Below are 72,089 nucleotides of genomic sequence, written 5' to 3' on the forward strand. Positions count from 1 at the left end.
AATCCTACCTGTCAGATCGCTCTCAGTTTGTACGCGTTAATGACGACTCCTCTGTGCTCACTAAAGTCAGCTATGGAGTCCCGCAGGGTTCTGTGCTTGGACCAATTCTATTCACCTTATATATGCTTCCTTTAGGTAAGATTATTAGGAAGCACTCAATAAATTTTCATTGCTATGCAGATGATACCCAGCTATATTTATCAATGAAACCGGAAGAAACCAGTCAGTTAACTAGACTACAAGCATGTCTTCATGACATAAAGACCTGGATGACCTGCAATTTTCTGATGCTAAACTCGGACAAAACTGAAGTTATAGTAGTAGGCCCTAAACATCTTAGAAAGTCACTTTCTGATGACATAGCAGCTATGGATGGCATTGCGCTGGCCTCCAGCACCACTGTAAAGAATCTGGGAGTCATCTTTGACCAAGACATGTCCTTTCACTCCCATGTAAAACAAATTTCAAGGACTGCCTTTTTTCACCTACGTAATATCGCAAAAATCAGGCATATTTTGTCTCAAAATGATGCAGAAAAACTAGTCCATGCATTTGTAACTTCCAGGCTGGATTATTGCAATTCTTTACTATCAGGCTGCCCAAATTCATTGCTGAATATTCTCCAGTTGCTCCAGAACGCTGCAGCACGTGTTCTGACAAAAACCAGGAAGCGAGATCATATTTCTCCAATACTCGCCACTTTGCACTGGCTCCCTGTAAAGTTTAGAATAGAGTTTAAAATTCTCCTCCTTACTTACAAAGCCATAAAAGGCCAGGCACCTTCTTATCTTAAAGAGCTCATAGTACCTTATTGCCCTACTCGAACACTGCGTTCCCAGAATGCAGGTCTACTTATGGTTCCTAAAGTCTCAAAAAGCAGAACAGGAGTCAGAGCATTTAGCTATCAAGCTCCTCTCCTGTGGAACCTTCTTCCAGTCTTTGTCCGGGAGGCAGATACTGTCTCTACATTTAAGAGTAGGCTTAAAACTTTCCTTTTTGATAAAGCTTATAGTTAGGGCTGGCTCAGGCTTGTCTTGGACCAGCCCCTAGTTATGCTGCTATAGGATTAGACTGTCGGGGGACCTCCAAAGATACACCGAGCTCCTCTGTCCTTCTGTCCCTCTCCATCTGCACGCTTTCATGTCCTACCACGGCGTGTTACTAACTTAGCTCCTTTCCCGGAGTCTCTGTGTTTTATCATCTTGCAGGTTACACAGTGGCTGAATCTGGATTGTGGATTGCAGCTGCGTCTCCTGCCTTGACCCTGCCTGACATCCACTGCAACTGCTACTACTGTTATTACATCCACTGTCACTATTACTGTGACTGCATGTGTGTCTCTCTGTATCTCTGTCGCTGTCTCTCTCTCTCTCTCTCTGACTGCATTTCTGTCTGTCTGTGTCTGTTTCACTCTCCCTCTCTTGCTCTCCCTCTCTCACCCAACCGGTCGAGGCAGATGGCCGCCCACCCAGAGTCTGGTTCTGCCCGAGGTTTCTGCCTGTTAAAAGGAAGTTTTTCCTCGCCACTGTCACCAAGTGCTTGCTCATGGGGGAATTGTTGGTTTTCTGTAGATAAAAGAACTTGGTCTGTACCAGCTCTATATGGAAAGTGTCCTGAGACAACTTCTGTTGTGATTTGGCGCTATACAAATAAAATTGAATTGAAATGTGCATATAATTTCGTGGAGTATGAATTATGTTTCGTTTGGGTGACAATGCTTGGTAGAGGCTTTTAACTGAGTTTCTCCCCGTCATTCTGGTATGCTACAAGTTAGGACTGGTGCTTCTTTGCATGAGCATTGACAGTCTGAACTGCACGCATGTCACGCTGCCCTGCAAAGTTATTTTTAATTAGTCACGGTAATACCGTATACCCTGGGAAAATGTGGGGAAAGTTTGATGGTATCAAAATTTGGATAGTGCCCAACTCTAGTAGGTACTGTCTAATAACCTAATCTGAATTTCAGGGTGACGATCCAAATCTGTGTGGACCAGAGCTCACCATTGAGAGCTACAATTCTGCTGTTGATTGCCTCCAGACTGAAGAATCAGAATCAGAGAAAGCTTATTACCAAGTACGATTTTACACATACGAGGTATTTGCTTTGGTGAGGTGACACATCTATTAAAAAGAAGCTTTACAAAGTAAAAAATATAACAGTAAATAAAAAAACAATATAACAATAAGTAAAAAATATAACATATAAATATGAATATATATACACAAATCTGTTTTTTCTTTTTTCTTTTTTTTTTTTACAGAAGCACAGTCTCTTGTTGTTGCGGGGAGTCTCTCAAAGAGTTTGTGTCCGGGGTGAGAGGGATCAGCCACAATCTTTCCTGCACGCCTCAGGGTCCTGGAGGCGTACGGGTCCTGGAGAGACGGGAGATTGCAGTCGATCACCTTCTCTGCAGTCCTAATGACATGCTGCAGTCTGCCCTTGTCCTTGGCAGTGGCAGCAGCGTACCAGATGGTGATGGAGGAGGTGAGGATGGACTCAATGATGGCTGTGTAGAAGTGCACCATCATTGTCTTCAGCAGATTGAATTTCTTCAGCCACCGTAGGAAGTACATCCTCTGCTGTGCTTTTTTGATGAGAGAGCTGATGTTCAGCTCCCACTTGAGGTCCTGGGAGATGATAGTTCCCAGGAAGCGGAAAGACTCCACAGTGTCAATTGTGGAGTCACAGAGGGTGATGGGGGCAGGTGAGGCTGAGTACTTTCTGTAGTCCACAAACATCTCCACTGTCTTTAGAGCTTTGTGCTCTAGATTGTTCTGGTTGCACCAGGCCACCAGATGGTCAACCTCCCACCTGTAGACGAACTCGTCGCCATCAGAGATGAGTCCGATGAGGGTGGTGTCGTCCGCAAACTTCAGGAGCTTGACAGACTGATGACTGGAAGTGCAGCTGTTCTTGTACAGGGAGAAGAGCAGAGGAGAAAGAATGCAGCCCTGAGGGGATCCAGTGCTGATGAATTTTGCGTCGGAGATGTGTTTCCCCAGCTTCACGCACTGTTTCTTGTCAGACAGGAAGTCTGTAATCCACCTGCAGGTGGAGTCAGGCACGCTCAGCTGGGAGAGCTTCCCCTGAAGCAGAGTTGGGATGATGATGTTAAAAGCAGAGCTGAAATCCATAAACAGGATCCTAGCGTAGGTTCCTGCAGAGTCCAGGAGCTGGAGGATGAAGTGGAGGGCCAAGTTGACTGCATTGTCTACAGACCTGTTGGCTCTGTAGGCAAACTGCAGGGGGTCCAGGAGGGGGTCAGTGATGTCTTTGAGGTGTGAGAGCACAAGTCGCTCAAAGGACTTCATGACCACAGAGTTCAGGGCGACGGGTCTGAAGTCGTTAAGTCCTGTGGTCCTTGGCTTCTTGGGAACTGGGATGATGGTTGAAGACTTGAAGCAGACTGGCATGTGACACGTCACCAGTGAGGTGTTAAAAATGTCTGTGAACACTGGAGACAGCTGATCAGCGCAGTGCTTCAAGGTGGATGGGGAGACAGAATCTGGTCCAGCTGCTTTCCAGGGTTCTGTCTCCTGAAGAATTTGTTGACGTCCCTCTCATGAATGGAAAGAGTCGTCACTAAGGTGGGTGGGGAGGGGGAGGGGGTTACTTTGAGGTGGTAATTGGTGCAGGTGACTGGAGCTGGAGCTGTTTGGAGGTGTCATGGGGGATGGTTGCTGGACTGTCCCTTTGTCTTTCAAAGCGGCAGTAGAACTCGTTCAGGTCGTTGGCTAGGCGTCGATCGTTGATGGAGTGGGGGGCTTTAGGCTTGTAGTTGGTGATCTGCCTGAGTCCTTTCCAGACAGACGCAGAGTTGTTAGCTAAGAACTGGTGTTAGAGCTTCTCAGAGTACAGTCGTTCAGCCTCTTTCACCACCTTGCTAAACTTGTACTTCGACTCTTTGAATCTGTCTTTGTCCCCACTCCTGAAGGCCTCTTCCTTTGCCAACCTTAGCTGTCTGAGTTTGGCTGTGAACCAGGGTTTGTCATTGTTGTAACTCACCCTGGTGCGTGATGGAACACAGCAGTCCTCACAGAAGCTGATGTAGTCATCATAGCCGCCATGTACTCATCCAGACTGTTGGTAGCAGTCCTGAACACATCCGTCAGTAGAGTCCAAACACGCCTGGAGATCCTCCACAGCTTCACTGGTCCACTTCATTGATGTCCTCACTACAGGTTTGCAGAGCTTTAGTTTCGGCTGTCAGCAGAAAATGTCATCAAAAAGACTCAATGGTCAAGGCATACCATATCCTGGGTGGTTTCTGTCCGGTGTCTACAGATCCAAAAATTAATCCACCGTCAGCCTATGGCATAAAGATTCTGTAAGTAGGAGTCTGCAATCTTTCGAGCCACAATGCCCCTGAAGACTTTTCACTGTCCCAGGTGTTGTATCTTGACGACCAGGACACAAGAGAGTGAGAGATGTCCAAGAATCAGAAGCAAGAGCCACCAGGAAGAGGAAGAGGTGCAAACTGTGTGCACCAAGAGATGCCAGAACCAGCCTTGTGTGCCACAAATGTAGAGCATCTATTTGCAAGGCACATGCCAAAATCACAACACACTGTCCAATATACATGAAAACATGCAACATGATAGATTGTGATTTTTTTTTTTTACTATCTTTTTTTTTTGCTTTTAATTGTTTCAAAAGCCCCCCTGCGACCCCGAAAGGGATAAGCGGCATAGAAAATGGATGGATGGATGGATTTTTTCAAAAGGACCAAGAGAAACAGAGATAAGATTTGGTTTTTGCTTGGGCTTGATTTTGTTCATATGCTTTGTTCTGTAAATCATACAAGTCAATTTTGATTAGGAACATAGTATTTTGTGTCACTATCTAATCATTTTCAATGGCTTCAAAACAAAAGTCCTTGTTAGACATTGAAACTAGGTAATCTATGGAAAAAATAGTGCAATATGTCTAATCTAATCTATATACAATATAATGCTCATTGACCACAAATTGGCATGGGTGGGTGGCATGGTGGGTCAATCTCAGGCCATAAATAACAAATGTAGGTTCAAAACTGGTTGATAAAAAGAAAAAGAAACACAACATTAGCTGATAATATATAAATATTCATGTATCAGCTAGAAGGGAACGGTCAATTTTGAGCAGGAAGACAAAGGTAGTTAACAGAAAACGAAGACAAAAGGAGGGTTAAACAGTTCAAATACCACACCTCTGATGCTTCTGCAAAGCCATGTGAGGTCAGCCCTCAAGCAGCTAAACTCTCAGGAAAGGCCATACAGAACTGGAATTTTCTAAGGCCACTGCCTCTCATAATTGGTGACAGAGTGAAAGATTCATCAGATGAAGTGTGGCAGTTGATTCTGCAGCTGAAAGACATTGTAGACATGATATGCGCACAGAAAATGTCTGTGCCTCAGGTTGCATATCTTGATGTTTTTATTCAAGATTATTTAGAGTCAAGGAAAGCTCTGTTCCCAGAAAGAAGCCTGAAACCAAAGCATCATTATTTACATCATTACCCAGCACTGATTCTGAAATTTGGCCCCTTGATCAGATTATGGACAGTGCATTTTGAAAGTAAGCACAGTTATTTCAAGAGATGTGCAAGGAATTTGAAGAATTTTAAAAACCTCTGCCTTACTCTCTCTGAAAGACATCAGATGTTGCAGGCTTATTTTTCAGCAGGATCAATGGGTCAAGCTGTCTTGCAAGTTAAAGATGGTTCTTCATTTTACTCAGCACTACAGTAAAGCTATTCAAGATGCAGTCAGGCAAATTGGCTTCACTGAGACCAACACAAAGGTCACAGTAGTGTAGGAATTAGATGACTTACTAATCCTGGGAATCAGTCTATGAATTGTAAAATTCTTTATGGCCCTTTGTCACTGAGGGGAGAAAGAAGATCAAAGGACAATTGAGTGAGGGACACAGGATAGAGGGGGAAGGTTAAGGTGCGATTCACTGTACCTGAGGAGTTTATGGTATAGTATGAACCCTGGGTGAACTTCCCCAAATGGTCATTGTTTTTGAAGGAAAGATTTATCATTACCAGGTGTCTGTGACAACCATTTGTTGTCAAGTATAAAAGCCAAGACATTGTGGAGATCTGCAGAGAACACTCTGCATGAGTCTTCCCTCCATGCTGCATGTATTAAAGAGACCTGAGTCATCACACCGAGTCTGTAATTCTTCAGAGAATTAGCAACTCTCAACAAGCAACACAGAGAATTTCCTTTACAATTTGGCGACGAGGATGGGATGGACGCTCTACTGATCGACACCTGAGCCTGGACTGAGGGTCAACTGCCGGCAGGAGTCTCATAAGACTCAGGGAAAGTTCCGCTCCGACAAACGGAGGACAGGATCCCGCCTAAGGTCGGGCACAGGTGGCGGACAGTGGACGCTCCATCTATTTTAATAGGTGAGTACGGTGTTATGAATCAATCTCTAGACGAGTTGTGTAATGCCTGTGTGGTCTCAACCGTCAGTCCCCATGTAATTCCTTCGTGGTCTTGGGTACAGTTCCCATGTAATACCTGTGTGGTCTTGGGACAGCTTCCATGTAATACCTGTGTGGTCTTGGAAATTTTAAGGTATTGAGTTTAAGTTCCCAGGTAATTCCTGTGTGGTGCTGGGACAGTTGGGCAGTGTAAACCGGTTTCAAGTAATTCCTTTGTGGTCTTGAAACTGTATGAGTAGGAAAAAAAAAAAAAAAAAAGAGAGATATCGGTGCAGCAAGAGGCTGCGGAAAATCGTGATTCATGTGAAAGAGCTCATTATATATACATCTATATGCGTATGTGTGTATATGTATGCCTACAACGTTGTGTGTATGTCTATGTGTATGTTATGTGTTATTAAGAAATAGCAAGGAATTTGAGATAATCCTTATAGAAATACGGAAATTCTATTAGATATAATTAGAGACTAAAATAAAAGCGATGATGCTAATATAATAAAGATATATAGTACAATACTGTACTTATATCATACATCATAATATAGAATGCCCCATCATAATAAAATGGGCATATGAGTAAAGAAACTGTAAAACAATGCAGAAATTAAACTTTGTTGTGACCCATTCAGTGTCTAGTATGTATGCATACTAAAGGGGTGCGTTGCTCGGACTGTGTCATACAAACCACCTGGTTGAATGAGTTGCTCCAAGGTAATGTGTGTTTGATAAGATCCAACCATACTTGTATGGGAAGATCAGTGTGACTGTGAAGTTTGTGTGACTGATAAGCCCATTGAAAGTCCAAAGCACACCTGTTCCAGTAGTGAGTCAGTTAGAGTTATGGGGAACAAAACGGGGAAATTAAAACCATTACCTGACCCTCTTACAGGCCCTGCTAAATTAATGGCAGAAAAATGGGGAAGAAATGTGGTTGAGGATGTTCCACTTTGGCACCATGTCACTGAGGGGGTGTTTCCATTGATAGGCACATTAAGTACTGATTGTTTAAGAAGGTGTAGAGGACTGGTACGTAGTAGAAAACATGCAGGGAAAAGAAAGTAGGGTAGAGAAAGATGAACTAACAAGCTTATCAGAAATGAAGGAAGCGAAGTCAGTAGCAGGAATGATGTTAAACAAGAAATGAAAGAAGAGAGTATGTGTGAAAGAAAGGAGAAGAAATGTAGGGCAAGGAATAGGGAAATGACTCTGCCTCCCCCATACGCTGTCTCCGTGCCTGCAGCCTCTCCTTCTCAAGGAACAACTCCTCAGCTGGGGGTCCACCCCTGCAACTAAAAGCCACCAGAAAGACTCTGAGGGGGAGAAGGAAGAACAAGCATTGTACCCTGACCTGTCTGCTCTCTCTTTGATTCATCAAAAAAAAAAAATGAGCAGACTAACCTTGCTTCTCCCAAGAAATCTCTGTCTACAGCAGTATACCCCATGCCTATGATGGTGTTTCCCAACCCCCAACCACGACCAACGGGTGACGAGGCACATGCACATTGGGATCCAGAGGTGCTTGTGTGCAGGCAATGGCATCCAGATGAACTGAAGGAGATTGCTAAGGAGCTACCTGATCCGCAAAAGACTATAGGGGGGCTCACAACATCTTGGGCAAAGAAAATGGTCTCACCAGAAAGGCAGAGGGAGAAGAAGACTGGGCCCACAGCCAGCATTTCAAAGACAGCTGGATGGCAAGTTGAGATGCTACAGATGTGAAGGTGACGGGCACATCTCATAGAATTATGCAACCCCCGAGACTTTCCAACAGACCAGCTCCTGGACACATTCACCACCTAAAGGACTATGTTCATTCTCCAGGACTCCCAGTAACACAGCCATAGGAGACAGCGGAGGCAGGTCAGAGCACTGAGCAGCATACACACACACATTTGCACACACCCCAACACTCATGACAACACTGATGAAATAGTTGTCATATACCACCAATGACAAACATTACTCCTGTCATTCATAAATGAAAGTGCCATTGTGGAAAGCCCTAATTCACCATGTAACACCCCCATGTCACCTGTAAAGAAACCAAATGGGGGTTGGAGACCAGTCCAACACCTCAGGGTAGTAAATGAAGCTGTTCAACATCCAGCCCCAATTGTACCTAATCTTGTAATACTAATGTCACAAGTTCTGGCAAACTCCTGCTGACTCACAGTTATTGATTTAGCAAATGCATATTTCAGCATTCCTGTTCACCTTGACTCACAGTTCTTGTTTGCTTTCATTTTCAATGGTAAATGTTACACTTGGATGCGGATGCCACAAGGTTTCGCTTCCAGCCCCACTTTGTTTATGGCGGCTGTAGCTGAAAACCTGTCGCATTGGCAGCCAGTGTGTGGCAGTGCACTTATTCAGTATGTTGATGATCTTCTAGTGTGTTCTACATGGAAAAATTGTCAAGCTGACACAGTGGCATTGCTTTGTTTTCTGGCAGAAAACGGTCACAAAGTTTCAAAAGACGAGCTGCAGCTTGTTGCGCAATCAGTGCATTATCTTGGCCATATTATTACTCCGGAGGGTCGCAAATTAGGTCCGGACCGCATCCAGGCCTTCTTGGATGTTCCAAAACCACAAACAAAAAAGCAGATGATGTCTTTTTTGGGTTTAGCAGGCTATTGCCGTCCATGGATTTGTGATTTTGTGGAGATCTCCCAACCCCAGTATGACATCACACATGGGGGAAAACATTTGACTATGACTGACTCTTTGACTTGGACTTCTGATGCAGAGACAGCTTTTACTGAGCTAAAGCAAGCTTTATCTAGCTCACCTTGTTTAGGACTCCCAAATCCTACCATTCCTTACAATCTCTTTGTGCCTGAACGTGATGGTTTTATGTCGGCTGTCCTGACATAGTCCCATAGTGACAGACAGTGTCCGATAGGTTATTATTCAAAACGACTTCCCACAACAGAAAGGGCTATAATAGCATGCCTAAGTGCTGTAGCAGCCACTACTGAAGCAGTTAAAGCCACAGCTGACATTGTTACTATGTGTCCTCTTGTTGTGCATGTTCCGTTCACTGCTCAGGCAGCCGAATTGTTTGCACTAACCCGTGTTTTCATTCTAGAAAAAGGACAAACCATCACAGTCTACACAGATTCTCAATATGCATTTAATGTCTGTCACAACTTCCATGCTTTGTGGAAAAAAACGTGTTTTCTTTACTTCTACAGGCAAACCAATTGCCCATAGAAGTCTCATTATTAACCTTTTGTCTGCATTACTTCTACCAGCCTCAATAGCAGAATGCAAATGTCAAGCTCATACAAGATCTATTGACCCTGTGTCACAGGGTAATGCAGCCGCAGATACTGCTGCAAAGGCGGCTGCTCTCTCACCTGTCTCCCCCATTTTGCAAATGCCTTTGTCTGTCCAACATGATGTCTTTTCTCTTAATGATGTCTCTTTGCTGCAAACAGGAGCTGATAATGGAGAAAAAGCATTGTGGAGACAAAAAGGGTGTAATGTACTCCCAACCGGAGTCTGGGTGAACTTTAAAGGCCTCTCAGTTCTCCCAAAATCCATATTCCCTTTCCTAGCAAAATTGATACATGGTCCTGACCATGTATCAAGAGGGGGGATGATGGATATTGTAAATAGATTATGGTATGCACTAGGATTTTCAGCATTTGCTGAGAATTTTTGCAAAAAATGTTTGATTTGTGCAACAAGCAACGTTGGCAAAGGTGAAACAATGCCCTTGTCAGCTCATCCTAAACCAGAGGGTCCTTTTGAACATTTAATGATGGACTTTTGCCTTGTCATTGTTGACATGTTTTCAAAATGGATTGAGTGTTTCCCATGTAAACATGCCACAGCTGTCTCAGTTGCAAAAGCATTGTTGAGAGAAATAATCCCAAGATGGGGACTTCCATCCAAGTTAACTAGTGATAATGGATCTTATTTTGTTAACAATGTAATTCAGAGCCTTTCAGACAGCCTCCAAATAAATCTGAAAACACATTGTGCCTACCACCCAGCTAGTGGAGGGGCAGTGGAAAGGGCTAACCAGACTTTGAAAACAAAATTGACAAAGTTAATGGCAGAAACTGATCTGTCATGGATTTAAGTTTTACCACTCGCAATGTTCATGAGAGGCCGCCCACATAAGACAACTGGACTCTCTCCTTATGAGATACTTACTGGGCGTCCTATGCAAATGACCAACACCCCTTTTCCACAAAATAAGTTAACGCTGACAGGAATGGATGATGACATGTTAAGATACTGTTGTGAACTTAACCATGTCTTGAAGCTTATGTTTCCTAGGGTGAAAGCTGCCCTTCCTCAGCCTACAGCAGTACAGCTCCATAACATCCAACCTGAAGACTGGGTGTTGGTGAAGGATCTCAGGAGAAAACACTGGCATCAACCCCGGTGGACAGGACCATACCAGGTGCTGCTGACCACTCCAACTGCTGTCCGGATAGCTGAGAGAGACACGTGGATTCATGCATCCCAGTGCAAACCTTTCCCCAGCGATGCCTTGGATGGGAAAGAAACAACCCAGCCGGCAGAAAGCTGAAGAGGTTTCCTGGTGGAAAATCCTGATTGCAGTTTTCATCATGTGGTTGATCTAGCATAGTCCAACTGCAGTTTCCAGCTGAGCAGCAAGATGGTAGCTGTTCCTACAACCATCTGAACTTCAGAGAGGATGGCAATGGACTATTATCATCAAGGGCGCAAGAAGACACAGAGGGGAGAAGTGGCATTGGCATGCCACCAACGCAGGGTCGGGAGACCCCAGAAAAAGATGACATCAGAACAGCCAAAATAAAGCAGTAGATCAGGAGAAAGACACAATTGTTTGAACAGAATGACCGAAGACCCTAGGGGTTTGATGCTGAAATCTTAAACTGATCACTTTGGCCCCTGGGGTACCATGGCAATTCATGCTTTCATTCCTGTTTTTATTGGTTTTTGTATGCTTTTGTACATGTGTGCTTACTTGTATGCAGGCCCTGACATATGAATGGATAAATGGGGTAGTTGGGGAAGAGAAAACATTACTGCACGTTAAAATACCCTTTGAACTAAGTAATAATGATGAACCAGATTTTCACCCTACATCAGAATGGGCACCAGGAAACCCTTATAGTGAATGAGATGATGAATTTGTGTAATATTGGTTTGTTTCAATTGGGATCTGTATTGATGATTTTTCAAATTTCATATTTTGATGTAATTCCTAAATATGTTGTTGACACTTTGTGTCAAAAGGGAGGAATGTAGGAATTAGATGACTTACTAATCCTGGGAATCAGTCTATGAATTGTAAAACTCTTTATGGCCCTTTGTCACTGAGGGGAGAAAGAGGATCAAAGGACAATTGAGTGAGGGACACAGGATAGAGGGGGAAGGTTAAGGTGCGATTCACTGTACCTGAGGAGTTTATGGTATAGTATGAACCCTGGGAAACAGGATGAGTGAACTTCCCCAAATGGTCATTGTTTTTGAAGGAAAGATTTATCATTACCAGGTGTCTGTGACAACCATTTGTTGTCAAGTATAAAAGCCAAGACATTGTGGAGATCTGCAGAGAACACTCTGCATGAGTCTTCCCTCCATGCTGCATGTATTAAAGAGACCTGATTCATCACACCGAGTCTGTAATTCTTCAGAGAATTAGCAACTCTCAACAAGCAACACGGAGAATTTCCCTTACAGTAGAAATGCTGTATAAGGGAACATCATACAAGAAAGGACAATTCTTGGTCACAGGGAACATTGACTCAGTGGAGTTTGGTAAGCTAGTGCTTGATAAAAAAAAAATGACACTGTTCATTTTCTGGTGTTGGTGTACATAACAGAATTCCATCCTCAGTACCATCTATACGCAGTTAGGAAAAGTAATGAAAATATGCTGTGTCTGAACATAAGTGGCTTGATTGATTTCTATCCATTGCCATCTTACATGAAGGAGGGATAGCAAATGGTTCCATTGAAACACAGTGTATTGTCACACTAGGGCTGGGCGATATGGCTGAAAACTCTATTGCGGTATAAGTGTTTTATATTGGTCGATATCGACAATTATTGATATTTTTAATGACCTATTTAAAATAAGGACCAGGAGAAAAATACATTCAATTTAGACATTTTTATTTTAAATGTAACCTTCCTCTGATTATAATCCCCTCAGCTATCAAGGCAGAAAGGAAAGGAAATGTCAACACAACCATGGAAAACACTCAAATAATAAATGTAAAAAAGGTGTAAAAATGTAAACAGAGAGAAACCTGAGAACTTTTTTTCTGCAGGTTTAGTACAGAAAGTTCACAAGCTGATTCACCTTCTGCTGAATAAAATGTTTTCAAATATGTGCAGTGTTTTGGAAACATAGCAGAAACTGAGGTAGACTTGACATCTGTAACATACAAACAAACAGAAATGGATGATAGAGAGCAAAGCAACATACGCCATGCCATTACTAAGGTGTTGCCAGACTTCCCAGCCTCAATTCTAGATATTTTAGAGGAGACACTACAAACGTTGGGGGTGGAGACCACTGAGGATTTTCATCCACGAAGCTGATCTGCTTTCAGTGCTGAGACCAATTCAAACGAGAAGATTGGTGGCTGTCTGGAAACAAACCAGTGAGTACATTTCCAGCAAAATTTTATTTTTAAGTATAACCAAGGATAAAACATAATTTTCTACAATTTGTTTATTTAATTATTTTTGCTTTACAGCACAGATCACTGAAAGCCACAGCCAGTCAGCATTAACCTCTCAATCTTACTCGATGTGCTCCTCACTCTCTCCCTCCCCCTCCCCCTCCCCCAGCCAGCCCATTGCTGCAGGTTCCAGATTCCGAAGTTACGAAGAGAAATGATCCGGATTGTTGCAACTGAGATGATGAATGCCAGTGCTTCTCCCAGTAAACAAGCCTCTGTGGAAGTTGACAAGAAAATGGTTGCCAAGTATCCACAGTCACTGCAAGATGTCATAGAGGGTGATGTGGTGGGATCAAGACATCACTCATTGGTCAAGCAGTTACAAGCCTGACTTGAAAATGCGAAGCGGTCTTCAGCACCAAAGATAATGAAGCGCAGACGAGGGTCAGATGGGTATGACACAGACGAAATCCCAATCTGAATGCCGAAAAAGGGCCACGGTTCAGGACGCATATGGCTGCATAAAGCGGGCCATGGAATTCATGCCAGTAACTGAGACACCAGGAAGCCAACAGGAGAAGAAAGACAAAATGAAGGTGCTCTGTAAACAGATCAACTTCAGCCCAGATGAGGTAAAAGCTCTTATTAACTGCACCTACTACTCCCAACGTAAAGAGATAAACAACGGAACAGATGTGCAATCCCTCTGGAGGAGTGGCCTTTTTTGTTCCAGGAGGTTGGCATGACAGTCCACTTCCAAGAGCTCACTGGGGTATCTCTGAAAGAGACTTTCCTCACCAGTGTAGAGAAAAAGGGAAAGTGGCTTCAATTCAACTCAATTAAATTCAATATACCTTTATTAGTCCCACAAGGGGAAATTCCAAATTACAGCAGCATCAGTAAGAAAAAATAGACGCGGTGGACAATCAGTAAGTATATACAAGTATAAATTTTAAAAAAGTGTGATAGAAATAAGTGTCTCTAAATTAGAAATTGTGTTTGCAGACTGTTATGTACAGATACAGATAAATTATCAAGATGTACAGATACAGATAAATTATCAAGATGAAAATTATAAATTGTGTTTGCAGACTGTTATATACAGGATGTATTGTACAGATTATTGCCCCAGTAAAATTTTGCTCAGGTTCTTGAACAGATAATTTACAAATAAATTTCAGATAAATGCCCAGATTACTTCACCAGTTGTTGCCCAGATTATTGCACATGTTATTCACAGATGATTTACAGATGAATTATCAGATTACTTTGAGCAGTTCTTATTGTACAGTCTGACAGCTGCAGGAAGGAATGACCTGTGATACCGCTCCTTCACACACTTTGGATGTATCATCCTTTCACTGAGCTCCTCAGTGCAGTGAGTGTGTGTTGGAGGGGGTGGGAGTCATTGTCTGTCATGGAGGACAGCTTGGCTGTCATCCTCCTCTCCCCCACCTCCTCCAGCTGTTCCAGAGGGCATCCCAGGACAGAGCTGGCCTTCTTGATGAGTTTGTCCAGCCTCTTCCTGTCAGCTGCTGTGATGCTGCTCCCCCAGCAGACTACACCATAGAACAAGGCAGAGGCCACAACAGAGTCATAGAAGGTCTTCAGGAGTGCCCCCTGCACCCCAAAAGACCTCAGCCTCCTGAGCAGATAGAGTCTGCTCTGTCCTTTTTTGTAAAGTGCAATGGTGTTATGAGTCCAGTCCAGTTTGTTGTTCAGGTGAACACCCAGGTACTTATAAGATGTCACCATCTCAATGTCCCTTCCCTGGATCTTCACTGGTGATGGGGGAGAATGTGGACGCCGACGGAAGTCCACAACCAGCTCCTTGGTTTCATCCGCATTGATCAGCAGGTGGTTCTGCTGACACCAGTCCACAAAGTCCTGAATGAGTCCTCTGTATGATCTATCGTCCCCATCTGTGATGAGGCCGACAATGGCAGAGTCATCAGAGAACTTCTGCAGGTGGCAGGTGGGTGACAGGTGGGAAAAGTCAGCTGTGTAGAGGGTGAAGAGGAACGGTGCCAGCACCGTTCTCTGGGGGGCCCCCACACTGCAGAGGACAGTCCCTGACACACAGTCCCGTGTCCTCACATACTGTGGGCGGTTGGAGAGGTAATCCACTATCCAGCATGTGAAGTGTTGGTCCACTCCTGAAAGCTCCAGCTTGTTTCTCAGGATGGCTAGGGTTATACCATCAGGCCTATGGTGTTGAAAGCACTGCTGAGGTCCAGGAAAAGGATCATCCACTCCTGGCATCGGAGTGGATGATGCCCTAATCTTCCTCCTCCATCGAGCCCTGTCTCACCTGGAGTCACCTGGGAGCTCTGTTCGGATCCTTTTCCTGGACCTCAGCAGTGCTTTCAACACCATTTGGACTTCATGAGAATGATTTGTGCAGACAAGAGTAAACGAGTTTTGCAGGCTGTCACAAAGCTGAAAATTCTGAGAGGACAGTTGGAAGGATGCTCAGAAGATGTCAAGGATAAAGTACTGCTTCTTCTCTCCTATTTTGATGAAAAAGAGGAGAACCTCTTACATTATGTAGAAGAAACATGTCTGGCAGAAGAAGTACAACTTGAAAACTTGCCTGTTACGCCATGCATCATTGTATGTGGTAAGTTGATAATCAGTTTTACTGAAATAGCCTAAGCTAATGTAAAGAAGTATTACATGAAATGCACTGCCATGTTATAAACTGTCTAGTTGGAAAAAACTTTGTCAGACAACTTTTGGATGGTAATGGCTGGTGTGCTGGTTTTTTTTTCTACTTGTATCTTCTTTGCAGGAACCTCCTGCTATGCCTCAAGGCAGTTCATGCTAAGTGTGGACTGCACGGTTGAATGACCAAATCCCCAACTTCATTTCTGCCATCTGCTTCATGTTTGGAAGTTATTATTGCCTCAATATCCACTATCCTGTGGATCTGGGTTCCACACTTGAGTTCCTTCAGAGGTAAAGACATATATTTTTTGATTTCTTCCTTTCGAACAAATCAATATAGTGTTTGATTATGAATTCTTGTGTTGCCGAAGGTGTTTCTTCGTCATCAATCCAGAGAAGGGCACAAAAGTTGAAACTAGGGCTGGGCCGATAGAACGATAGCGATATGTCTCGCGATAGACAGGTCATCAATATCAATATAAAATGCGTTCGATAAAGCATTCGATAATTTTTTTTTTCTTCGTCGGAAGAAACCTGAAGTTGCGAAGCAAGGTTGGTTGCATGAACAAAGGCACTCGCTCTCAGGTAACTGAGCAACATAGGGAGTAATCGTTAATCATGTAACATTATTAACATTACATTATTAAACATTGGTTTAAATCCTACTTGTCAGATCGCTCTCAGTTTGTACGCGTTAATGACGACTCCTCTGTGCTCACTAAAGTCAGCTATGGAGTTCCGCAGGGTTCTGTGCTTGGACCAATTCTATTCACCTTATATATGCTTCCTTTAGGTAAGATTATCAGGAAGCACTCAATAAATTTTCATTGCTATGCAGATGATACCCAGCTATATTTATCAATGAAACCGGAAGAAACCAGTCAGTTAACTAGACTACAAGCATGTCTTCATGACATAAAGACCTGGATGACCTGCAAGTTTCTGATGCTAAACTCGGACAAAACTGAAGTTATAGTAGTAGGCCCTAAACATCTTAGAAAGTCACTTTCTGATGACATAGCAGTTATGGATGGCATTGCGCTGGCCTCCAGCACCACCGTAAAGAATCTGGGAGTTATCTTTGACCAAGACATGTCCTTTCACTCCCATGTAAAACAAATTTCAAGGACTGCCTTTTTTCACCTACGTAATATCGCAAAAATCAGGCATATTTTGTCTCAAAATGATGCAGAAAAACTAGTCCATGCATTCGTAACTTCCAGGCTGGATTATTGCAATTCTTTACTATCAGGCTGCCCAAATTCGTTGCTGAATATTCTCCAGTTGCTCCAGAACGCTGCAGCACGTGTTCTGACAAAAACCAGGAAGCGAGATCATATTTCTCCAATACTCGCCACTTTGCACTGGCTCCCTGTAAAGTTTAGAATAGAGTTTAAAATTCTCCTCCTTACTTACAAAGCCATAAATGGCCAGGCACCTTCTTATCTTAAAGAGCTCATAGTACCTTATTGCCCTACTCGAACACTGCGTTCCCAGAATGCAGGTCTACTTATGGTTCCTAAAGTCTCAAAAAGCAGAACAGGAGTCAGAGCATTTAGCTATCAAGCTCCTCTCCTGTGGAACCATCTTCCAGTCTTTGTCCGGGAGGCAGACACTGTCTCTACATTTAAGAGTAGGCTTAAAACTTTCCTTTTTGATAAAGCTTATAGTTAGGGCTGGCTCAGGCTTGTCCTGGACCAGCCCCTAGTTATGCTGCTATAGGATTAGACTGTCGGGGGACATCCAAAGATACACCGAGCTCCTCTGTCCTTCTGTCCCTCTCCATCCGCACGCTCTCATGTCCTCGGCGTGTTACTAACTTACCTCCTTCCCCGGAGTCTCTGTGCTTTGTCGTCTTGCAGGTTTCCATGGACAGTGGCTGAATCTGGATTGTGGATTTCAGCTGCATCTCCTGCCTTGGCCCTGCCTGACATCCACTGCAGCTGCTACTGCTGTTATTACATCCACTGTCACTGTTACTGTGACTGCATGTCTGTCTCTCTGTCTCTGTCTCTCTCTCTCTCTCTCTCTCTCTCTCTCTCTCTCTCTCTCTTTCTCTCTGACTGCATTTCTGTCTGTCTGTCTGTCTGTCTCACTCTCCCTCTCTTGCTCTTCCTCTCTCACCCAACTGGTCGAGGCAGATGGCCGCCCACCCAGAGTCTGGTTCTGCTCGAGGTTTCTGCCTGTTAAAAGGAAGTTTTTCCTCGCCACTGTCGCCAAGTGCTTGCTCATGGGGGAACTGTTGGTTTCTTTGTAGATAAAAGAGCTTGGTCTGTACCAGCTCTATATGGAAAGTGTCCTGAGACAACTTCTGTTGTGATTTGGCGCTATACAAATAAAATTGAATTGAATTGAATTGTTTAGAGTAAGAAGAGTGACTAAAGTTGTTCATATGTCTAGGCTGGTTTTATAGTTCAGTCAGTGTTACTGTACTGTCTATCATGTTTGTTTGTTTGTTTGTTTGTATGTTACAGATGTCAAGTCTACCTCAGTTTCTGCTATGTTTCCAAAACACTGCACATATTTGAAAACATTTTATTCAGCTGAAGGTAAATCAGCTTGTGAACCTTCTGCACTAAACCTGCAGAAAAAAAGTTCTCAGGTTTCTCTCTGTTTACATTTTTACACTTTTTTTACATTTATTATTTGAGTGTTTTCCATGGTTGTGTTGACATTTCCTTTCCTTTCTGCCTTGATAGCTGAGGGGATTATAATCAGAGGAAGGTTAAATTTAAAATAAAAATGTTTAAATTGAATGTATTTTTCTCCTGGTCCTTATTTTAAATAGGTCATAAAAAATATCAATAATTATCGATATCGACCAATATAAAACACTTATACCGCAATAGAGTTTTCAGCCATATCGCCCAGCCCTAGTTGAAACAAAGAAAAACAAGAAGCAACTGTCAGTGAACCCAAGAGTACTCACCCTCATCACAGATTGCGCTGATCATGAGTGGAGAGAAACATGTTAATGATGGACTTATCCAACTGAACTGAAGACTGAACTGTTGACCACTGACATTCAGAAGGACATTCAGAACAGTGTTCTTTAGCTCAGCTTTAGCATTTCAATAAGCAGTTTGGTTCTGTTACATTTATGGGAACTGGCTTATTGTACATTTTGGTGGGCTTAATAATTCCTGATTGTTATTTGAACAATACAGTCAGGGCAACAGCAATTTATTTAGTAATTTTTGTTACAGGCTGTTCTTTCAGTTAGGTCAAACTGTTTGGGTATTACTTCAACAATGAGCTCAAGGCAACAACAGCATTTTTTGGTCATTTTTGTTAGAGGCTGTTTTAGGTTGAACAATTTTTTACATGCAGGGAGTTTTCCAATTTTGGCTTGTTTGTTATTGCCAGAAGCAACTTTTCAGAGAATTTGGTCGCTATCAATAAATAATCTATGACACTAGCATTGAGTTTGCACAGCTTCTTGGACATCCATGGTGGATGGTGGCATTGCTGAGATCTAAGAATCTCCATTAAGGCAAGTAAACTGAACATTATACTATTACTACTATACTATTTAACAAATCTTTTAATGTGTTTAGAGTAAATTATCTTAACACTGCTCTTGTATAGATGAAGTGAAGTGATTGAAGTGTAAAACTTCAGTCTTGCGCTCCTGCCATCCTTCAGGCATTGTATTCAAACTCCTATGGGTGGTTGTGGACTTGGAGGGAACAACTTGCGGGCCTTTCTGACACCCAGGAAAATGGTGAGATTCTAATCCATTTTAAATGCCAAAAGCAAGCTGTTTTTAACTTTCAATTTTTATTTGTATTTCACTTCTTCTAAAGATTTTTTTTTTTTTTTTTTTTTTTTTTTTTTTTTTTTGCATTTCTGCTTTATTGTATATTACTGCATATCATTCCATATCTCCTCTGCGTTTCCTGTCCATCTTTACTGCCAAAGGACCCAAGCCGGAATCAAACCTTGACCACTGCGTTAACAACAGGTACATGTTCTACCAGGTGAGCCATCTTGGAGTCTGAATTCAGCCATGTGATTGCATTTTACAAACTGCATTGAAAAGAGTGTAGGAGTTGATGCTTGAGATTTCATCTTTCATTTCCTGTCTCCTTTTATATCCTTGCTCTTTCTTTAAGGTCTTACTACATCTACCAGTGTTTGAACTTGATGTGGACCTCATCCGCCTCTTTGCCAACTAGTCTACCCTTCTGCTGAGATACCAGTCTTGTCAAGGATAGTGGTGAGTGGTTGTACAGTTCAGTGTACGTTTAACCACAGAAGGCTTTAAGGCTTCTTTTTTTATGCAGTTCATGATCCAATTTGATTTCAGTTTCTTGCCATCTCAGCCATCTAAGTCCCTTTCGATCGTTTTCAGTATTTGATCACTGTTTAATAAAACTTTTATTCTTAAAGTAAATCTGTTATTCTTAGTGATGTTACTAACTACTAGAATATAGATATTTTATTCCTTTTGGAGACCTTGCTCAACCCAACTGATTGCTGCACCCTAGTGTTGCTTTGTCCACCTAGCTACTTTTTGAGTACCCTGAGGTCCACAGACTGTGGTGGGGGCATAGAGCTCAGCAGTGACCAACTACTTTTGAATAGCTCTGGTTCCAGGCAGTGAATTTCCCTTTCATTTCTTCTTTTGACATTTCAGAAAAGCCTTATGCAAAAACTTTTCAAGCCTGGAATCAAGCCAACCAGCTATAAGAAGAATTATGACCATAAAACATTTGATCCAGAGCAAAAAATGGTAAGAAACCTTTGCCTTTTTTTTTTTTTTTTTTTTTTTTTAACTTCCTGGAACCAGAGCTGCTCAAAAATGGGCGGTCACTGTTGAGCTCTATTGCAGTTGTTTATAAGATTGTTTAAAAGTTGTTTATCCTTTTTTTGCTGCTAGATTTTTCAATAGATTTCAACATTTATGTCTGTCATTACTCTAACTCCCTAGCCATACAATTTTTAAAAAAACACTACAAAACTCTACCCACTGGCTGGGCACTCATGGCAGGCTGAGAGCAGGTCAGATAGTCTTGGCATTGAGGAGCTGACTTGGGCAGCTCGGCTTGGTTCTGAGTGTTCTTTCAGTCTGGTAATCTGGTTCAGAGGATGTGGAAAGCAGCACAACACCACACTGTACAGTACAGTGGAAACTGCTTCTTGATTTTTCTTCATTATTCACTATTATGGAGCTCTTGATGACTACTGTAGTAGTTGGCCTCTCAGACTGTTCAAGGACTTATTTCTGTCCCTTATTCACATTTTAGATTAAAAGGTGACCATGTTTTTGGCTGTAGCCCCCACAGTTATTCCCTCAATCTATTAGATCTGCTAAATCTGTTAAAATCATATTTATAGGTTGGCCTTTTCATAAATTTTTTATCTTTTTTCTGTTTGAACTTCTTAAATGTTCTGTATGTATGTATGTATGTATGTATGTATGTATGTATGTATGTATGTATGTATGTTTTATTGTATGTGTATTGTTGTTGTGAGAGGCACTTCGCAACTGTAAGTGCTGTGGAAATTATTGTTAGTGTTATTATTAATGTATTCTTTGGTTGTTGTTTTTTTCTGTCTGCAGAGAGAATCATGCCAGTCCACAGTGAACACCTGATTGCCAACTTGACTTCAGTCAAGTCTGGACGGATACCAGCCTTGTCAAGGCTAATTAGAGGTAAGTAGTATATAGTTCAGTGAAGTAAATGATGGATATATGCAAGCACAACTCAAACTTCACTCAGTTGATCTTTCTTAGTTGCACGGATCAAGCCAACAGGTTCATACATGCATAGAAGAAACCAGCACTCTGGCATATAGTTTTGCAGATCACTTTTATAGTTGATAGTGTATCAGGGCCAACAGGTATAAACTGATGTATTTCAGCACTAAGCGATTATCAGCATTTGTTTCATCCCTGTCAAATTGCAACGCAAATGCACACACCTCCACTCAAACAAGCAATCAATGCTTGTTTGCTACAACACTGAATAAAGTTCAATGGCCCAAGATTAGGTAATTGCCAACTACCTTATCTTGGGCCATTGAACTTTTCATACATACATTAAAATTCTTTGTGCTTTCCCTTTTACATTTACTATTGACTATTTATTGATATGGATTTCATATATCAATTGCATATCTTTTTCATCAGTCACGCATTTGGCTAGTTACTGGTCAGTGTTGTAGCAAACAGGATTGTCTGCTATGTGTTTAGGCTGCAAGTTGACAGGTGAAACAATCTCTGATGATGCCTTAGTACTGAAATGAGTCCTTTTCTACCTTTCACCCTGATACACTATTAATTATAAAAGTGACCAGCAAAACTATATTTCAGAGTGATGGTTTCTTCTAGTGGGCTGCACGGTGGTGCAGCAGGTAGTGCGCATGCCTCACAGCAAGAAGGTTGCCGGTTCGATCCCCGGGTCAGGCGGGGCCTTTCTGTGTGAAGTTTGCATGTTCTTCCCGTGCATGCGTGGGTTCTCTCCGGGTACTCCGGCTTCCTCCCAGTTCAGGGTGTACCCCGCCTCTCGCCCATTGTAGCTGGGATAGGCTCCAGCCCCCCGCAACCCCGAAAGGGATAGGCGGTATAGATAATGGATGGATGGTTTCTTCTATATAAAGTTCATTGGAGTTTCAGTTTAACAACCGAAGGCTGTGAGTTTATCTCTGTGTAGGCATCATGCCACAGCACTGCATCAGTCTAACTTTTGCTTTGTTTCTGTTTTTCTGGATCTAGAGAGGATTAAGTCAGTCCATTGTGAACACCTGATGGACAACATGTGATTCTTCTTGTACATCACATCCATATGAGACTTTATCCCATGTTGAACGTCATCTTCAGCCAAGTCTGGACTCAGTGACTCATTACTAGATCAACCCAGGGCAAGTGGCAAATTTTTTCATGTTTATTCAACCCACTCTGGATTACCCTTATTGGCAGTATATGGACACGTATGTTTCTATGTGTCTGTTTTTTTTGTTTTTTTTTGAAGATCTCAACCCTGTTTTGTGAGTATTCTGGACAAGTTATTGGATTAGTTCAATAAATGCAAAAGCAGCTCCTAGAAGTGTGTCAGTGACATTCTATGTCATGGTTTATAATGGGCTTTATTTCCTTTGTAATATGCCATAAGCAGTTGTTGACTATAACATTTATGCTAACAACTGTAATACCTTATGTGTACCTTATTATATGTATTTTTTTTTTATTAAATGGCAACCACAGCTGCTGGTAATTTGATGTAGAGGTGAACTATGCAATAAAGTGACATTTCATACAGTTATACTGTGTTTATCAATGAGAGACCAGTTAGATTCCTGCTGTGGGCGCTGGGGGCATGTCCTCCACCATGCCTTCAGTGCCTGCTGCTCGAGGAAAAAGGGGGCCTTTCTGTGTGGAGTTTGCATGTTCTCCCCGTGTTCACCTGGGGGATCCTCCATAAAATGAGACCCCCTCTAAAAAAAGCATGCAAGAAGATCACCACCTGACAGTGACGACAAAGAAAACTAGGTCCCCGGTCGCTGGTCGGATGGCAGCCCACCTCTCCTGGTCTTACCAAGGACTTACCAGGATGGGTTAAAGACGGAAGAAAAATTTCACTAGTGCATGGCGTGTGTGTGCATGTGTACAGTATATCTGTTTTTAAAATAGTTTACCTTGAACAGGTTTATGTTACAGCTGGTTTTAAAATTACCATTAACTGGTTTACAATGTATCTGCTTTTTTCATTGTAATTTACCGTAAACAAAAAACAGTTCCCAACTATGGAATTTATGGTTGCCAAGTAAGCGTACTGTTATGCTTTATACACTGTCACCATATTTTGTATGGTGAAGTTCTGGCAACCACAGCCGCCAGTATTTTACCGTAAATTATACAGAATTTATATGTTACCATAAACAGGTTTATATTATAGCAACTGTTTTTAACGGCAATTTTTCTCTGTAAGCAGGTTTACTATTTTTTTTGTAGTAATTTACTGTAAACAAAACTGTTCATAACTATGAAATTTACGGTTGCCAAATAAGCATACCGTAATGTTTTGTACACTGTCATCATATTTTGTACGGTGAAGTTCTGGCAACCACAGCTGCCAGTATTTTACTGTAAATTATACAGAATTTATATTTTAGCGTAAACAGGTTTATATTATACCAGTTGTTTTTAAAGGCAATTTACTGTAGGCAGGTTTAGTAATTCCTCTTTTTTTTGGGTAATAATTTACCATAAACAAAACTGTTCATAACTATGAAATTTACGGTTGCCAAATAAGCATACCGTAATGTTTTGTACACTGTCACCATATTTTGTATACGGTGAAGTTCTGGCAACCACAGCTGCCAGTATTTTACTGTAAATTATACAGAATTTATATTTTAGTGTAAATAGGTTTATATTATACCAGTTGTTTTTGAAGGCAATTTACCATAAACATGTTTAATATACATAAATATTTTTTGTAGCAATTTACTGTAAACAAAACGGTTCATAACTATGAAATCTGCAGCTTCCAAAAAAATATACCGTAATTCTCACCATATTTTGTACGGTGAAGTTCTGGCAACCACAGCTGCCAGTATTTTACTGTAAATTCTACAGAATTTTTTTACAGTGTATATTGTGCAACAGTGTCAATCCTCCAGTCTGATTTAAACATGGGATGTTATGGGTAGTATAAACAGGTCAGCAAACCACACTTGACCAAACAGGAGGGCCAAATACTTGCAGTATGAATGATTTTTTTTACTGTATGCATAAACAGAGCTTATTTTGAGGAAAACAACAAGGACAACAACAACAACAACAACAAACATTCTGGCTGAAAAACTAGTATTTCCTTTATAGCTGCTTATAACTGTGTTGTTTTAATAGGCTTGTGTTGTGAGAACCACTTTGGCTGAGATTGTGAAAAGTACTTCTTATGGAGCTTGGACTAGATCATGAGCTGTTACACAATGCAACAAAATAAACAAAGCTACACAACTACTTATAATTCTTAGCAACAACTTCACTGAGAGAAGCGTATTTGTGATTGATTCTTTTCAGTTACACATGTAGGCATAATTTTGTATGTGACTGTCCAAAAATATTAATCAAATTTAGACAACACATCCATCTCACACAAACCAGGTAGATGCAGCTATATTGAGATTTTGATTTTCATTGTTAAGCTTTGGCTACTGGCTTGCTTCTCAACATCTGATGACATCCCAACTGTAGACTTGCAGGAGGAATTGCAAGCCCAACAAAGATCTGCATTGATCATGGTGGTGAGGCTGTCTCAGCTGAGGTCAGGGTTCATGTAGGTATTCGGCTGCGAAGGTACTCCATCACTGCATCTGTTCCTTTGGCCATAATGGCTGTTCTGGGTGTGCGGAAAGGATTCCCCTCCAAACTGAGACACCTGTGGGACAACACAGGCTTCAGTTTACAAAGTGTGTGGGATTTTCACCCACATTTTCCAATTATTGATTTTTATTTAAATCCAATTTTCACATCACATTTTTAAATGTAGTTTTAAAAACAAAAAAATGCTGAAAAACAAACATATTAAGCCCTAATCACAATTAAATACTGTACATTAACAAGACAGCTTGTGCTTAGAGTTGGCACTCAATGACTTCAGCACTTTTCACATCACATTTTTAAATGTAGTTTTAAAAACAAAAAAATGCTGAAAAACAAACATATTAAGCCCTAATCACAATTAAATACTGTACATTAACAAGACAGCTTGTGCTTAGAGTTGGCATTCAATGACTTCAGCAGCAGCATGTGTTCAAACACAAACACATGCTGGGAGAAGGTACAGGACAGTGTGCGGAGATGTGCTTCTTTGTTCAGGTGTGCTCCATACCTGAGGCTGGTACACAGGCCAAGTTCAGGGGGGATGTTCAGCAGGTCATTGTTTGACAGATCCAGTGTTGACAAATGAACCAACTTTATCAGACGACATGGGTCCACCCCCTTCACCTGGTTGTTACCAAGCAACACCATCTCCAAGGAAACTATCTGATAGAGGACTTCAGGGAAGGACTTGAACCTGTCATGTAAAAAAAAAAAACTCTTGAGTAGACAATCCAGTGACACAGTCCAGCTGTTTGATTCACAAGAGGTGCTTTCTATTCCGCAAATACTGCTTCCTCCATCCTCACTCATCTGGAAATCAATCAATCAGGTCTGCCATCATCAGTGATGTTCCAATCCCTTGAAAGCATTTCAGAGCAGTTAGGGAGAGGGAGAGGGGGAGTTTACAATGAGGCTCCACAAGTATATCGAATGCAGACAATATTTTTTGATTGGTCAGCTGATCATGAAAACACATCTCTATTATTTTTATTTTCTATTCCAAGAGAATATTTGCTGATTCTGGGAAAAAAACTGTAGCTTCTCCAGAAATGTGTCCCATTAGTAATGTAATAGCAGCAAAGCAATTGTTTTAATTTCCCCCTCATGTCTGTTCATTTTTTACAATAATAAAACCAGTCATCAATTATCTATTGGTGTTATTTCTACCAGCCATGTTCTGTGACACCTTGATGTTGCAATGGATGTATTATTGAGTAGTCATCATATGCCTTTCTTTAAACTGCGACCGGATTCTTTCTGCATGTGTGTCATGAGTAATTGCTGAGTGCTTATCCTTTCATCTGGTGAATACAACTCCTACATCAGTATCTTGTCCTCATCTATCTCAAACATTCCCTTTGGGAGGAGCTAAGATGAGAGGTCACACTTGAATCCATACATATGGCATACATTCACATTCTTTACAGTTATTATTAGGATTTAATTTGGAGTTGAACTGGTCCTGAAACAGTGAGTTACCTGTTGTAGTTGAGGGTAATGGAGCGTAGTTTTGTTAAGTTCTTCATTTCAGGTGGTAAATCACTCAGTTGGTTATTCCTAAAAGAAAAAAAAAGACAGGACACAAATGCACTTTTAGTGGTGGTTCTATATGAAAATCGTAATCCTATGCAGTTCCCAAGTCCTTTTGATGGAATTTGTAACAGTGCTGGCTTCATCTATCTGTTAAAGTTATGGCTTTTTGTCATTCAAACATAATTCTCCCTTGTGTAACTGTATTGTTACACAGCTGCGTCACCTGCCTTGGCCCTGCCTGACATCCACTGCAACTGCTACTACTGTTATTACATCCACTGTCACTGTTACTGTGATTGCATGTCTGTCTCTCTGTCTCTGTCTCTCTCTCTCTGACTGCATTTCTGTCTGTCTGTCTCTGTGTGTCTCACTCTCCCTCTCTTGCTCTCCCTCTCACCCAACTGGTCGAGGCAGATGGCCGCCCACCCAGAGTCTGGTTCTGCTCGAGGTTTCTGCCTGTTAAAAGGAAGTTTTTCCTCGCCACTGTCGCCAAGTGCTTGCTCATGGGGGAATTGTTGGTTCTCTGTAGATAAAAGAGCTTGGTCTGTACCAGCTCTATATGGAAAGTGTCCTGAGACAACTTCTGTTGTGATTTGGCGCTATACAAATAAAATTGAATTGATTTGAACTGAATTAATGGCTCTCTTTGAACATGGCAGGGCCATTGCAGATGGAGCTGCAATTCTTTCATGATATATGGCAACCAATGTGTGAAAGGAAGCTGTAGCATTGCTGGAAGAATGGTGAGTTGGAAAATGATGATATGAAGTGATGAAATTTACAACTTATCATGCAGTTGAATGTGGATAGCCAATGCTTAATTAATTATTATGTCACTCCCATTCTCACTAATCTAATCAACAGTGTACAATGTGTAGAATACAATATAGAATTCTGCCCCGTTTTACACAATGTGGCAGTATCCAAGTAGAAAATGACAAAACATTAGGCTGGGGATTTAATTCTTATTTGCTTACATTCTTTATGTTAAGTATTTTGCTAGCTATTCAAAATCCAAACTCTTGGATATTCAGACTGCCAGCAGCAGCAAGCTAAAATTTTATCTGTTTGTCTGACGATTATTGTGAACATGTGCAGCTTCTCTCCATTTTACATGATTGTAAACTGAATACTTTTGGGTTTTGGACTGTTAGACAAAACAAGACATACATATACATACATATGAATACTGTGTAAGCATAACTTGCCAAAAATGCCAACATGCATTACTGAGTTATGTGGAGCAGTCTTAAAATGGAAATACATTGTAAATCTATGTGTGTTGATCTGTGTCTGTGTGTGTACCCAAAGTCGATGTGTATCAGCTGCAGTAACTTGCAGATGTCAGGAGAACAGCAGGTCAGTCTGTTGAAACCCAGATTGATATCTGATATTGAGGCTTGGAACTCCAGCAGTCTGCACACACAACACACATGTAGTTAGTGCTCAAACAACCTTTTGTATTCCAAGGATTGATCTCTGCCACACAGTGATAATGTCAGCACCACCAGGATTGAGGGTAGGTGTGGATGTGATTGCGTGGTTGCGTGATGCGTGTGTGTACCTGAAAGGTATGGAGGTCAGCTGGTTCTTGCTGAAGTTAACAGTGATAACACCCTGATCTGCTGCAGCATCAAAAAGTTCATCTGGAATACTAGATGCCTGCTTCTCACTAAACACAAAAACAAAGTTAGTTACTGTAACTTTTAGAGTAACTAGACTGTAGACTAGAGTGTTTAATGCTGAAACCAATGATAATTAATATCCAACTATACAAATATATGCAGATTTCAAGTATCAATTCAGTTGATGACATTTGATCAGTCATGATAACAAAGGTTATTATTGAGATCTGGGAAAACACTGACATCATTAAAAAGAAGTTTGATGGGTCAAGACAGAAGAAGTCAGACAATCAAAAACAAACTAACATGTTGGAAACAAAAGGTTTATGTAATTATTATTATGTAATCTACACCACTTTACTTGGAGGTCAAACTGGAAGTGAGCACACTGAAATGTGACCAAGGTATGTAGTGAGTGGGTCTTTTTACAGAATAAAAATAAACTTGTCAGTACTCTCTGGTGGGCAAACTATGTAATGGAGACACTATTTCTAAATGATCTCTAACATACTGACATTTTTTGTCGATGGGCTTATATGCTGATAACAATTTTTCTGTGCTAAGATAGAAGAAGAAGAAGTCAACTTTGTTAATCACAGCACAGAGTTACAGGGAGGGAACTGTACATGCAAGTGAAATTATTTTCTCCTTTATTTTTTCTCATTTATCCCATCCTCGGTCTGTCGATCCTCTGCAGCAGACCAGGAGCGGTGGGCTGCCAGCCGACAGCAGCGCCCGGGGACCAGCTCTCCTTCATCACCATTGGTCAGGTGGTGATCTTCTTGCATGTTTTTAGTGGGGGTTATTTAAGGAGGAAACCCCGGGTGAACATGGGGAGAACATGCAAACTCCACACAGAAAGGCCCCCTTTTTTCCTCAAGCAGCAGGCGTGGAAGGCATGGTGGAGGACACGCCAACACACCACAGCAGGATTCGAACCGGGACCTTCTAGCTGTGAGGCGACAGTGTTACCACTTGTGCCACCATGCTACCCAAATAATGTCCGCTATTAAACGAGAGTCTGAATAATAATTTTATCATTCCATTTTATGATTCCGATGACATCATAACCCTCTCAGAATTCTTATATAAATCTACAGTACTAATCTGGATGCAACAGGAAAGTGTATGAAATCTGCCGAGCATCAAACACATGGCCCTGAACAGGAGACAAAGTGTAGGGAATGGATCGATCTCAGAAATATGTTTGTAAGCCAGGGGGCTGTTTCACAAAATTTACAATATGCAAGCTGTGATTTACAACATCAGATCGTTTCCTCTTATTTATCTTTACACATATCAGCAATCAAAACAAACAGCATACTTGCTGCCCATGCACAAGCATGCAAGTGTGTGCAGTACTCAAACTCATCTGCAATTTAGTATGTAAGCAGTGCTCACAAATTGATTTGTGAAACAGGCCCTTTATGTGAAGTCTTTGCCCTCTTGTGGTTAAATTCTAAATACAGCTTTAATACTTAAATTCACTTTCCAACTGCTAGTTCAACAATGAACTAGCAGAATGTTCCCATCACTGGGAACATTCTGTTAGTTCAACATTGTAAGTGACAGGTCCAAGGTGACTACTGTATGAGCGAGAATGAACAAAAAAAAGTACAAACTTTGCTAATTGGTTGCAAATAGATGTACCTAAAAGATTAACATGATTCTTTTGTAGTTTTCAACATTATGAGTGCCATCTTGGCTGCACGGTGGCGCAGCAGGTAGTGCGCGTGCCTCACAGCACGAAGGTTGCCGGTTCGATCCCCGGGTCAGGCGGGGCCTTTCTGTGTGAAGTTTGCATGTTCTTCCCGTGCATGCGTGGGTTCTCTCCGGGTACTCCGGCTTCCTCCCACAGACCAAAAACATGCTCATTAGGTTAATTGATGACTCTAAATTGTCCGTAGGTGTGAGTGTGAGTGTGAATGGTTGTTTGTCCTTGAATGTGGCCCTGCAATCGGCTGGCGACCGGTTCAGGGTGTACCCCGCCTCTCGCCCATTGTAGCTGGGATAGGCTCCAGCCCCCCGCAACCCCGAAAGGGATATGCGGTATAGATAATGGATGGATGGATGGATGGATGGAGTGCCATCTTTTTTTCTTGACTTTGTCAAATGTGTATCACTGACCTGTACACCAATAACTTCAGAGTTTTAATGTCATGTAGATTGACCCTGGCCTGGCTGGGTAACGTCATGGCTGTATGTCCTTCATTTGCTCCCTCAGGCTTGTCTGCAGGCAGGCAGGCAGGCAGGCAGGCAGGCAGGCAGGCAGGCAGGCAGGCAGGCAGACAGACAGACAGACAGACAGACAGACAGACAGACAGACCTTTAATTTGCAAATCTGGCAGTCTAGGAGTTAGCAGATTTGGACACAAGATTCAGAAAGGCTAGTAGACTGAATGAAATCAGTACAGTCTGTAGATTTTAGAGCTATAATAGCTGTAATGTAATGGATTAAAACCTAGGCACTTAAGGGTTTCACTGTTTTGCTGTTCATTTAGTATAATGGGTGACAAAACGCCATTACCAAATCCAGTATATTCCTCTTTAATCAGCAATACTTGTTTTTTTTATGTTTACAATCCGTATAAATAAATATATTTGATTGAATAATCAAATGGCATGAATCAATCATTTCTCTGCAGGTGCATTTGTTGACACCCTGTGATGACTAGGGTTCACATCAAGTGTGGGTCTAAGCCAGACAGCTTGCAGTGGCCAGTCTCCTGACAAAAAAGAGCATTCAACTGTGGCTACAAATCTAGAAAAAAAAACCCACACACACAAAAAAAAACATGGCAGATCTATTTATCTGGAAGATCACTGTGAGGTAGAAAAAAGTCAGCTGGTGGCTTCAAACTGAAATAAGAAAATGATCAATATTTGAACATCTCACTACTTTTGAGAAACAAACCCTCCAACACAAATCAAGATACAGTATGTGTATAGTCTCAACTCTGGGTCCACTTGCTAGCTTTTCCAGAATTTTGAATTGCATGTCACAGCTCTCGTGACTAAGTGTAGAACCTGAATCACAACAGGTTGTACATGGGTGGAGATGGTAACTCCTGTCTCTGTTCAGAGATGGTTTCTAGTGTCACATGTGAAGGCGTATCTTAATCGTTCTGTGGCTATACCCACTGATTCCTGACCCGTGATCTCCCAATAGATACTGTGAGCAGAATTGGTCTGTGCAGATGCTGTTTATGCAGTTTTCATCCTCCTGTCCAAGCTCCTTGCCATTTTGCTGACGTAATGCTCCAAGGGATGTGTCGAGGGATCTAGATACTGCATTCCAAGATGGTGCTCTATTGGAATAGCATTGTACAGGTTTTTGACTGAACCATTTCAGCCCCTTTAGGTTTAGTGGTCAAAACTGTTTCAAAAAAGAAAAAAAAAAAAGTTAACTGTACCTTTAATTCTTCCTCTCAAATATTTCAGAAGCTCATTGGTTCCTTTCTGATAGGGACAACAAAGGAGGCACGTAAGCACTTAGAATATTAACATCACTGTTCATATGTAAACATTATCAGCTGATTTAATGGTTCTACATGGAAACATCAACCATCATGAGACATAACAACTGCTGTTGTAGTTGTTAGTGTACTGTTATCATTTCTGGTTTGCATCCACTAATTTAGTTAATTTAGCTAAATTTGTCAAGATTTGTTTTCAATACAACATTAACATCTAGATAAAATTTAGATACTTCTTAAGAAGGTAAAATACACGTCAGTGTATTATATTTTGACAATACTTTGATTTCAGATTACTGTGGTCAAACTGTTTAACTGTGCATCCTCTGTGTTTTTGTCACCTACAGTGAGCAGGTCCCTTCTGACTCCTCGCAGAGGGTTTCCCTCCAACAGTAATACCTTCAGATTGGGCAGCAGGCTGAGAGATGCTGGAAGACTGACAGAGATAGATCTACTTCACATGAAAATATCTGAAACTGTCAAAGCACTTGCCGTATTTACTGGTAAATATTTTCTCAAGTGTGTGTGGGAGTGCACATGACTATAAATCTAACTTGTGAAATCACTCTGAGCTGTGAATGACGAAAGTGTGGACTGGTGCAAAGAGTAACTGTTAGTGTTACTGTTTGTTAGTGAGTGAATATTTCGATCATGCATTAATTTTGGCTCATGGGCATAAAAAGATATTTGTTTAAGTGTCATGATCCCCTTGACATACATGGTAACGTCATTGTTGGTGAGGTCGAGGCGTGTGAGTGTGTTCAATAAGGTGATCTGTTCGGGGAGCGTTTTGATCTTATTGTCTCGGAGCTCTAGAAGAGAGATAGATGTCAGGCAGGCCAGCTGCTCCATCTCCAGCCGCTCAATCTGATTGTTCCCAACATACAAATCCTATACACACACAAAACAAAACAATATTACTTGAGGCCATAATATAAGAAAAACATTTAATATAGATGAAAGTTTTGACTTTCCCTGACTGAAAATAGGAATGCAAACTCCTGTGTCAAACAATTTCATATTTTTTGACTCATCAGTTCAATTAACAGATACAAATGATTTGAATCACATGTGCAAGGTAACCTTATAAGACAGAAACCACAATGCTTTTATTCCTGAACCTATATTCTATACTTATGAAAGTGTCAGTTTACAATTTACTACCAACTCTGACAGTACACCTGAGATGACGGCACTAACAAGCTGTTGTACCTGTTTAATTAATACAACTGCAATTCCAAAAATGTTGGGACCTTATCTTCAAGTTCGCCACTTTAACAACACAAATTTCAAACCAACACAGAATTAATCATAATTAATTTTACATTCAGTAAAGGTTTTATCACATATTTTTATAACAGCCTTCAGAAATGTCAACAGCACAATATTGATAGGTTTGTCAAGAGCTGGGAGGAAGATCTTCAGAATGTGTATGATGAAGATGCTTGGGAAGGGTGTATTCGAACCACTCACTCTCTTTTCCTCAGTAATAGGTTTAAAGAAACTCAAAATAGAAAACTTCATAGACAGCACAGGACACCTTCCATTATGAACAAAATTGACTCTAGTATATCACCGTTGTGCCCTAAATGTAAATTTACAAATGGAACATATATACACTGCTTTTGGAGCTGTCCAAGAATATCAAATTTCTGGACTTGTGTATCTGAGGAGATGAGTGCAATATTTAATATGTAAAGATCCGGGCCAGTTTCTTTTGGGGCTGCCGCCTACAAACCGGGTTATGAATGTTAAGAGATCCAGGCTGCTGAACAAACTCTTATTTCTGGCTAGCAAATGTATATTATTTAATTGGATTAATGAGAAACCCGCCCAATGTAACTCAGTGGTATAAGGAAAATTTTTAGAGTTCTCCCTATGGAGAGACTAAGTGCTGAGTTAAAGGGAAATGATGACATTTTTCTGGAAATATGGCAGCCTCTGATGGATTACTTGCCTAAAGATCTATGTGAAACTATCCAGAGGGGTAAGGGCACACTGGATTAGATGAACCCAGGTTAAGTCAAAAAGCACCAAGATATATTATTTAACGTGCAAAGGTGCAAATTATATAATTATTTGATTTGATACTATTGTTGTCTTTTCTCAGACCAACATTCTTCAATGTATATTTTCATGTATTATTGTATTGTACATTTTGGAAATAAAATAAAATCTTACTATCGAAAATGTTGAGACGTTGTGTGAAATGTTTTATTTCATCAACTTCACTGATTTTTGTAAATATATGCTTAGTCTGAATTCAAAAGACTCAGTCATTCACAAGAAAGGATGGGGCAAGGTTCACCACTTTGTGAAACATGACTGTGTAAGGATATTACTATATGGGCTGGGAAACATTGCATTAAACCATTGTCAGTAAACACAGTTCATTTGCAAATGACTGCATTTGGTTCTTACACAGTATTCCAACTTTTTCCAACACACTAAAATTTCAGTTAATCTGGTCATGAATGTAATGCTACCAGCATCATTCACACATGAGCTTTAAACCTGGGAAAACTTTCATGCTGTTTACCTTGAGCATAGGTGCAGGGAGCTTTGGGAGGAGTTGGAGCTTGTTGTGTCTGAGGTACAGCTGCTCCATAGCCAGCATCTCTGATAAGCTCGCAGGAATTTCAGTAAGGTGGTTATTGCTGCAGTCCAACAGCTTAACATCTGTCAAATCAAGTTAGAGCTCAAGGAAACAGATACTCTTACAGGACTGGATAGCAAGTCATGTTCATAGAACACTGCACTTTCCAGGCTCAGTATACTTCAAACAAAGTGCTTGTTAGACCAATGAACAGTGTCTGTGTCTGTACTGTGCTGGTTAGGTTTGAGTGCACCCATTTAAAACAGGCAGAAAAACTTAGACTTGGACGCGGGTGGATCACACATTGCACAACGACAATCTTAGTTCAAACTGACTCGAGCCCTGCATGAAACAAAACTGACTGTATAATAGAGTTGGATGCAGCCTCAGGGTCTGAAAAGTCAAGTCAATGAGGAAGTGCCTTAAACTTGCATTCTTTCTAATGGTTAGCAGGCCAGTGGTTGCAAATTGTATAGAAGTCTATGAGAAAATGACCTTACTTGTCACTTAATTCATTAGCTTAATTCATTAGTAAACATTTTCCAAATGAGTTTATACTCTCCATCTCTAGTTTGATTTTTTTTTTCAGTAAAGCATGATGTTAATTTTGTAAATTATGGTTCCACTACCTCAACGACCTGGAAATAAGGATAGAGGTGGAGCAATATGTATCCCCTCGCTTGTCCAAATAAGGTCACTTTTGACTCCAAAAACCAAGATGGTGATGGGCAAACTGCAAAACTTGAGGCTTCAAAATGGTAGTTCATATACCAATGAGTGGCTATTGTAAGGTGCAGGGAATAACAGGCGGTTCTTAACTTTAAAATCAATTTCTTTATTGTCTACAAAAAGGTTAAAAAACTTTGGGGAAAACAGAAGGGGGCAGAAAGCTTCTCCTGGAGCTTGAAGCGCACATCCGCGGCGTCCTCAGCTGGGCCTTAATCACTTGGGGAACACCCCCTTCCCCATCAGGGTGACATCACACACACTCAGGTGAGGGTGATTCCCTCATCAGGCTGCCATGGCAATTGGACACAACAGCTATGTCCACATTTTTGTACAGTCTATGGAAAAAACACAGCTCTCTCATTCATCTGAATGGAATGAGTCCATCAATGAATCACAAACATGACTGGCCAGTTGATATTATCAAGATGGTACTTTGTGTTTTTGTTTATTTGTTGCATTTGAAGCTGTCCCTCTCCAACAGAATACAGTTGGGAGGAACTTTTCAATCCTTAAGCTGAGACAGTGGCGATTTCGTACAGTGCTCCTATCTTCACATTTGGCCAATGACTGCTCTCTGACAAATAAGATGAACTGTTCCTAAAAAGTACATACACTTTTGCATATCTGCCCCCCTGTGCTTTATTGAAATCTAGTTCAGTGAGGACACACTGCACACTGCATTACAGCAACAGTGCTGAAGAAATCATGCAGCCGTCACCTAGAGACTATATTCCTAAACTGTAATCCCTTTTATTCACCATGGGAGTTCTCCTCATTTATTCTGGTCAGTGTTGGCACCCCATCTCAGGCCTGTGTTAGTGAGGCTTTACAACATCTGGTTCACTGGGTTACTAATGTGTAGCAGAAACAGAGCAAACCTCACCCATGAACTGCCAAAATACAGACAGCACATTAAGTGTCCCCCAAGCTACAGTAACATGCTACAGCACTGAACAAATGTTATTCTGTCCCCCATGCAGTCTTGGGGCTCTCCAATCACTGTTTGGTCCATCTTCTTCCATCTTACACGTGGAAATTGAAATCTGCTAAGCCTGTAGTTAAGACTGTGAAAAGATGGACCACTGATGCAAAGCTGGGCCTACATGCCTGCTTTGACTGCATGGACTGTTTTTGAGGCTGCTGCAACAAATCTGGAACTGGAACTCACTGACACTGTGACATCTCACACTAGTTTTTGTAAGGACTTATATGTGTCAACTAAAACCTTCTGCACATACAACAACAATAAACCATGGTTCTCTGCCAAACTCAAGCAGCTTAGCCAGGTTAAGGAGTAGAGCTACAAAGAATTTCAGGTTTCTGGGATCCACTATCTCCCAGGACCTAAAGTGGACTTCAAACATAGCTTCAATCATCAAGAAGGTGCCAACCTTGATGATTCAGATGCAGTCATCTATAGCGCCTACCAGAGGTGCTACAGATCACTGAATGAAAAAACAACCAGACAAAAAAACAGTTTCTTCCCACATGCTGTCACCCTGTTGAACATTTATCTACTCATACAGTATCATTAAGCCTCTGATACCAAATCATCCACTGACTGTACATTTATCATCCAATAATGCACTGTTTTTAACATGTACATTAATCATTGCACATTGTAAATTTCATTATTGTTTAATGCCTTTTCATTCTTTATATATATTGTTTATCATATATTTTGTACTACTTAACTTATTGTTCAGTTTTTGTTTGCGCTTGTTGAGCTGTTAGTCTTGTTTTTCTTGCAAGTAAGTAAATTGCAAGTAAATTGAGTGCAATGTTTAAACGGAAGTCAAACTCCTTGTATGCACACACATACTGGGCCAGTAAAGCTGATTGGGATTCTGATTCTGACATGCAGCACAGTGATTAGTGTGACACTACTGATATAATCATGGGTGTGGAAATGGACATTATGCTGACAATGGATAAATATGGAAGACGTTCTGGTTATGGTACATCAAGTATGAAAATGGCCAAGTAAAGAAGCAAAAACTGCAGAAACACTGACATACAGTGTAGCAGTATAGCAGTATAGTCTTACTTTTGAGCTGGGCCAGGCAGTCAGGTAGACAGCTGAGCTTGTTGTGACACAGGTTCAGTTTCTGCAGACAGGTGAGCTGGCCCAGGCTGGAGGGTAGGCCCTTCAGATGGTTGTTGGACAGGTCCTTAAACCAGTCACAGGGCAGGACACGTCAATGTTGGCTGACAATCACACGACACAATAGAAAGAACCTGGTGGGACTATAACACACTGCATAAAATATGCGTAATTACCAGCTCACTCAGGTTCTCCAGCTGTCCTAGTTCCTCTGGCAGGCTCTCCAGCAGATTCTGTTGGAGTTTGAGGCTACAGAGGTTCTTTAGTGTACACACCTCCACTGGCAGTGATCTCAGCTGGTTATGACTGACCCACAGCAGAAGAAACACACAGATTTTAAATTAATTTAAAATCATTGATATATTCATTTATTAATTTCTCCCTCACTGGTTAGACCTAATCATGGCTTTCTGTCAATGTCAGGGATTTGTGGAACTGACTTGGAAATCTAGGGTTACTTATCTAAACCAGTTAAAAAGTGGGGGCAGTAGCATCCTATTGTCACATAACAAGTTAACAGGAGCGCCACAAAAAATGTTTATTTTTATTGTTCCATTTCACTTAAATTTTTTGTAGATCAGCAATTGATAAAAACAACATAATTTTAGAGATATCTGGGCTGAAGAAATATCAATCAATCAATCAATCAATCAATCAATCAATCAATCAATCAAACTTTATTTGTATAGCACCTTTCATACATAAAAATGCAACACAAGGTGCTTGACAAAAGATAAAAATATAATCCTCCCCATCACACCTACAGACCTACATCATGCACACGCCCACACACACCCACACACACCCACACACACACACACACACACACACACACACACACACGCCCACCCCAACGAAACTGTCAGTGTAATAACATGACAGGGCACTGAGGAATCATGAGAGGAAAAAGAAAACCACCTATGGGGAGCTCATCCACGCTGCGAAGGTTCACAGCCCATGGCCACAAGGTGCGCCGCCACAACAGAGACCCCCGACCCAGATAAACCGGGGTGGAGCCCATACATAGTGCAAAACCCTCCCGGTCCCCCGACCTCGGCAGACCGGGGTGGACTCCACACACAGGGCAGAGCCCCCCGGCCCTCCCCCCAGGACAATGCCCCAGCGGGCAGACCAGACACCCCTCCCAGCGTGGCCCCCCATGAGGAAACACTGGAGCTAAATCCTAAAAAATAATAGAATAAAAAGACCTAAAACCTAAAAGACAATAGAATAAAAGACCTAAAACCTAAAACTGAATAAAATAAAAGGACCTAAAAACTAAATGACAATGGGCTAGGGTAAAACATGTCTGAATTAAAAGAGTATAAGAAATCAATTGAAAGCCAAACTAAAAAGGTGAGTCGAGCCTTCTTTTAAAAAATATATAAATATAAAAATATGACAGAATACTTTTGACTTCATCATCAAAACAGTGCTTTGCATCGAATATGAAGTCTCGATTCCTTACAGCCTGCTTTATATTATTTGAGAAACCATCCAGATTAGCTCCAAAGCAAGGGCAACAAGTGCTGATGGAATTTGGGGGACAGAACAAAATCCAGGGCATCCAGGATTTAATATTGGAGATGAAATTTGTGTGATTAGCTTAAATGGTAGGATCTGTGGGTTTTAACACTATGTACAATTGGGTGTTGTCTGCATGAAAATAGTAAAACACGTCATGATTTTCAATAATGGTTATTTCTAGTTATCCGTTGCATTCTTAATGCAAGACAACGTTGCAGAGTAGGGACTAGGAATAAAAAAAATGTAGTGGAACTTTAAAAACAACAGCTTTATGGTGAGTTTAAAGTATTTCCACTAAATTAATATACTTGTGTGAGAAACCAGAGGGAGCATCAGGTATAAGGTGTGACCATTAGAAAATGTGTCCCCTTTAACAGATTGAATGAGGTTAAAAGAGTCTGTAAGATCTAAAAAATGAGAGGTGAGGGAAGGGGAGTGACAAAAAATAGGAATGTTCAAATCACCAAGAGTGATGGTTAGATTGAATTGAAAGCACTGGAGAAGTCAAAAAACATGACCCTCACCCTGCTTCCAGTAAGCTCCGGATGAGAAAGAGATCGCTGAAGCAGGTAGAGGTCTGCATGCTGCACACCAATGCCTGGTCGATATGCAAACTGTAGGGGGTCCAGCTCGCTGCTCACCAGGTGACAGAGGTGTTTCAGTATGATCCTCTCGAAGGTGGGAAGTTAAGGCTACCAGCATGGAGTGGCTGGGTTCCCTGGGATATGCAGTCTTTGGGACTGGAAAAACACAAGAAGTTTTCCAAAGGGCTGGAACTCTCTCCAGACTGAGACTCATACTGACCCTCCTCAGCTCATCTTTGTCCCCCGATCTGAAGACCCTCTTCTTCTCATTCAGTCGGGCTTTCAGATCTGGGGGCTCCTCTGACCATCTTTTCATATACCTGATGGTTGATGGTTGTTTAATCACTAAACCAGACGAACCAGGTTGTGATTGGAACAGCCCAGCTGGGAGAGAGGTGATGAACTGTGTGCATCCTTAGTGTTTGCAGTCCAATGTTCTATTGTTTCTGGTGTGGCATTTAACATACTGGGTGAAGGTGGGGAAAGTGAAGGAAAGGGAAACATGATTGAAGTCACGACAGATTAGGAGGAGGGCCTAGGGGTCTGCATTTGTGAGAGGAGAAGAAGAAGAAGAAGAAGAAGAAGAAGAAGAAGAAGAAGAAGAAGAAGAAGAAGAAGAAGAAGAATCCTTTATTGATCACAGCACAACATGCAGAGTTATAGAGGGAGAAATGCACACGCCATGCTTCAGGGAAATTCATTCTCCACATTTAACCCATCCTGGCCAGTCCTACCTCCGCGACAGACCAGGAGTGGTGGGCTGCCAGCCGACAGTGGCGTCTGGGGACCCAGTTCCTTCTTGTCACCATTGGTCAGGTGGTGATCTTCTTGCATGTTTTTAGTGGGGGTATTTTGTGGAGGATACCCCAGGTGAACATGGGGAGAAGGCATAGAGAGGCAGAGGCATAGGCATAGAGAGACAACAGTGTGTAGGAGCTTGCATGCTGCTGCTGTATCAGCCAACAGGGGGATGTACACAGTTATTGCAACGACAAGGGAAAACTCCCTCGGAAAATAATATGGCCAAATGCTAATGGCTAACAGCTCTCTGGTGCAGCGCTGCTCTTTTACACTGATGTGTCCTGTGTTCTACCATCTGTTGTTCACATCTCTATGCCCCCACCTTTTCTCTTACCACTCTCCTTTGATTTCCTGTCCTCTCTCAGCAGTTGAAAATTGTCCAGCATAATGTGCAAGTCCGGCTCAGTGCTACAGCATACACCCTAACCCTTGGTTTAAGTAATCCACAAAGTTGTAAAAAGTAAATCACTAGTCCCACCAGTTTTCAGAATTTCCCCTCGAGGGACGAATAAAGGAATATTGAACATTCATACATGCGCACCATCAGCAGAGACTAGTTAGGCAAAAAACACAACAAAAACACAAAATCACAGTAAGACACAGAAAAAGGACCACAGCTGGGGGGTATTCCAGAAAGCGGTTTATGTGAAAACTCAGAGTAAGTTAACCCTGAGATGAGGGAAACTCTGAGTTATCTGTTCCAGAAAGAGAGGTAACCATGATAACAGACTCTGTGAACATAACCTGCTCACTGGCAGGTTTACTATAAAAAACCCTGAGTTTCTACCTGTCTCCTCCCACATGAAGAAAGCTGTTAGACATGGATTGCCCATTCATTCCCAATCCAATTGATATCGAAGCCCAACTGATTCGAAATTCTTTACGTCGCGAGAGAATCTTCCAACCCAGATTAGATGTCCTTTCATTTCCAGAGGAATATCTGTTGGAACGCTACTGCTTTTCATCAAATGGTATAATACATACATACATCCATCACCAACCTCACACACCGCGGACGTGTGCTCGCATCACAGCATATTTTATGCATAGCGCTACGTTTTGTTTTTGTTTTTTTGCAAACGGTAGTTTTTCGTACAACATTCAGGAGGCAACAGTGTGGCAACAGTGTGTAGAACTGTGAGGAAAGTAACCCTTGTACTGAAATGCCTGTTACCAATGATGGTAGTGACTGGTGACTGTTGTAGAAATCATATATTCTATTATTTTAAATTCTGATATAGGCCTACATTTTGCTGCGACCTCAGAGTGGGTTCAGTAGCTTAATTAGCTGTCATTTTGCAGGGCTTCCAAAAATTATGTACATGAAAATGTATACATTACAATACACTGTAACTCATGTCATGTCACTCATGTGATGCAGCCTACATCGTTACAAATATAGAAGGCAAGTGGCCTGGCTCTGTACATGATTCCCGGATCTACTGGGAGTATAGTCTGAGCAACAGATTTGCACGTGCAAGGAAGCTAAAACTTTGTGCAAATGTTCTTTGTCTCCCATTTTAATGCACTCAAATGTGTCCTATATAATTACAGGAGTGTTTGATGGCTACCTACTGCGGGATTGAGGCTATCCATGCCAGCCCACTCTGTTGACCCCTGAATCTGACTCTGAGCCGGGGCCCCAACGTTTTATGTGGCCCACTGCAGGACTGGAGCCCGGGTTGAGATGGCCATAGGAATACTCAAATCCTGGTTCCAGTGCCTACGTAAGCTCAGGGTCACCCCAGAGAGGGCATATGACATCACTGTGGCATGCGCTGTTCTCCATAATACACCCTGCCATACAAATTAATGACCCTGAGGATGACCATCCCATCCACCCTGCAGACGTGCAGGATGGAAGGGCTGTAAGGGACCTAATCAGCAGAAATTACTTTTGATTAAAACAGTAAAATAAAGTCAAATTCACATGTGATTTGGTCTTCTTTATTCCCTAAAAGTACAAAAGCAGCAGTAAGGATTTGTAATATAGTTCCATCCATTAACATATTTCACCTGCGAAGTGCATCCACCCCAACTGGTGTTCCAGTAATAGAATTTCTGGTGTTGTAATGGTGACTCGTGGTATTGGGGCTCCATTGATGATGGCTTTTTATAGTGGTTGTGCACGCACACAACTCAAGGTTAACATACTCAGAGTTGAATGAACTAACTCAGATTGGCTGTTCTGGAACCGGATACTCAGAGTTTCCCACCTCAGAGTAAGTCAACTCAGAGTTCAGGGATAGGCTCAGAGTTTGTTGAACCTCCTATCTGGAATACCCCCCTGCTGTAAGAAGTCTTGTACGTAAGACGTAAATTGTTATTATTCCCACCTTTAGAGCTACCATGTGGACAGGGACTCAGCACTTTATAACTGTCTGCATGGGAAAAATTTCCAATGAGAGTGTTAATCACAGATGAGAATGGTTGGGGGGACTAACGGGGAAAATAGCTTAGACAAGCCAAATCAAGCAGCAGCAGGAATAATAAAAAAAAAAAAGTGTTATTTAGTAAGAAAGCAAGCAGGGATGTCTCAAAATACAAATGGAGCTGGGATAAAATGGTAAAAGACTGGTAAAAGCACTAAGACTACTATGTTTGGATGAACTTGTTTTCTGTTCAACTGTGCTCAATTTAATTAACTTTATTATATTTATTATCATTCTTAAAATTTAGTCACAAAGTGACACAGCCTCATAAGTTGTTACATATCCATTTAGTGTTATGCTATGTACTCTGACTCAATCAATCCCTTTGCCAAAGAACCCACAGTGGCACCATCAGAATACTTTTATTAGGCAGCATAATTGAAGCTTGAATGCATTAAATGTTAGATCCACACAGTGTACCCGTACGTGTATGTGTGTGCACGTGTGTGTGCATGTGTGTACCTGAGATGCAGTTGCTGAAGGTCCTGCAGTTCTCCCAAAGCACTGGGTAAACTGCTCAGCTGGTTGTCATGGAGCTGCCAGAGCAAAATGGCCATTTCAGTTCAATAGCTAGAATAAAAATGATGTTATCACTTCGATAAACACTACTGATGTCTCAGAGTAACTCTTCTTTTATCAATATTTACACATAATAAAAGGCAGCCAAATTAGATGCTATGTATGAAACAAACTGGTTTAGGACCCAAGTGCAGCGCTAACAGAACACAGCAGTCTCAGTAAGTTTGTGCAGCGGCTCCTCCAAGAGTAGCATGTTCTCAGAGGGTTCCGTCCCATCTGAGGATAACTCCTCTTCCACAGGGGTCAATTAATCTAGTTCTCCTCACTCTTGAGGTTGCTGGAGCCATAGTGGGCTGGGCCAGGTGCTGTTGATGGAAACAGGTGATGAGTCCACAGTCCAGGATGTGTCAAGTGGGAACCCATGATCTTTCTTCGAGGCTGTATCCCTCCCAATCAACCAAGTACTGCAGGCCCCAACCCTGGCAGTGTGAGTGCAGCAAGTGGCATACCAAGTAGGCAGGTCCTCCATCAATGATCCAAGGAGGTGGAGGTGGGCGTTCAGCAGGCATGACAGGACTCACAGGCTTAATTTGGGAGACATGGGAAGTAGGATGAACTGTCAGAGAACGGGGAAGATTTAACCTTACTGCTGTGGGGCTGATGATTCTCTAGATGGGGAATAGTCCAATGAACCTGGGAGCCATCTTCCTGGACTCCACCCTGAGCACAAGATCCGACATGGACAGCCATAGCTTCTGACCCTCAGTGTATTCTCATGCTTGTGTTGGCATTTGCTGGTGTAGTGACCCACAGAGCGGAGGAGTGATGCTCTGGCAGGAACCCAAGTAAGTAGACAGCTGCGGATGAAACGTTGTACGGAGAGACATGAGACCCCCCTCTCCAATCCTGGGAAAAGTGGGGGCTGAAACCTGTAGGCACATTGGAAGGGAGACAGGCTTGAAGCGGAGCTGGTTAGGGTGTTGTGTGGATACTCAACCCATAAGATCTGTTGTGACCAGGAGAAGGGGGTTCTGAGATACAGTACCATGCAGCAGGGTGTGGTCTCCATTTCCTGATTCATCTGCTCCATCTGTTCACTGGATTGAGGGTGGAATCCCGATGATAGGCTGGCAGTGGCTCCCAGTAAGCTGCAAAACCAGAAAGCAGATGAGAACTGGGGACCCCGATCTGACACCTCATCAACCGGGAGACCATGGAGACGAAAGACGTGGTGTAACATCTGCTCTGTGCTTTCTTTGGCTGAGGGAAGCTTGGGGGGAGGGACGAAGTGAGCCATCTGACTGAACCTGTCCATAATAGTCAGTATGGCCATGTTTCCCTGGGACGGAGGGAGACCAGTGACAAAGTCCAGGAAGATGTGGGACCAGGGATGATGCGGGATAGGCAGGGGCAGAGGGGGCCGCCCGGGGTGATGAGAGGGTTTTTGCTGGTTGCATACGGCACAGGCATTGAAAAATTCAATCTCCCAAGTGACGGGGGCTAGAAGACAGGAGGCAGGCCAGATGGATGTGGCTTGGGTCACTCTCTCCTCCTTTTCCTGAAACTGACATGAGAAAGCATCAGGCTTAATGTTCAGAGAGCCAGATCGGTAGGAGAGGGTTGAATTAAAATGGGTGAAGAATAGGGACCACCAAGCCTGTCTGGAGTTGAGCCTCTGAGCAATCCATATATACTCCAGATTCTTGTGGTCTGGAAAGGCATCTTGGCTCCCTCAAGCAAGAAAACTGCTGGCACATTGGTTAATCCAAAGGGCATCACCAAGTACTCGTAATGGCCGGTAGGGGTGTTGAATGTGGTTTTCCACTCATTTCCCTCCCAAATGCAGACCAGATGGTAGGCATTACGTAGATCAAGCTTGGTGAAGAACTTGGCCCCCTGGAGCAGTTTGAAGGCTGAGGAATATCGGGTCTTGATGATGATGTCATTCAAACCCTGATTGTCTATGCATGGTCTCAGTGTCCCATCCTTCTTTTCCACAAAGAAAAATCCCACCCCTGCTGGTGATGATGCTGCCAGAGAATCATTGATATAGCTCTCCATGGATTGTCTTTCCGGTGTGGATAATGAATACAGATGTTCTTTGGGTGGAGACGTGACGGGCTGCAGGTCAATGGCATAATCTTATGGACAGTGGGGCAGCAGAGGTGTGGCTATGGCCTTGCTGAACACTTCCTGATAATTGTGATAATCAGATGGCACCATGGACAGATCGGGGGCGGAGCTGGGAGTAATCTGTCTCAGACAACAGCTGTTCCTCAATGCTCCGCCATCTGAGACAGATCTAGTGGCAGGAGGTGCACCACCCCAGGATGGCTCCAGTGGTCCAATCAATATGTGGGTTATGATGTCAGAGCCAGGGGTAACCCAGGATGAGAGGAATTAGTGGAGATCTCAGGATGTAAGACTGAATGGTGGTTTCCAGACATCAGGATCTGAACGGGGTGGTCTGTTAGGTGACAGTTCAAAGATGGCTGTCAAGGGCATTGGCCAACAAAGGTTGAGACAGAGGGACTTGTGCTGGAATGTCCAGCTGGCGAGCCAGCTCCTCATCTATTATGCTGGCATCTACCCCAGAGTCAATAAATGCTGCCGGTGTGTGAGGGCCCTCTGGGGGGAGGAGCTTCAAGTGGAAAAGTGGGCGTTGAGAGGGAGAGGAGGATGGAATGGTAGTATAGCTTACCAGTATCTCCCCGACTACTGGTGAGCTCTGCTTTTTGCTGGGCAGCGGGAGACAAAATGACCAGGCTGGCCACAGTACATTCAAAGATATGCCTAACATTGTTTCACTCTCTCCTCAGTGGATGGCTTGGTGCACCCAAGTTGCATGGGTTCCGTTCCTTCCTGCTGGGGTGGAGTCGGGATGGATGATGTTGAGGCCATGGGCGTTCTTTGAGGGTGAGTAGCGGGCTGGCAAGCCAGTGTCCCGACGTCTCTCCTTTATGCAGCAACACACTGAGCGCTCGGTGTGTAGCGGACTGCAGATCCAATGTTTGGTGAGCCAAACAACAAACAGTTCTACTGACTTTTGAGATTAACAGGGGCAAGGCAAGGGACGTAGTCAGAGGCAGAGGTAATTACCAGGGGTGCTGATTGGTGATGAATCCCAGGTGTGGGTCGATTGAACAGGTGGATGTGGTGAAGGGTGAAGAGTGCAGGCTGAGCAGGTTAACAGATGTGGGAGCAGATAAGAAGCTGATGAGTGTGACAATGTCTTTATTCAGTGGGTTAGTGAATTTGGAGTTTCTATAGTTAGCAAGTTAACAAGTTAGGCTAAGACCACATCAGATTAGATTAGATTCAACTTTATTGTCATTGTCAGAGTGCAACACAGAGACAACAAAATGCATTACAGGAGGTCTGGGTCAGTTTTTCAAAGTTTAATATTCTTTTGGGTACGCCAATTAAAATCTGTTTCCTTTTTAGTCCCTTTCAGATTTTTTTGTTTTGTTTTTCAATTTAATTCTCATTTTGTTTAATTTAGTCTGTTAGTTTTAACTGAATTTGATTTCTTAGAGTAGTAATAGTAACTTCAGATGAAATATCGGACACTTCACTGTGCTTATGAACCTGCTTTTAGTCTATACCGAAGAAAAAACAAATAACTCTGACTAAACCTGTGGTAGGGATAACTAAATCAGTAAAATATATCCAAGTGGTCTCAACAGACAAAGTATAACATTTTGTTTGCAACCATTACAGGATGTATAACAGAAACCAAGTATGGTTTTAGCTCATTTAGAAATGTAAAGATAAATCATATACAGCATTTTAAATTTCTGCAAAAAGTCAAAATGGTTTGGCACAAAGCTCCTCTCAGAATATTAGATTCTATGTGCCTTTTTCCGTGACATACATGCATAACACATGCAGAATCTGTGTTATTTGGTGGATTAGTTACTGAGCCAGGGTTCTTACTGAGTTGGTGTTACTTACATCCAGTATAGTGAGTCCAGGCAGTAGTCTGATGTCATCAGACAGATGTGTAAGCTGATTGGATGAGAGCAGCAGTTTGGTGAGGTCAGTCTGTTCCCACCAGCGGTCTGACCCTCCGAAGGACACATTCTGCTGGGCCTCCTCTGGTGTGTCTTTGTTAAGACGATACACATCTTGGGGGACTGAGACACATGTTAATATCGTTATTACTAGTGTTGTTGTCAATCCCTTAAAATATTTAATCGTGATTAATCTCATGAATGTCATAGTTAATTCGAGATACATTTTTATCTATTCTAAATGTTCCTTGAATTATCATTTTAATGCTCTTATCAACATGGAAAAGTGGAGAGGCTTGCTTTGTGCACATGTTTTTTAATTGAAAACGTGTAGTGTTTTATTTCACACTAACATTCTCACTTTGAGCCATCATTCACATTTGAATGAATCAAATCTCAAACAATTTAACACTGTCAATAAACAGATGACAAAAAAATAAATACTTGGTTACAAAAAAAGCCCCTTCAACAACCCTTTCTAAGGGATTAAAACAGGGTGATACAAGATAAAGTTACAGAGTGCACAATATCGCTATTAATGATAAACTAGGACTCAGGCTATAGTGCGGTTAAACCATGGCTTAAACTTTCCTTTCTTAAGTTTCCTTTGAACATAATAGCATCCATATGCCCCTGTTGAAAGCCATCCATTGTCGCCTGGTTTTAGCAGGAGGCGGTGGAGAATTTCCATTCGCCGTGTGTTTGGCCATCAAGTGGTATTTCAGACTGGATGTGCTACACTGATAACTCAGTTCACACCAACAACACACACAGATAACTTTGGTTTTGTCAGTCAACCCATCTGGCAACTTTTTGAAACAAAACTTTCCATTCAGAATCTTGTTCGCATCCATTTTTGCGTTTCACGCTTGACATCCACACAAAGCGGTAGCCTACTCCTTTACAGCTAGTGAGAAGGCAAGACCAAACACGTGCATGGGGCGTGCCTGTTGTTTTGTTTCCGGTTTACAATCGGATCCCGTAGTTTTTCTAATGTTACTAGCAGTGGCAAGTTCACGAGGTCACGTCACAAAGAATGTTAATCTCATGGTAAAAAAAAAATTGCGTTAACGCATTAATAATGCAATATTTTTGAAAGCACTTTGTGTGTGTGTGTGTGTGTGTGTGTGTGTGTGGGTGGGTGGGTGTGTACAGATATATATATTTGTGTATATATATTTGTGATCGACACTGTGCCATGTGCAAAAAAAAGTTAAAATACAGCCTTGCAGGACTGCATTTTGCTATCACACACACACACATACACACACAAAAGGTGAAAAAAGCCCTGTCGCGGCTAGTAATTATAATTTTAGCTGCACTGTGAAATTGTGGTCAAGGGAGCCATTGATTGCAAAAACCCTCTCAGGCCAGCAGTGCAATTACGGTACTTGAGACTTGTATTTCAGCAATTATTCTCACACTTTACATAACAAATACAAACAAAATTATATTACATGTGATGAAATGTCACCTCAGGGACACACAGACAGTCTCCAGTTTTCATTACACTAGTATTTAAATGAAAATGTTTCATTAAAAGGTTTGCTGAAAAGTTCTATGGTGTCCTGTTCAGAATGACCCTAACTATACCAATATAAAATTTGATGCCATTTTAGCGTAGTTTTTGAGAAAATAAAAAGAAAAATGTCTTCAAATTACACAGTAACACACTTGACAATTTCCATATATTTGAACTTATATAACTTACATAAAACTTTTCCTTGAGAAGTTTGCTGACATATTCAATGTTCAGAATGACCTTGACTATGAGACCATGTCAACTTCTGGGTGTACAGCTTTTGAGAAAATTAAAGCAGTCACCCCAAAAGTCAAAATACATTGTAACACACTGACAATTTCCTCATATTAGAACTGCCATAAAAATCCTTAGACATGCAATAAGCAAATTCTGTACTTTACTTGTATGAAAATGTACCGGCCACACAGTCATGAATGGAGAAATTAGCTATAGAGAGCAGAACTGTTGTTTTTTTTAATTTTGTTGTTGCTGTTGTTGTTTGTTTTTTGTACCAGGCTGCAAACATGTTTATTTCTGGTGTAAAACGATAATATGGCAATGCACGTAAAATACCATTTTTCTACTATGATAATAATCTCCACCTTTCTTTTCTCTCAGCCACTCAACTTGAAGTGTCTGCGCCCAATCGCTGATCAAGACAAGCAGACCAAATCAGTTGAGCACAGATCGCCGTTGTGGCAAAGTTTGTCCTAACTTACCTTGTAATTTCTCGTAGGTAAATATTTTGGATGATAGGCAGGAAAATATCCCATAAATTAACTTCATCATTATTTTAAATTCCTCTTCCATGCATCGTTTATTTATTTCTTTTTGTGGTTAATGCGTCTATGTCATTGTTGATTCTGACTGGTGTAGCCACTAAGGAATGAAGCAAGGAAGTGGTGCGGTGGTTAGAGCTCCTTGTAGCAAACCCCAGCCAGACAATGGTGAAGCATACTGATGTTTCATAAAGCATTTATTCATGTTCAGCCGTCAGCCTTGTTTTGAACACAAATTTACTTTTTTGTCCTTCACTCCTTTCTTCACGAAACACCGTAAGAACACTCGGGGAGGCGGCTTTTAGTCATTAAGATCCCCAACTGTGGAATAGCCTGCCGGAGAACCTCAGGGCCACAGAGACTGTTGATGTTTTTAAAAAGAGGCTCAAGACTCACTTTTTGAATCAGGCTTTCAATTGATATGTTTGATTTATCTCATTCCTTTAATCAGCCTTCTTATCTTATCATATTTTAGTTGTATGTTTTAACGACATGTTTATTTACTATTTATTTCATTTACTCATTTTATTTATAGTTTATCTATAGTTTAAATAACGTCAAAACATCGACGGAAATGAGAGGAAAAATTGGAAGTCCACACCGGTTTCTGCCATCTTGTTTACTAACACAGGGCTGCAAAGTCAGTGGGTTTATATCCAAACAAATACATCACAATATAGCAAGGTGGTGCATGACAGAGTTGCAAAATAAATAAATAAACAGCAAAAGGTCCAAGTAAACAATGCCACTCGCTGGATTCGAACCTGCAAGCTAAAATGACTCCTATAAAAGGTCTGTTGATCAGTTCATCAGTTTCTGTAAGCCTTTGTTTTGTTAGTGTTAAAATAACCGTTCCCTCCATGTTTTGTTTTGTTTTTTGAAGGTGTATTTTAATATTACAAGCTCTTATTTTGGTGCCTTTCCGGCGGCACAGGAAGTGTACAGCTAAGAAGTGTCACTTGACATGAGGGAGACGTATCCATAAAGTACGAAAAATCATACGGGAAGAGGAAAAACGGATTACAGTGTGCAACGGTGTTGCTGTCCAATGCAAAGGAGATGTATAAAAGTTATAAGCACCTAGCTGGAATGGGAACAAGCTCTTATGGTGTTTCGTGGGAGAAAGGAGTGAAGGAAAGAAAAGTAAATTTGTGTTCAAAAAAGGCTGATGGCTGAACATAAATAAATGCTTTGTGAAACATCAGTACACTTCACCATTGTCTGGCTGGGGTTTGCTACAAGGAGCTCTAACCACTGTACCACTTCCTTGCTTCATTCCTCAGTGGCTACACCAGTCAGAATCAACAATGACATAGAAGCATTAACCACAAAAAGAAATAAATAAACGATGCATAGAAGAGGAATTTAAAATAATGATGAAGTTAATATATGGGATATATTCCTGCCTATCATCCAAAATATTTACCTATGAGAAACTACAAGGTAAGTTAGGACAAACTTTGCCACAACGGAGATCTGTGCTCAACTGATTTGGTCTGCTTGTTTTGATCGGCGATTTGGCGCAGACACTTCAAGTTGAGTGGCTGAGAGAAAAGAAGGGTGGAGATTATTGTCATACTGGGAAAACGCCGTTTTTTACGCGCGTTGTGATGCACAAAACGGCGTCTTTTAAGGGCGTTCTCGGAGGACTTCATTACGGCGTAAAAAACGGCGTAAAGTCTGAAAAAACGGCGTTTTTTACGCCGTAATGCAGTTGAAACGCAACTGAATGTGGCGTATTTCTGACAGGAACGGCTTGCCATACACTGTGTCTGCTTGGCAATTCCAAGCAGCGGTAACCTAATCGTAACTGCAAGAATAGACGCGCATCAAAAATCGGCGGCTACCTTGAGAGGTTTATGCAATTGACGACTCCCTTGACTGCAAGCACTGTTACTAATGTACACTATCCTATAAGTGAAATTACCTTCTGTCAGACCTCGGCCGGACAGGTTAAGATGGCCGGTTTTCCTGGCTGCCTTCAGCAGACCGTAAGGAACGGTCGCTTCGGTCTTTTCCGTCCTGAAGCCTGCTAGAGTATCCACCATACTTACTCTTTTGGGTCGAGACATTGTTAGTGTGTTTAGTAAGAGTCCTGGCACTGAGTTGTGACTGTTGACCACCACACCCGAACTGTATGTGTTCCGGCCGTCAGCAGCACAGAAGTAAATCTTCCGTTCAGAATACTTCAGAATAAAATAATTACCTCCTCTATCCAAACAGACTACAGACTTACGACAAAACTACACAAATCATGTCAAAATACTCATAAGAACATGTCGTGTTCTTCATTTTCACACCATATATTTTGTAGTACACGTAAACCCTTGAAATGAGTCATCCACCTACATTAATGGTGAGATTAAAAAACACCTGGATTTTATTCTGAAGGTCATTTGAGTCCTATCAGGAGTGGTTGACCGGTTATGAGATTTGTGGTAATATAATACATCAAAACTTCATATATATATATATATATATATATATATATATAATTTTTTTTTTTTTTTTAAGTATACATTTGAGAGAAAATACAATCTCAAAAATAAAACGTGTAACTTGCAAACAAACCTTTGGTCTTTCATGTTTTTGATAATAGGTCCATTTGTTTACAGTTCCCTAGGCTCCCTTCTTACTGATCAGACTTTTGATTTTCGTTTGTGGACTGGCAGCAATATTTACAATATTAGCTTTTGCCGAAGTAACGTTAGCCAACTTGCTATGGATCACTGTGTGTGTGTGTGTGTGTGTGTGTGTGTGTGTGTGTGTGTGTGTGTGTGTGTGTGTGTGTGTGTGTGTGTGTGTGTGTGTGTGTGTGTTGCAAAGGCAGTGGTTCACGTGGGAGTAGGCGTGTGCACGGGCGGAAGTATGTGTGTATAAAGGTGTGCACTCACCTGTCGGTTGGTTGGGTAGTAGGCGTAATTGTTGACCGCCACTCATTCATTCATTCATCACTTTTTATCTGTTTAATCCGCTGGTTTTCATTCTCTTCCATTCATCCATCTTTGCTGCGCTGTGATAGCTCTGTGCTGTTTGTTCTTAATAAATGCACCAAAAGCATCTTTGGATCCCAGCGTATCTCTCATCATAGTCTTCTAGCGCGTCACAAATCTGCAAACCTCAGGACCCAACCTCATACTCTCAGTGGCTAAAAGGGTTTGTTTTGGAAGCCGCAACATTGGGAAAAGGTATTTTTTGGTATAAATGCAATAGAGATGGTGTGGGAAGTTTCAATTTAAGGTTTAAAAACACATTTTCTATTGTTTGATATTTGCATTGTTTCATGTTGCACTACTCGTTTGCACTATTCAGTCACTAAATAACTGAGAATTATTTTTCTAAATTGAGCGAATTCATTATTGTATTTTCTATTAGATAGAGCTTACATTTGGTTAAAATCTTTACAAGGTAACAAAGGTTCATTTCATGATATTTCGGGTTTAAAAATGGCTTAAAAAGGCAAATTCATAGTTGGGTGAGTTTAAAATACTGTTGGGTGTTTCCTGTTTAAAAAGAGATCCAAGATAATATTAAAACTGAGTTAATCAGGGTTAAAATAAACTAGATATTAGAAGAACCCAAAAGCCCTCCCTCATTGATAAGATTACTGAGGGCAGTGCTACAAATAGATAGAAATAATCAAATACAGTGTTTTGTATTATTGCACAGGAGAAAATACGTAACATAATAGAGAAAGAATACATAAGCAAAGTAAAAAAAAGTAACAGGATATTTGCACAGATATAATGGGTATTGTTAAACATAAACATACAGAGGTAGAATCAAATCTGTTGAAAAACAAATTCAGTTCATTTGCCCATTCCTGCTCCTGATCTCCCTTTCCGCTCCCTCTGCACACTCCTCACCTGATTTTTGTCCCCTGATCTAAAGGACCTCTTGTTTTCATTCAATAGGGACTTCAGTTTCAGGGACACCCGGGGTTTATTATTTGGGAAACACCATACCTTCTTGATAAGCGCAGTGTTTTCCACACCAAAGTTGATGCAGTCCGTGATGCAGGTTGTCAAACTGTCAGTGTCCTCTCTGTGTGGACTGCACAACACATCCCTGTCAGTGGTGTCAAAGCAGTCCCTCTGTGCCATTGCTGGACTCCTCTGACCATCTTCTCACATTCCTTATGGTTGGCGGTTGTTTATTCACTAAAGCTATGTATGCAGGAAGCAGATTAATCAGGTTGTGATCAGAACATCCCTGCTGTAAGTATCCTTACTGTTTACATACAGTAAGTCCGGTGTTCTTTTGTGTCTGTTGTGGCATTCAACATACTGGGTGAAGGTCGGGAGACTGGAAGACAGGGAATCATGGTTGAAGTCTCTAGAGTTGAGGAGGAGGGCCTGAGGGTGTGAAACCAAAGTGTGTAGGAGCTTGCATGCTGCAGAAGCATCAGCCGACTGGGAGATGTATACCATTACCACAATGACGTTGTAATGGTTGCCTAGGTCCACCTTGTGTAAAGGTATTTTGAGATGGGGGAGAATGTAAATGTTTGTATTTTTTTCTGATGGTCATCTCCCATTACCTTTTATGTGAAATTAATTAATATTATCAGAAGCCATCATACACCTGCTGCAGTGTGCTCACTCCCACCTGGATTGTAGCGGCAGCACTGTGAGGATCACATTCTTTGATTTCTCCAGTGCATTTAATACCATCCAGCCGTGTTGCCCTGCGATCGACTGGCAACCGGTCCAGGGTGTACCCTGCCTCTCACCCGTTGACAGCTGGGATAGGCTCCAGCCCCCCTGCAACCCCAAAAGGGATAGGCGGTATAAAAGATGGATGGATGGATGGATGGATGGATGGATGGATGGATGGATGGATGGATGGATGGATGGATGGATGGATGGGATCAATAAAGAAACAGTCCAAGTCTAAGTCTACGTACACACGATCGACCGAGACTAGTAACGGAAGAAATACAAGAAAAACACAAAAAGACAAAGAAAAGCAGTTATAATCTAACCATCTCAGCTATGTAAAAGAGCTGAGATGGTGGGGTAGCTGCAGGGGACAGGCTACAGAAGATGGCAGAGTTTTGTTTATTTGGGGCTGAGAGGCAGTGAGCCACTAACAGAAGTGGTGAGAGAGCAAGCTATATTTGGATGGGATGGTGTTCAGCACAGGTCGCAATTCGGCACAGAGTAAACGACAATAATTTTGGTATGCCCACATTGTTCTGTTTATCATTTCCACAAATGTGCAATGAAGAATTGCTTGCTGCACTCATATGCAATTGTGACAGAGCGGTAGAGACCGCTTCATCCATCTCCGTTCCCGCGGACCTCTCTCCCTTGCCCAGGAGAGAGACCGCGGCAGCGCGCTCATTGTTCCCTGGCAGAAGGAACACAATCTCCGGCAGGTCCGCACTCATGCGGTCCTGCTCACATATTCCCGGTCATATAGACTGTCGTGGTAGTGCGTTCGAGGGTGCACACTTGGCGCCTACACGTTTCCCCACATCCCACACAGAACAGTACAAAGACGCTCACCTGCTGATGCTGAGTTGGTCCGCCTCTGGTTCAGGGGCCAAACCGAGGCGCTACCTGGGTGCAGCTTAAATAGCGCGTTGGGGCACGCTGTTAGGGCAGCACGATAACTGGACTGATCCATTTGTTTGGTATTGGGTTGTCTTCCTATTTGCGGGGTTTTGTTAATTATTTAAGAAGCCATATGATGGGCATTTATGTTCTATTCTGTTCTGTTCTATTTGCACAACATGGTGGTAGTAATTGTGTCATTTTTTCCTGTGTGTTTTACCTGTAATTGTGAAACCACCCCATTTAATTATTGTTGGTCCGCCCGGGGGAGGGGCTATGGGATATATAAAGGGAGCATTTCTGCTCTGCCGGGTATGTGCGAGTTGGAGCTTGAGTGGAAGCTGGAGTGAGTTTTTTTTTATACATACTTATTTTTGGGTTGTTGCTGATTTTTGGTTCCTGGGAGTTTTTTTTCCTCAGTGTAAATAGTTTTCCACTGGTTGCATTTTGTTGACAATAAAAATCCACCAAACGGGACTTTTGCAGCTGTGCCATCATTTTCTTATCCCTTGGATCAACGAACCCGTGACAGCAATGAAGAACAGCTTACACATACTTGCATATGGGACGCTGAGCGCAATGAAGACATGCTCACAAATACACTATACGGTTATGATGTTCTATTTTGTGTTGATATAATAGAATTATATCGAAAGGGGGATATCAAAAATCTCCTATCTGGTTGTGCTGCATCTGAAGTAGGTAGCCACTTGCAGTTTGGGGGCCTGTTAATTTGGCTGCAGCTCACAGTTGTGACACAATACAGCGAGAACATTACAACCTATGTTTAATTGACCTAACATTTTTACTCGATAAGACCGACACCAGATGTGTCCGCAGAATCCTCTCTTATCTGTCAAGGTTAAGTCTGTCTCGTTAGATATACGCCTTGAAACCAACACCCACACATCTTTTGTATTATATGTCAGTTAGGTCATGAGAACTTTGGTTGGCCTGTTCACATCAGAGATAACTGGCCAATGAGAGATCGCATGTAAGTCCAACCTCTGTAACAGGCAAGTCCCAGCCCAAGAAGATAAAACGTACATCCAGAAGTCTGGGCTCGCTCTGACTGAGATTCTGTGAGAGCTCTGTAACTTTGAGTCCAGTGCTGCCTTGCTTTACCTGTGACCTGAATAAACTTTACATCTGTGAACTAAAGACTCTCCTATCTTGTTCTAAGGCTTCCAACAAAAGAATTGGGGCTAGCAAATTTGGTGCTGCGACCAAAATTTCTCCTGTCTTGTTCTAGGGCTTCCAACAAAAGAAGCGGGGCTAACAGTGCACATGTGGAAATGTGCAACAATGCAGTCAGAGCCTGGGAATATATGCTGCCAGGAGGTGCCACAGGTCACATTATCTTTACCTGCACTTATGATCACAGTGTATGGTTGCAGATAACATGCCACTGCAGATACTCAACTTATATTATGCATAATACATTACAAGATGGCTGCAGCAGCTGAATGAATGACCTCCATGCATGATCGATCATCCAGGTTTAGAACCTGTTTGCCTAAATGTGTTCTCGCTGCAGAACACATGCAACATTTACAGAGCTGTATACAGTCCCTTACAGCTAAATACAGTATAAGTGAAGGATTCCCTGAATCCAAATTAGAAAAATGTGAATACAGATGTTGACATTATAGAACCTGTTGAGTGACATAATGTTCATTTTTGTCAGTCGTTACAGGCATTTAGCTTATAGGAGTTTTGTGAGCTGGTGCTGGGGCTTCCTTGGGCAGAAGATTTGTGTAGTCATCCCATCATACGTTGGGAGTTTCCTGATGCCAAGGGAAGATACGGAGGTTTCAACCCCCCCGCCACCACCACCAAAATTGAATCTTGACACGTAGCTTGCAATGACCTCCTCCTTGTCTGGGTGCTCATATTGTGAAGACACATCCGGCTGGATGTTTATCTTCAGAATCTCAGCTCTGTACAATGATGGGTAGACAAAGACCTTCTCCATGATCATGTCCATCAAATCATCAATATACCCTGTACAATACAAACACACACACACACACACACACACACACACACACACACACACACACACACACACATACACACACAAGTGAATCACTAGTATCATTTACTAGATAATTCAACAACTGTTAATAGAGTGACATTTTGCTCTTTGAATTTTGTAGTTTCTCAGGTATTTAAGTGTGTTTTTTTTGGTTTATTTATTGTGCTGAAAGTACGGAGTAGCTGTACTTTCAATGTTGCCCAATGTTCCTTCATTGACTTTGGAAAGCTCAGTTTGAAATCAGGATCACCTGATGATGTGGTGGCTTATCCTCTATCTGCATTCTCGTTGTAATGCAGTGCATTACAACATTAGTCCTAGCCTGGACAGCTGTAACACAAGTATATTTTTATGATACCAGGGTGTACTTGAGTGAAACTCAGTAAAACATAACAGCACTGTTACAGTATAAATTCATGCACTAAAGGCCGCAACAGCTCACTGCTACACTTGATCAGCAGCAGGTAACTGCAATGATGCTGTCAAGTTTCCTCCCACTTGAAAGGTCGGCTTGCTTCAGAAGACTGACTGGATTTCACTCAATGACCAAGATCCTTTTTTTTTCCTTTTCTTTCTTTTATTTTGAAAATTGTCAAGGCCGAACAGGTGAAAAACCTTTGAATACAAACACAAGTTTTAGAAAAAAAATGTAGCCCAAGAAACCATAATCAATTAACCCAAAATCAAATACTTAATTTAAATGTAATTAATTTTAAGTAGTTTTTACAACTTAGTATTTAACCTTGGAAAACAGAAAACCCATATTTACAACACTCAAATTAAGTAAATACATTTTAAATAATGATTTCAACCTTACAGAATTTGGCGGCTTTAAACTTTCATACACACAAAATCCCCTTTAACAAATTACTTTTCGCTCAAACTCTTTTACAATACATATCTTTACCTGGCCTTTTTCCACATGACGTTAAGTATATGGCACTCTGATTTGCATTTTAACCACATGATTTTTAACACCCCAACAGAAGAACACATTACATTTCACTCACACATCACATGGCAATCACATGGCTAGTCCACAGTTTACAACACAAAGATCTGGCACATAAAGCTCACTGGCTCCTTCTTCTTTCTTCGAAACAAGCTATTTCCAACGTCCAGATCCTCCAAACATTTCCACACTGTCCTCCTTGCTGTTCTGTGAGCGTGTCTTCCCAAGCTCTCCTGATTACGGGAACACCTCCAGGTGCACTCAATCTACTGCTCTCTGCTGAGACACACCCAGGCCTGATGCACTCAGGCAGAGGGGCGTGGCCTGCAGCTCAGCTCAACACCTCCCACTCGATCTTCCCACGGAAACCGCTGGAAAGATCGCATACAGTGAATTTGCGGTCAGAGATCTCCTCCTGGGCTTCCTGCCTGCTCCTCCACTGGCAGCAGAACCATCAAACGCCGGACGTCCCGGTGAAGGATTGTGGACTGAAGGTCTCTTTGGATGCTGGAGACAGGATGCTTGGATGCAGGTTGCTTGGATGCTGGATGCTTGGATGCTGGTTGCTTGGATGCTGGATGCTTGGAGGCTGATGTTGCAGGTCTCACAGCCAAACAATATGTCCAACTTCAACATTCCTCTGTGTGGTGTGCCATTTACTTCTCACAAAGAGATTAGGGCCAGCAAGTTGGCTCCAGGTCCTCCAGAATTTGTTGACCTGGTGCTGCATCTCCTGAAGTCTCTAATAGGGATAGCTTGCGAAGTCAAATGTTTTCCAGTCACCACTTGATGATGCCCGTCCCAGCAGGAGCGTATTGGGTGTGATGTACTGCACGGTGTCTTCATGGCTCTGCACCCTGGCATCAATGGGGTGCTCATTAGAAAGATTAGCAGCAAGCTGAAGTGTCGTCTGAAGTTCACAGTAACTGAGCCCTGATTCTCTCCCCAGACTCTTGAATGCCTTCTTCACGACCCGAACAGCTGCTTCAGCAGAGCCATTTCGATGAGGTTAATCAGCTGGGTGGATTTTCCAATGCCAGTCAGTTCCATTTTGAGCTGAAGTCTCCTCCACAGCAGATATGTCCAGGCCATCCAGAAACTGATACAGCTCCTCCAGAACAGGTTTGGCACAGACAAAATTGGTCCCTGGATCAGACCAAATCTTCTTAGGATGCCCTCGAATTGCTGTAAACCTCTGTTAAGCCATCAGAAAGCTTTCAGTCGACATGGTGTTGGCTAGCTCTGTGTGGATTGCTCTACTGGCCATACAGCAGAATATGATTCCCCAAACCTTCATTGTGACTCTCTTTCTCACATCATCTTTGACTTGATACGGTCCAAACAGGTCAACTGCTGTGAACTCAAATGGGGCTGCTGGCCTAATTCTCTCCTGAGGCAGATCACCCATCACTTGCTGACATCTTCTAGCTCTGGCTTTCTTGTAGATCACACAGTTTTCAATGACTTTTTGATCAATTCTTCGTCCCTTGATGATCCAGGCTCTCTTTCTCACCTTCAGTAGAGTCGCAGCCACTCCCTCGTGACCCTTGCTGTGAGCTTCCCGAACCAGCAACGTTGAGATCCAGGCGCTGTGAGGTAAGAGGGGAACACAGACTCTGTCTTCATTAAAAGCCTGGACTCTCCCACCACAAACCAGTAACCCGGTTTCTTCCTCTTTGAAGACCACCAGTCAGTCTATTGTGATGGTTGGAAAGGTCACACCTTCTTCTGCAGCAAGGAAAAGGTCTCTTAAAGCATCTTGGCGCTCTGTTACAGTGATGATCCCAGATGATGAAACTGCCTCCCATTTTGGAGTTCCCAAGATCCTATTTTGACCAGCGAAGCATTTTGCTGCCCTCCAAACCTGGGCGACCATCTTAACCAGGTGAGTCAGGTTGCTGAATCGTCCTTCATCCACCAGGTTTTGGACAGCAAAACCAGCAGGTGGCCTCCGAAGCTCCAGGTCTGGTGGCTCTTTCTTTGCCCGAGCTCTTGTGAGTGCAGCAGTGAATGATTTCTTTTGCATCTTTCCAACACTCTCTCTGGCAGTTGCTGAGACATCCTTTGCAGACTTGATTGGCCACTCATCAGTTGGTAGACTCAGGAACTTTGATCCTTGCTGCCATGGTGAGTTTTCATCCAAATCTTTTGGGCCAGCCCCACGAGTGATGATGTCAGCAATATTCAGTGGTCCAGGGATCCACCGCCAATCTTGAAGTCGTGTGCTGCTTTGGATTTCTCCAATCCTGTTGGCGAAAAAGGTCTGGAAGCCATAGCTCTCACGTTGAATTGCACCGAGGACTGTTTGGCTGTCCACAAGATGGTACCACTGCTTGACTTGAATTCAGCCATGTTGCTCAAAGTACTTCTTTAGGCGGGCAGCGAATACTGCTCCACACAACTCTGCCTTGACTGCTTCCCCCTTGTGGTCTAGGGGAGTCAGTTTAGCTTTAGACTCCACCAGCCTCACTGTAGAACCTTGGTCACAGGCCCACCGCAGATACAGGACGGCACCATAAGCATGCTCGCTGCCATCAGAGAAGGTGATTGCATCAGGTTCAGTCAGCACGGCTGCTGGTGTCAGGGCTCTATGAAACTTGATCTTGCTCAGCTGGGTGTATTCCTCAAAGAGGCTGATGGCATCTTCTCTGAGCTTTTCTGACAGCGCCAGGTCCCAAGTGTCTTTGATGATGCTGCACCTGGGTTTGGCCTCCTGAAATGCTCTCCGAACCAAAATGGCTCCTTTCTGCTTTACAAACGCTGTTAGACCAATTGGGTCATACAGTCCAGAAACTTGGCTAAGTAACTCTCGTCGTGTCAGTGGGTTTGGCGTCTGAGCTCTCAGCTGCTCCAGTTGAAGGTCCTGGCCGAGTCTCCTTTTCCTCCTTCCTCTTTGAGAAGTTTATCCCAACCATGACATGAAGCTTGTCATCCTCCAGGGTATAGCCGAGGCCAAGAGCTTTATTTTCCTCTTCTTTGAGCTGATTTGGCAGGATCACAATCTTTGGAGTAGCCTGCTCTTGTTTTTCGACAGACTCCCTCCTGCTTTGACCAGAGAAGACCCACGGCTTCAACTCGAACCCGCTCCTGCTTTCAGGATCTGCTCCACATTTTCTGTGATGACTTTAAGCTGGTCCAAGTTGTCATGAGAGGTCAAGAGGTCATCAACATAGATGTCTTCCTGTAGCACTCGACGCTCTTCCTCGAGATGGCTGAACTGGGGAAGATTAGCTGTCTCTCTCATGGCGAGAGGGGCGTGGCCTGCAGCTCAGCTCAACAGATGCACTGGCCTATATAAAAAGAGAGAAATCAGAGATCAGAAATCAGAAAAAGCTTTATTGCCAAGTACGCCTTTACACATATGAGGATGGTGCATGACAAATCTATTAAAAAGAAGCTATTAAAAAAGTGAAAATATAACAATATAAATATATATACACAAGTCCCAGAAGCACAGTCTGTTCTTTCAGGAACAAAGGTCCTGAAGAGACAGGAAATTGCAGTCAATCACCTTCTCTGCAGACCTAATGACATGCTGCAGTCTGCCTTTGTCCTTGGCAGTGGCAGCAGTGTACCAGATGGTGATGGAGGAGGTGAGGATGGACTCAGTGATGGCTGTCTAGAAGTGCACCATCATTGTCTTTGGCAGATTGAATTTCTTCAGCTGCCGTAGGAAGTACATCCTCTGCTGTGCTTTTTGATGAGGGAGCAGATGTTGACTCCCACTTGAGGTCCTGGGAGATGATAGCTCCCAGGAAGCGGAAAGACTCCACAGTGTCAATAGTGGAGTCACAGAGGGTGATGGGGGCAGGTGAGGCTGAGTTCTTCCTGTAGTCCACAACCATCTCTTTAGAGCATTGAGCTCTAGGTTGTTCTGGTTGCACCAGGTCACCAGATGGTCAACCTCCCACCTGTAGGCGGACTCGTCGCCATCAGAGATGAGTCCGATGAGGTTGGTGTCATCTTCAGGAGCTTAACAGACTGGTGACTGGAGGTGCAGCTGTTTGTGTACAGGGAGAAGAGCAGAGGAGAAAGAACACATCCCTGAGGGGATCCGGTGCTGATGGTCTTTGTGTCAGAGATGTGTTTCCCCAGCTTCACGTACTGTTTCCTGTCAGACAGGAAGTCTGTAATCCACCTGCAGGTGGAGTCAGGCACGCTCAGCTGGGAGAGCTTGAAGCCTGAAGCAGAGTTGGGATGATGGTGTTAAAAGCAGAGCTGAAATCCAGAACTGGTGTTGAAGCTTCTCAGAGTGCAGTCGTTTAGCCTCTTTCACCGCCTTGCTAAACTTGTACTTCGACTCTTTGAATCTGTCTTTGTCCCCATTCCTGAAGGCCTCTTCCTTTGCCAACCTTAGCTGTCTGAGTTTTGCTGTGAACCAGGGTTTGTCATTGTTGTAACTCACCCTGGTGCGTGATGGAACACAGCAATCTTCACAGAAGCTGATGTTGGACGTCACAGCCTCCGTGTACTCATCCAGACTGTTGGTAGCAGTCCTGAACACATCCCAGTCAGTAGAGTCCAAACACACCTGGAGATCCTTCACAGCCTCACTGGTCCACTTTCTTCATGTCCTCACTACAGGTTTGCAGAGCTTTAGTTTGTGTCTGTATGCAGGAATCAGGTGGACCATGACTTGGTCAGAGTGGCCCAGTGCAGCATGGGGGACGGCGTGATAAGCATCCCTGACAGTGGTGAAACAGTGATCCAGAATATTCTCCTCTCTGGTTGGGCATTTAATAAACTGTCTGTATTTAGGGAGTTCATGAGTGAGGTTACCTTTGTTAAAGTCACCAAGGACAATAAATAAAGAGTCCGGGTTGGTCCGCTCCACACACAGTATCTGGTCGGGCAAAGCAAGGCAAATTTATTTGTATAGCACAATTCTGTTACGATCCCAGCTTCCTGTCTCTCCCTGTGCGTCTCCTCTCCCTTTTCCCTGTGTGTGTGTGTCTGTCTGTCTACCCCTGGATCCATGGCTGGGCAGCCCCTCACCTGCTGCCAGCTCCTCCCACTGCTACTCACCTGCAGTCACTCTCCCTGATCAGGGAGAGTATTTAAGGCATGGACCTGCTCCTCTCCTTTGCCGGATTATTCCTCATTCCCATGTCGAGTTCTGGTTGTTTGGTCCGTAAGTACGAGTCTTTTGTCTTCTTCTCTAGTTATCAAAAGTCATTATTTTGTCCTTCGTTTTTTCCAGCCACTTACGTGCTGTGTTTTTTCTTTTCAGTGCCTGTCTGCCGCTTCCATGCGTGCCTCGTGCCATACCCGCTTCGTCGGTGCTCCCTTAGTTCATCCACTCCGTTTGAGTGCATCTTTTGTTTTCTTCGTCCTCCACTCCGTTTGAGTGCGCCTTTTGTTTGTTTATCATTCCGCTCGTTGAGCGTGTTTTCTGTTCCTCGTTTTGTTAATAAATTTATTACTTGGTTTTGCACAATCCCTGCCTCTGGTTCTGCATCTCTGGGTCCTAATACTCGGCGGCTGTATAGCCTTAACAAATTCATACACTAGGCAATTCAAAGTGCTTTACAGAAGCATAAAAATACATTAAAATCATACATTTCAAAGGAAGGAAGAAAGAAAGAAAGAAAGAAAGAAAGAAAGAAAGAAAGAAAGAAAGAAAGAGATTAGAAGAGAATTGAAAAATAAAAATAAAATACAATTAAAGAAAAATTAAAAACAGAAGCCAGTAAAAGACAATAATTTTGCATTTAGAATGATTAAAATCATTGAGCAAATATATTTACTTTCAGTAAAAGCTGTAGCAAATAATAATGTTTTCAACCCTGATTTAAATGAACTGACAGTTGGCGCAGACCTCAGGTGTGCAGGGAGAATGTTCCACAGGTGAGGAGGATAATAACTGAAAGCTGCTTCGAAAGCTGCTTTGTTTGGTTCTTATTCTGAGAACACACAATAGACCTGTCCCTGATGACCTGAGAGGTCTGGATACTTCATATGGGGTTAATAAATCTAGAATATATTTTGGTCCTAGACCATTCAATGCTTTGTAGACCAACAGTAAGATTTTGAAGTCTTTGACTCACAGGAAGCCAATGTAGTGACCTGAGGACGGGTGTGATATGGTCCATTTTTCTGGCGTTTGTAAGGACGCGTGCAGCAGCATTTTGAATCAGCTGTAGTTGCCTTATTGATTTTTTGTTCAGGCCAATAAAGACTCCATTGCAATAGTCCAACCTACTGAAAATGAATGCATGAACAAGTTTTTCTATGTCTTCTTTGCACAGACATCCCTTAATTCTGGTTATATTTTTCAGGTGGTAGTAGGCTGATTTGGTAATGAGCTTTAAATGATTGATAGAATTCAGGTCAGAATCAATAATTATGCCAATATTTCTGGCTTTATCTGTTGTTGTCAGTGACATGGAGTTAAGGTGAGCACTGATCTTTGACCTTTCATTTTTGGTGCCAAATATAATCACTTCTTATCTGCATTAAGCTGAAGAAAATTCTGGCACAACCACTTATTGATTTGATGAACACACTCACTCGGTGAAAGTAAGGGACTGTAGTCATGTGATGACACAGAAATATAAAGTTGTGTATCATCTGCGTAAGTATTGTAATAAATATTATAATGCTCCATAATCTGAGCTAGGGGCAACATGTAGATATTGAAAAGAAGTGGTCCGAGAATGGACCCTTGTGGCACCCCAATCATCATCTTTTTTCGTTTAGACACATGCTCACCAATTGACACAAAATAGTCTCTATCTTGTAAATAGGATTTGAACCAGTGTAGTACAGTGCCAGTAAGTCCCACCCACTTTTCCAGTCTGTCAAGAAGTATGTCATGATCAACCATATCAAAGGCAGCACTGAGATCTAAAAATACTAAGACTGAGGTTTTGGAAGTATCATTATTCAAATGTATGTCATTTAAAACTTTGATATGTCTCAGTACTGTGGTGTGGACGAAATCCAGACTGAAATGCATTAAAAAGATTGTTCTGCATCATGAAAGCATGCGTTTGTTGAAAAACAACCTTTTCAATATTTTTTCCTAGAAAGGAAAGATTTGATATTGGTCTGTAGTTACTTATTACTGGCTGGCAGGCTGAAGAGAATTATTTATTATCTGCAACACATCTGGAGCTATGCAATTAAAAACATTTTTAAAAAAGTTTGTTGGCAGAATATCAAGGCAGCATGTTGTGGATTTTAACAGTGATACAGTCTCTGTCAGCCTTGTATGATCTAGAAGGTTGAAATGTGCTAGATTAACTGGAGAACAAGAAGGCACAAATGGACTTATCATTTTGCCTGAGCTGGAGCTGCGCACTGTTTGTCTTATCCTTGAAATTTTATCTGTAAAAGGCTGCAAAATCATTGCATGACTAGTTGGATAGCAGTTCAGGAGGGACTGATGCTGTGGGGTTTGTCAGTCTATCCGCAACAGAAATCAAAGTGAGGGCATTATTACAGTTTCTGTCAATAATCTCTGAAAAGAATGCTTGCCTTGCCTTTTTTAGTTCATGGTTACAGGTGTGGAGACTGTTTTTGTAAATCTCATAATGAACCTGGAGTTTGTTTTTTCGCCACCTGTGCTCTGCCTGTCTGCAAACTCTTTTCTGGACTTTGACCAGTATGGTACTTCTCCAAGGTGCCTTTTTCCTTCCTGACAAAACTTTGGTCTTAATTGGGGCGATGGAGTCAATAATAGTCATAACTTTGGAACTGAAACTATTTACAAGGTCATCAGTTGAAGCTGAGGGCAGTGTTGGTGATGGTGTAAAAGACTGAGTGAAGACTGCACAGGTGTTATCATTAATATAACGCTTTTTGATTACCTCTGTTCCACTTTTGTTACGAATAGCAGGTGTGGCCATTTTAAATGACACACAGTAATGATCAGAAAGAGCAACATCCGTCACCACAACCTCAGAGATATTAAGCCCTTTGGAAATAACCGAATCTAATATATACCCTTTGTTATGTGTTGAATGTGTTACGTGTTGAGAGATCAACATGAATGTTGAAGTCACCCACAAACACAACACAGTCAAAATCAATACAAACAACAGACAGTAGATTGGCAAACTCATCAGAAAACTTTGCACTGTATTTTGGAGGCTTGTAGATGGTTACAAAGGCTGATCGACAGGGCGACTTTGATTGAATGGCAACATATTCAAAAGATTCAAACTGACCATAAGAGACTCTATTGAATTGAATGCTATCATTAAACAAAATGGCGACTCCACCTCCTCTCTTATACATTCTTACTTCACTTATGAAACTGAAATTCGAAGGGGCTGACTCATTGAGAACTGCTGTGCTGTTATCTTGTCCCAACCAAGTTTCAGTTAAAAACATAAAATCAAGCTTGTGCTTGATGATAAAGTCTTTGATTAAGAATGATCTGCCTGCCAAAGACCTAACATTTAAAAGAGCTAAGTTAAATGTGCTTAAAAAGTCCAACATCCCCATGTTTTAGAACACACTGTTTTCAAATTCAATGATGTTTCTGGAGAGATGGACCAATCTTCTCCTCCTACCTATTGAGACATGAATCAATGAAGCTTCCAGCACAATGGGCCCTGGCTTTTCCTTGGAAAAGTCAGGCATAACATTTGCCTTAAAGGTGACATATTATGAAGCTTTTTCAATAAGTTACGTAGGTCTATGATTTCCATAAAACATGTTTCTGAAGCTGTTTGCTGGAAATAGCTTTCAGGAAAAGATTCTTGCCTCCCTCTATTTGCCTCTGTTTCAGTCCCTTTCAGAATGTGCTGTTTCTGGTGTCTGTAGCTTTAAATGCAAATGAGCTGCTGCTGTCCCACCCATGTTACCGTGGTAACGGGAGAGCGTAGGCTCACGTTGCACTACGCATGTGAAAGTAGCAGACATGGCGGTAGTAAACAGACCGAGTGCGTCAGTAGTTGAACGTACGTGTTCGAACCTGAATCGGATCCTGAAGGAGGGGAGGCTCCTACAGAACCTCAGAGAATTCAGCAGGACGCTTCTGAAAGGTTAGTCTAAAAACGTCTTTCTATTTTTTTCTCTTCAGTATGAGCACCACCTGTACAGGAGGCAGCGTGAGAGGCCCGCAGTTCAGACGGTCAATGCTAACGCTAGGAAGCACCAATCCTAACTTGTAGCATACCAGAATGACGGGAGAAACTCAGCTAAAAGCCTCTACCAAGCATTTGCACCCAAACGAAACATAATTCATACAGCAGTAAATCATATGGGCATGTGACGAAAACACGGAAATGGCTTATGTCCACTTTAGCGCGTCTGCTGATTTCACCACGTCACACAAACCACACAAGCCTGGCATCACATGGAAGCAGAGAGTCCGAAGGTCCTGGTTGTTTACATAAAGAGGAGGGGGTTTCTAGTAGTTACTGGGTTGCTGAGGCATTGACCAGTCTAACTGCGCTGTTAGTTTCAGCGCTCCGTCTCATTTACACATGCAGGGGCAGAGCACACAGAGGACACTGCTGAGCAGCACTACTGACCATTCACTTCAGGCTGAGGAAAAGTAGCTGGCTAGAGCACACACATTCAAATGTTAGAAAAGAAAAAAAAGGGGGGGGGGTGCTGTTATTGGATGAAAATGCTGGTATGCAACGTTTCTTATTTCTTTAGCTTTATACATGCATGAATTGTCTTTTTTTTATTATTTGATTGTATCAGTACACCTGTGGAAATTGTGCAACAATGCAGTCAGAGTCTGAGAACATATATGCTGCCAGGAGGTGCCACAGGTCACAGTATCTTTACCTGCACTTACAGTATGATTGCAGTGTATGATTGCAGAAAACATGCCACTGCAGATACTGACCTTATGTGCATTATGCATAACAGGTTACAAGACGGCTGCAGCAGCTGGATGAAAGGCCTCCAGGCATGATTGACCATCCAGGTTTCGAACCTGTTTGCCTAAATGTGCATACAACACTTACAGGGTTGACTATGGTCCTTTACAGCTATGGGGGACAGAGCAGTGAGTTTCATCTTAACTAACTTCATTGTTCATACGCCATGATAAACTAAATAAAGTCAGTTATATCTTTTCTTGAGCATATAGCCAAGTTTTTTCTTAGCAAATACTGTATATTACACATTTATTCACATGAAACATTTTATAGATATACAATAAATATTTCTTGACATGAATATTTGTACATGGAAATACAGTACAAGTGAAGGAATCACTGAATCCATATTAGAAAAATGTGAATACAGATGTTGACATTATAGAACCTTTTGACTAACATAATGTTGAATTTTCTCAGTTGTTACAGGTATCTAGCCTATATGAGTTTTGTGAGCTGGTGCTGGAGCCTCCTTCGCCAGAAGATTTGTGTAGTCATCCCATCACGTGCATGTCCATCAAATCATTAATATACCCTGTGCAATACACAGACACACAGAAAACATGAATCATTAGTATCATTTATTGGATTATTCAACAACTGTTAATATAGTGACATTTTGCACTTTGAATTCTGTGGTTAAGTGTGTAGTTTTTGGTTTATTTATTGTGTGACATGTACAATATAAATGTTTGTTTTTTGAGTAAAAAAAAAGTTAACACGAATGTGGCCTCAGTCTTCACTGGTTTGGCTCTGCACTCTCTCTTCATGAACTTTGGAAAGCTCAGTTTGAAAAGAGGATCCCCTGATCCCCTGGTTTGTCCTCTAACAGCATTCTTGCTGTAATGCAGTGCAGTATATTTTTATGATAACAGGCCATACGTAGGAGTAAAACATGACAGCACTGTTACAGTGTAAATTCAAGCACTAAAGGCTGCAACAGCTCACTGCTACACTTGATCAACAGCAGGTAACTGTAATGATGCACTGGCCTATGTAAAAAGAGAGAAGTGACATCAGCTTTATCTAAAAAAGGATCACTCATAAATAAAATCCAGAGAAAAAACACTTGGAGTGTAAATTGTGCTGGGATGTAGCAGTCTCAACCATACACTCGCTTTGCCCTGGGCTTTTCTAACATACACCAGTTTAGAAGATATTACCAAATGCCTTATTTTCACAAATTCCAAAGCTTAGACCCGGTGAAGCGACCGTCTATGTATCGCTTGACCGACCTGGTCGCTGGGTTTGCATATGAAGACCGTGCTGATTGCTAACTAGAAGCTAGCGGTTAGCGTTAGCTTGTGCTATATGGCAAAACGCTACTTTGTTAGTTCGTGTAGAACTGAAAAATGAACACAGCTAAACATTTGTAAATGCTGGCATCTCCCTCGGACATGCACTAAATCATTTACAAGACCAGAAACGTGGTGTGATGTACCAGAAGCTACGGTAGCAGTGAGCTAACGTTTGACGGCTGAAGCCGCAGTCTCGAAGCTAGCGGTTAGCCTTACGTCGTTCTCAATGGCAAAACACACACGCTACAACACGCAGGAGTTCGCGCTAATCTACAAAAGAAACACACAGCTAATTATTTGTATACTTACATGTCCTTCCTCTGCAGGTATTCCACGCGAAGTTGGAAGTGAGCCCTCCTTTAGATGAAGTCTCTCAGCTAATCCTGCCTCGTACTGACTGAGGTTGGAAAAACAGTCAGCCTTGACGTGGTTAGCACACACCAGCAGGTTTTTGCCGACTGTAGCGGGGACGTTGCCTTCAAAAATGAATTCAATCCACGCCGCTCTTCTGTCCTCTACGGCTGGGAGCCGATGGAGCGATTTGTGCTGCTCTTTACAGCCAACAACAGAACAATGAGTGTGGCGCCCCTATCTACACGGTGCTTTCGATAGCGAAATGGTGTATCTGTGGTAGCTGGTGGGTGGAGAGACACCTTGGAGATGGGGAGGGAGCGCTGGCTGGTGGGCGGGAACATGTTCCCATATTGCGTATTAGCGACCGACAATTGCGAATGGCTCGTGTGGAAGGGTGTTTTCAGAAATCCGTATCTCACTCAAAATAGCGAGAACGGTCTTATTTCACACTTTGTATGTGTGTGGCAGCACCAGAGACCCAAAATAACACCCCAAAACCCAGAAAAAGTTGTTTTTTCATAATATGGGACCTTTAAAAGCTGGACCCAGAACACATTAGTTACCAATACAAATAGGTGACTGTGCTAGGGAGTAGGTTCAGATCAAGCTGTGGAGGTGGTGGAGGTGGTGCCCGTCGGCGCTGTGGTGGTGGAGGGGGACAGGGTGGCTGTAGGGGACGGGGTGGAATTTGGGGGGACAGGATCCCAGATGGGCGAGGAGTAAGCCTGATGCCAGCGTTGACAAGTTTGTTCATTTGGTCAGTAAACTCCAGCAGGGGGGAGGAAGGTGATGGGATACCCAGTGAAGATGATGAGCTAGATGGAGTTTGGGCAGTTGGAGATGGTGACCTAGGTGGAGTTTTAGTGGTTGGAGATGGTGACCTAGGTGGGGTTTTAGTGATTGGAGATGGTGACCTAGCTGGTGTTTTAGTGGTTGGAGTCAGTGAATCCTCACGAGCAGTGGCCCCTGGTGGAGGACATGAGGCATCCCTTTTTTGCTCTGGCATCCCTCATGGTTAGAGCATACAGGCGGGGGGAGAGTTGGTTCTCCTTCATGTTTTGGTGTTTGCTGCTTTTGTTTGAATTCCTCTTGTCTTTTGTCCTTGGGAGTGGGAACAGTGTGACGCAGAAAGAAAGATAGGTTGGAGGCAAAAAGTTTTACTCCTGACTTGTTTAGGGGAAAATCCGTCTCCTTTGGAAAAATGTCTGCGGTCCCAGAAAAAGTTGAACTTGTCAATAAAATGCACTGAGTGGACATCACATGCAGTTGAAAGCCATCTGTTTGCTGCTAACAATCTGCTGAATCTCTCTCCTCCTCCTCTGACTGGTGGTAAAGGCCCACTGAAAAAGACTTCAGCATTCAGAGAACTCACTGACTTCCTGTCAGGCCTTACCCTTCTCTGTGAGTCCGAGAAGTTATCCAGGTTTTCAGTTGGAGATCCAGGGTCCTGCAGTAGCGGACCAAACCGATTTAAGACTACAAAAGAAACACACAGCTAATTATTTGTATATTACATGTCCCTTGTCTGCAGGTATTCCACACAAAGCTGGAAGTGACCCCTCCTTAGAAAAAGTCTCCCAGCTAATCCTGCCTCATACTGACCAAGGTTGGAGAGACCAGCCTGGGAGAGCCTGCGGAGAAGTAGGCGCAGGGGTATAACTTCTGGTCCTTGGAGGAGTGTCGGGACTGGACTGGACCCACTGCTCCGTTCAAGGCGTCCACCTCCACCATGAACTGATGATCAGGATCTGGCAGTTGCAGAATGGGTGTGGAGGTAAACTCCAGAGTCTGGAATGCCTTGGCCGCCTCTGGAGTCCTCTGCAACCCCACCCTCACCGAATGACATCACTAAGTACTCATAGTGCCCTGTGGGTGTGTTGAAGGCTGTTTTCCATTCATCTCCCTCCCGAATCCTCTGCATTACGGAGGTCCAGCTTGGTGAACATGGCGGCTCCCTGCAGTTCAATGGCCAAGGAGATCAAAGGCAGGGGGCGCCGGTTCTTTAACGTTATTTCATTTAGTCCACGGAAGTTGATGCAGGGTCTCAGGGAAACGTAGTTCTTGCCTACGAAGAAGAATCCTGCCCCCACTGGTGAAGATGATGGCTGGATGATCCCTGGCCCCAAGGAGTCATTGATTGACAGACAGGGAGTACAGTGTACCCTCGGACAGGGCTGTGCCTAAGAGTAAGTCAATAGCACAGTCATATGTGCAGTGTGGTGGCAGGGAGGTGACTTTGGCTTTACTGAGCATCTCTCGAAAGTCGTGATATTCTGCTGGGAAGTTAGAGAAGTCCAGGGCTTCTGGTGGGGGCATGGCTCCCTGCAGACAGCTGGCTTCCCATAAGCGGACCTGGGGTCTCATTTCTAAAACATTGCGTAGAATCCATACTAAAAGTGTGCGTACGCCCAAAAGCTGGAAATGGCGTACGCCAAAAAATATTCGGATTTATAAAACCATGCGTACTCACAGCTGCACACAATTTTCCCTTTAAAAATCACACTCCACCTGGAAGATTGCGCAGGTGGATTCACATTGCACATTTTACCATGAATGGTCAATGCAAAGTACCTCATGAATGTCTTTGCATATAAATATGCCTGCTGATCAATGGCATTTTACGTATGATCATGGCAGAAAAAAGAAAAAGAAATTTTACGGAGGGTGAAATCGAGGTGCTTGTGGGTGAGGTGGAGGCCAGAAAAGATATTTTGTTTGGTGGTCA

The 72,089-nt window shown here is 42.4% G+C and overlaps 1 protein-coding gene across 1 annotated transcript; it reads right to left on the reverse strand.

Annotated features, from left to right (window-relative positions):
* Positions 1-24,717: 24,717 nt before the first annotated feature.
* Positions 24,718-51,488, reverse strand: lrrc40 (leucine rich repeat containing 40). The gene is made up of 15 exons (XM_070960280.1): positions 51,247-51,488; positions 46,960-47,141; positions 42,949-43,022; positions 37,319-37,448; positions 37,086-37,209; positions 34,253-34,392; positions 32,432-32,604; positions 32,059-32,149; positions 31,651-31,696; positions 30,365-30,467; positions 28,177-28,284; positions 27,918-28,028; positions 26,559-26,636; positions 25,588-25,773; positions 24,718-25,134 (listed from the first exon to the last, which is right to left on the reverse strand). Exons 1-15 carry the CDS (start codon positions 51,389-51,391, stop codon positions 25,029-25,031), a joined length of 1,797 nt encoding a protein of 598 aa, XP_070816381.1. The 5' UTR covers positions 51,392-51,488; the 3' UTR covers positions 24,718-25,028.
* Positions 51,489-72,089: the final 20,601 nt, after the last annotated feature.

Source organism: Chaetodon trifascialis, chromosome 4 (genome assembly GCF_039877785.1).
Source record: "Chaetodon trifascialis isolate fChaTrf1 chromosome 4, fChaTrf1.hap1, whole genome shotgun sequence".
NCBI classification, from domain to species: domain Eukaryota; kingdom Metazoa; phylum Chordata; class Actinopteri; order Chaetodontiformes; family Chaetodontidae; genus Chaetodon; species Chaetodon trifascialis.

Bases quoted from the DNA above. Each gene is read 5' to 3' on its own strand.
- lrrc40 (XM_070960280.1), bottom strand. From the start codon at position 51,391: ATGTCTCGACCCAAAAGAGTAAGTATGGTGGATACTCTAGCAGGCTTC. The intron at 32,150-32,431 runs GTATGTCAAGGG...TATCTCTGTCAG, and splicing joins ACCAACAATGACGTTACCAT to TCTTCCAGCATCTCTCAGCC. The intron at 26,637-27,917 runs GTACACACACAG...TTTTTCTTTTAG, and splicing joins CTGATACACATCGACTTTGG to GAATAACCAACTGAGTGATT.